The sequence below is a fragment of the Barbatula barbatula genome (assembly GCF_947034865.1).
Source record: "Barbatula barbatula genome assembly, chromosome: 5".
Lineage (NCBI taxonomy): Eukaryota > Metazoa > Chordata > Actinopteri > Cypriniformes > Nemacheilidae > Barbatula > Barbatula barbatula.
This window is the reverse complement of record NC_136769.1, coordinates 26,341,135-26,413,223: the sequence shown is the minus strand read 5'-3', so window position 1 is coordinate 26,413,223 and position 72,089 is coordinate 26,341,135. Positions and strand designations below refer to the sequence as shown.

The 72,089-nt window shown below is 42.6% G+C and overlaps 3 protein-coding genes and 1 long non-coding RNA gene across 6 annotated transcripts; 1 reads left to right on the top strand and 3 right to left on the bottom strand.

The window, feature by feature from the left end:
• Positions 1-22,241: 22,241 nt before the first annotated feature.
• LOC306893633 lies at positions 22,242-23,017 on the bottom strand. The gene is made up of 3 exons (XR_013786602.1): positions 22,900-23,017; positions 22,717-22,822; positions 22,242-22,637 (listed from the first exon to the last, which is right to left on the bottom strand). It is a non-coding gene; the product is annotated as an uncharacterized lncRNA (long non-coding RNA).
• A 7,832-nt stretch (positions 23,018-30,849) lies between these two features.
• On the bottom strand, positions 30,850-43,717 carry cant1a (calcium activated nucleotidase 1a). Of its 3 annotated transcripts, none has more exons than XM_079455862.1 (4): positions 43,223-43,717; positions 33,122-33,783; positions 32,230-32,433; positions 30,850-31,477 (listed from the first exon to the last, which is right to left on the bottom strand). In XM_079455862.1, the coding sequence occupies exons 2-4, from the start codon at positions 33,759-33,761 to the stop codon at positions 31,107-31,109; spliced, it is 1,215 nt and encodes a 404-aa protein (XP_079311988.1). In that variant the 5' UTR covers positions 33,762-33,783; positions 43,223-43,717; the 3' UTR covers positions 30,850-31,106. The 3 variants fall into 3 exon arrangements, with proteins under 3 accessions (XP_079311988.1, XP_079311990.1, XP_079311989.1); XM_079455864.1 differs by having other exon boundaries at positions 33,122-33,745; positions 43,223-43,392; XM_079455863.1 differs by lacking the exon at positions 43,223-43,717 and adding an exon at positions 41,701-41,809.
• A 1,978-nt stretch (positions 43,718-45,695) lies between these two features.
• On the bottom strand, positions 45,696-54,244 carry syngr2a (synaptogyrin 2a). The gene is made up of 4 exons (XM_079457180.1): positions 53,821-54,244; positions 49,717-49,954; positions 48,837-48,973; positions 45,696-46,748 (listed from the first exon to the last, which is right to left on the bottom strand). The coding sequence occupies exons 1-4, from the start codon at positions 53,917-53,919 to the stop codon at positions 46,560-46,562; spliced, it is 663 nt and encodes a 220-aa protein (XP_079313306.1). The 5' UTR covers positions 53,920-54,244; the 3' UTR covers positions 45,696-46,559.
• Positions 54,245-58,985: 4,741 nt separating this feature from the next.
• cenpx (centromere protein X) lies at positions 58,986-60,846 on the top strand. The gene is made up of 6 exons (XM_079457179.1): positions 58,986-59,029; positions 59,122-59,173; positions 59,263-59,316; positions 59,515-59,603; positions 60,330-60,386; positions 60,820-60,846. The coding sequence occupies exons 1-6, from the start codon at positions 58,994-58,996 to the stop codon at positions 60,832-60,834; spliced, it is 303 nt and encodes a 100-aa protein (XP_079313305.1). The 5' UTR covers positions 58,986-58,993; the 3' UTR covers positions 60,835-60,846.
• The last annotated feature ends 11,243 nt before the right edge of the window (positions 60,847-72,089 follow it).

Sequence of the window (72,089 nt, the reverse complement as noted above, 5' to 3'; positions counted from 1 at the left end):
TCGGAAACAATTGTCGGACCGCGTTCCGTTCGAAAGGCGTGGGCGAGACCTTTCCGACGAGCCTACGTTCGTATCTCTACGACCTTCCTACGCAGAGTTATGCCCACTTATTCAAAAAATAGCGCCGCCTGGCGGACAAACGTTATAACTCCGTGTAGGAATGGACTAGAAACGCGAGACGGGTGTTGTCGGAAAGGTCTGGATGACACCTTTCCAACGAGCCGTCGACCGACGCGGTACGACCTTCCGTGACGGATAGGGGGAGCCAAACAGAAACGGCTCTAGAAAAAATATCTCGGCCTAGGAAGGTCGCAGCGACGAGTGCTTGGTGTCGTTGGAAAGGTCTCGGCGAGTCCTTCGAGACGCGTCCGACCTCGTCCTGCTGCGACCTTCCTGGCCAGAGATACGCTTTTCAGACGCCTTTCTGTTCGGGGGTCTAGCTCGGCTTAGGAAGGTCGCAGCGACGCGTGCTCGGTGTCGTTGGAAAGGCCTGGACCTCCCCTTTCGAATGACACCTGGCTCTAGGTTCTACGATCTTCGCGGCCCGAGTTACGTCGACTCCAAATTCGTCTGTTTAGAGCGTGTTTTCAGCCAAGTACAACCCCTTGACAACACCTTTTACAAAAAGTGTCTCTCGAAAACTATACAGATCGACTCCAAATGGCCTGAAACGTGTAGAAAAAGGCTTTCTGGGTGAACGAATTTGCACTTTTACACTTAGGAAAATTTTACAAACTTTTACAAAACTTCACCCTGGGGTGCACTTCCGAACGGAAGCTCGGATCGACTCCAAACCTTCACCATCGTGCTCGGCGACCTCGAAACTATATAATGACGTGCCTCGTTTTCCTTTTACACTTTCATTAAGGGGGGTGCACTTACTTATCTCGGCCGCTGGGGGCGCTATCGAGCTAAAAGTGAGCGCGTTCGAAAGGGCGTCCGCCAATTACTAGATATACGCAATTTCAAGTCTCTACCTACATCCCTTCGAAAGATAAGTGGGGGGGTGCACTTCACCAGGGGTGCAACCTTCGTTTTTTGCCCTACAACCTAACCCTATTCTGATATCTGATCTATCCTATTCTCATATCTGATCTATCCCCCATCCGAACCAAACTCTTACCCTAAGGTCAGGCACCTTCTGGTCGTTGGACAATTAGGCAAAATTCATCTAACCCCCACCCCAACCAAACTCTAAACCTAAGGTCAGGAACCCTCTGCAATGGACACGAATTGCAACATATCTCATCGAAAGGCTCGGAAACAATTGTCGGACCGCGTTCCGTTCGAAAGGCGTGGGCGAGACCTTTCCGACGAGCCTACGTTCGTATCTCTACGACCTTCCTACGCAGAGTTATGCCCACTTATTCAAAAAATAGCGCCGCCTGGCGGACAAACGTTATAACTCCGTGTAGGAATGGACTAGAAACGCGAGACGGGTGTTGTCGGAAAGGTCTGGATGACACCTTTCCAACGAGCCGTCGACCGACGCGGTACGACCTTCCGTGACGGATAGGGGGAGCCAAACAGAAACGGCTCTAGAAAAAATATCTCGGCCTAGGAAGGTCGCAGCGACGAGTGCTTGGTGTCGTTGGAAAGGTCTCGGCGAGTCCTTCGAGACGCGTCCGACCTCGTCCTGCTGCGACCTTCCTGGCCAGAGATACGCTTTTCAGACGCCTTTCTGTTCGGGGGTCTAGCTCGGCTTAGGAAGGTCGCAGCGACGCGTGCTCGGTGTCGTTGGAAAGGCCTGGACCTCCCCTTTCGAATGACACCTGGCTCTAGGTTCTACGATCTTCGCGGCCCGAGTTACGTCGACTCCAAATTCGTCTGTTTAGAGCGTGTTTTCAGCCAAGTACAACCCCTTGACAACACCTTTTACAAAAAGTGTCTCTCGAAAACTATACAGATCGACTCCAAATGGCCTGAAACGTGTAGAAAAAGGCTTTCTGGGTGAACGAATTTGCACTTTTACACTTAGGAAAATTTTACAAACTTTTACAAAACTTCACCCTGGGGTGCACTTCCGAACGGAAGCTCGGATCGACTCCAAACCTTCACCATCGTGCTCGGCGACCTCGAAACTATATAATGACGTGCCTCGTTTTCCTTTTACACTTTCATTAAGGGGGGTGCACTTACTTATCTCGGCCGCTGGGGGCGCTATCGAGCTAAAAGTGAGCGCGTTCGAAAGGGCGTCCGCCAATTACTAGATATACGCAATTTCAAGTCTCTACCTACATCCCTTCGAAAGATAAGTGGGGGGGTGCACTTCACCAGGGGTGCAACCTTCGTTTTTTGCCCTACAACCTAACCCTATTCTGATATCTGATCTATCCTATTCTCATATCTGATCTATCCCCCATCCGAACCAAACTCTTACCCTAAGGTCAGGCACCTTCTGGTCGTTGGACAATTAGGCAAAATTCATCTAACCCCCACCCCAACCAAACTCTAAACCTAAGGTCAGGAACCCTCTGCAATGGACACGAATTGCAACATATCTCATCGAAAGGCTCGGAAACAATTGTCGGACCGCGTTCCGTTCGAAAGGCGTGGGCGAGACCTTTCCGACGAGCCTACGTTCGTATCTCTACGACCTTCCTACGCAGAGTTATGCCCACTTATTCAAAAAATAGCGCCGCCTGGCGGACAAACGTTATAACTCCGTGTAGGAATGGACTAGAAACGCGAGACGGGTGTTGTCGGAAAGGTCTGGATGACACCTTTCCAACGAGCCGTCGACCGACGCGGTACGACCTTCCGTGACGGATAGGGGGAGCCAAACAGAAACGGCTCTAGAAAAAATATCTCGGCCTAGGAAGGTCGCAGCGACGAGTGCTTGGTGTCGTTGGAAAGGTCTCGGCGAGTCCTTCGAGACGCGTCCGACCTCGTCCTGCTGCGACCTTCCTGGCCAGAGATACGCTTTTCAGACGCCTTTCTGTTCGGGGGTCTAGCTCGGCTTAGGAAGGTCGCAGCGACGCGTGCTCGGTGTCGTTGGAAAGGCCTGGACCTCCCCTTTCGAATGACACCTGGCTCTAGGTTCTACGATCTTCGCGGCCCGAGTTACGTCGACTCCAAATTCGTCTGTTTAGAGCGTGTTTTCAGCCAAGTACAACCCCTTGACAACACCTTTTACAAAAAGTGTCTCTCGAAAACTATACAGATCGACTCCAAATGGCCTGAAACGTGTAGAAAAAGGCTTTCTGGGTGAACGAATTTGCACTTTTACACTTAGGAAAATTTTACAAACTTTTACAAAACTTCACCCTGGGGTGCACTTCCGAACGGAAGCTCGGATCGACTCCAAACCTTCACCATCGTGCTCGGCGACCTCGAAACTATATAATGACGTGCCTCGTTTTCCTTTTACACTTTCATTAAGGGGGGTGCACTTACTTATCTCGGCCGCTGGGGGCGCTATCGAGCTAAAAGTGAGCGCGTTCGAAAGGGCGTCCGCCAATTACTAGATATACGCAATTTCAAGTCTCTACCTACATCCCTTCGAAAGATAAGTGGGGGGGTGCACTTCACCAGGGGTGCAACCTTCGTTTTTTGCCCTACAACCTAACCCTATTCTGATATCTGATCTATCCTATTCTCATATCTGATCTATCCCCCATCCGAACCAAACTCTTACCCTAAGGTCAGGCACCTTCTGGTCGTTGGACAATTAGGCAAAATTCATCTAACCCCCACCCCAACCAAACTCTAAACCTAAGGTCAGGAACCCTCTGCAATGGACACGAATTGCAACATATCTCATCGAAAGGCTCGGAAACAATTGTCGGACCGCGTTCCGTTCGAAAGGCGTGGGCGAGACCTTTCCGACGAGCCTACGTTCGTATCTCTACGACCTTCCTACGCAGAGTTATGCCCACTTATTCAAAAAATAGCGCCGCCTGGCGGACAAACGTTATAACTCCGTGTAGGAATGGACTAGAAACGCGAGACGGGTGTTGTCGGAAAGGTCTGGATGACACCTTTCCAACGAGCCGTCGACCGACGCGGTACGACCTTCCGTGACGGATAGGGGGAGCCAAACAGAAACGGCTCTAGAAAAAATATCTCGGCCTAGGAAGGTCGCAGCGACGAGTGCTTGGTGTCGTTGGAAAGGTCTCGGCGAGTCCTTCGAGACGCGTCCGACCTCGTCCTGCTGCGACCTTCCTGGCCAGAGATACGCTTTTCAGACGCCTTTCTGTTCGGGGGTCTAGCTCGGCTTAGGAAGGTCGCAGCGACGCGTGCTCGGTGTCGTTGGAAAGGCCTGGACCTCCCCTTTCGAATGACACCTGGCTCTAGGTTCTACGATCTTCGCGGCCCGAGTTACGTCGACTCCAAATTCGTCTGTTTAGAGCGTGTTTTCAGCCAAGTACAACCCCTTGACAACACCTTTTACAAAAAGTGTCTCTCGAAAACTATACAGATCGACTCCAAATGGCCTGAAACGTGTAGAAAAAGGCTTTCTGGGTGAACGAATTTGCACTTTTACACTTAGGAAAATTTTACAAACTTTTACAAAACTTCACCCTGGGGTGCACTTCCGAACGGAAGCTCGGATCGACTCCAAACCTTCACCATCGTGCTCGGCGACCTCGAAACTATATAATGACGTGCCTCGTTTTCCTTTTACACTTTCATTAAGGGGGGTGCACTTACTTATCTCGGCCGCTGGGGGCGCTATCGAGCTAAAAGTGAGCGCGTTCGAAAGGGCGTCCGCCAATTACTAGATATACGCAATTTCAAGTCTCTACCTACATCCCTTCGAAAGATAAGTGGGGGGGTGCACTTCACCAGGGGTGCAACCTTCGTTTTTTGCCCTACAACCTAACCCTATTCTGATATCTGATCTATCCTATTCTCATATCTGATCTATCCCCCATCCGAACCAAACTCTTACCCTAAGGTCAGGCACCTTCTGGTCGTTGGACAATTAGGCAAAATTCATCTAACCCCCACCCCAACCAAACTCTAAACCTAAGGTCAGGAACCCTCTGCAATGGACACGAATTGCAACATATCTCATCGAAAGGCTCGGAAACAATTGTCGGACCGCGTTCCGTTCGAAAGGCGTGGGCGAGACCTTTCCGACGAGCCTACGTTCGTATCTCTACGACCTTCCTACGCAGAGTTATGCCCACTTATTCAAAAAATAGCGCCGCCTGGCGGACAAACGTTATAACTCCGTGTAGGAATGGACTAGAAACGCGAGACGGGTGTTGTCGGAAAGGTCTGGATGACACCTTTCCAACGAGCCGTCGACCGACGCGGTACGACCTTCCGTGACGGATAGGGGGAGCCAAACAGAAACGGCTCTAGAAAAAATATCTCGGCCTAGGAAGGTCGCAGCGACGAGTGCTTGGTGTCGTTGGAAAGGTCTCGGCGAGTCCTTCGAGACGCGTCCGACCTCGTCCTGCTGCGACCTTCCTGGCCAGAGATACGCTTTTCAGACGCCTTTCTGTTCGGGGGTCTAGCTCGGCTTAGGAAGGTCGCAGCGACGCGTGCTCGGTGTCGTTGGAAAGGCCTGGACCTCCCCTTTCGAATGACACCTGGCTCTAGGTTCTACGATCTTCGCGGCCCGAGTTACGTCGACTCCAAATTCGTCTGTTTAGAGCGTGTTTTCAGCCAAGTACAACCCCTTGACAACACCTTTTACAAAAAGTGTCTCTCGAAAACTATACAGATCGACTCCAAATGGCCTGAAACGTGTAGAAAAAGGCTTTCTGGGTGAACGAATTTGCACTTTTACACTTAGGAAAATTTTACAAACTTTTACAAAACTTCACCCTGGGGTGCACTTCCGAACGGAAGCTCGGATCGACTCCAAACCTTCACCATCGTGCTCGGCGACCTCGAAACTATATAATGACGTGCCTCGTTTTCCTTTTACACTTTCATTAAGGGGGGTGCACTTACTTATCTCGGCCGCTGGGGGCGCTATCGAGCTAAAAGTGAGCGCGTTCGAAAGGGCGTCCGCCAATTACTAGATATACGCAATTTCAAGTCTCTACCTACATCCCTTCGAAAGATAAGTGGGGGGGTGCACTTCACCAGGGGTGCAACCTTCGTTTTTTGCCCTACAACCTAACCCTATTCTGATATCTGATCTATCCTATTCTCATATCTGATCTATCCCCCATCCGAACCAAACTCTTACCCTAAGGTCAGGCACCTTCTGGTCGTTGGACAATTAGGCAAAATTCATCTAACCCCCACCCCAACCAAACTCTAAACCTAAGGTCAGGAACCCTCTGCAATGGACACGAATTGCAACATATCTCATCGAAAGGCTCGGAAACAATTGTCGGACCGCGTTCCGTTCGAAAGGCGTGGGCGAGACCTTTCCGACGAGCCTACGTTCGTATCTCTACGACCTTCCTACGCAGAGTTATGCCCACTTATTCAAAAAATAGCGCCGCCTGGCGGACAAACGTTATAACTCCGTGTAGGAATGGACTAGAAACGCGAGACGGGTGTTGTCGGAAAGGTCTGGATGACACCTTTCCAACGAGCCGTCGACCGACGCGGTACGACCTTCCGTGACGGATAGGGGGAGCCAAACAGAAACGGCTCTAGAAAAAATATCTCGGCCTAGGAAGGTCGCAGCGACGAGTGCTTGGTGTCGTTGGAAAGGTCTCGGCGAGTCCTTCGAGACGCGTCCGACCTCGTCCTGCTGCGACCTTCCTGGCCAGAGATACGCTTTTCAGACGCCTTTCTGTTCGGGGGTCTAGCTCGGCTTAGGAAGGTCGCAGCGACGCGTGCTCGGTGTCGTTGGAAAGGCCTGGACCTCCCCTTTCGAATGACACCTGGCTCTAGGTTCTACGATCTTCGCGGCCCGAGTTACGTCGACTCCAAATTCGTCTGTTTAGAGCGTGTTTTCAGCCAAGTACAACCCCTTGACAACACCTTTTACAAAAAGTGTCTCTCGAAAACTATACAGATCGACTCCAAATGGCCTGAAACGTGTAGAAAAAGGCTTTCTGGGTGAACGAATTTGCACTTTTACACTTAGGAAAATTTTACAAACTTTTACAAAACTTCACCCTGGGGTGCACTTCCGAACGGAAGCTCGGATCGACTCCAAACCTTCACCATCGTGCTCGGCGACCTCGAAACTATATAATGACGTGCCTCGTTTTCCTTTTACACTTTCATTAAGGGGGGTGCACTTACTTATCTCGGCCGCTGGGGGCGCTATCGAGCTAAAAGTGAGCGCGTTCGAAAGGGCGTCCGCCAATTACTAGATATACGCAATTTCAAGTCTCTACCTACATCCCTTCGAAAGATAAGTGGGGGGGTGCACTTCACCAGGGGTGCAACCTTCGTTTTTTGCCCTACAACCTAACCCTATTCTGATATCTGATCTATCCTATTCTCATATCTGATCTATCCCCCATCCGAACCAAACTCTTACCCTAAGGTCAGGCACCTTCTGGTCGTTGGACAATTAGGCAAAATTCATCTAACCCCCACCCCAACCAAACTCTAAACCTAAGGTCAGGAACCCTCTGCAATGGACACGAATTGCAACATATCTCATCGAAAGGCTCGGAAACAATTGTCGGACCGCGTTCCGTTCGAAAGGCGTGGGCGAGACCTTTCCGACGAGCCTACGTTCGTATCTCTACGACCTTCCTACGCAGAGTTATGCCCACTTATTCAAAAAATAGCGCCGCCTGGCGGACAAACGTTATAACTCCGTGTAGGAATGGACTAGAAACGCGAGACGGGTGTTGTCGGAAAGGTCTGGATGACACCTTTCCAACGAGCCGTCGACCGACGCGGTACGACCTTCCGTGACGGATAGGGGGAGCCAAACAGAAACGGCTCTAGAAAAAATATCTCGGCCTAGGAAGGTCGCAGCGACGAGTGCTTGGTGTCGTTGGAAAGGTCTCGGCGAGTCCTTCGAGACGCGTCCGACCTCGTCCTGCTGCGACCTTCCTGGCCAGAGATACGCTTTTCAGACGCCTTTCTGTTCGGGGGTCTAGCTCGGCTTAGGAAGGTCGCAGCGACGCGTGCTCGGTGTCGTTGGAAAGGCCTGGACCTCCCCTTTCGAATGACACCTGGCTCTAGGTTCTACGATCTTCGCGGCCCGAGTTACGTCGACTCCAAATTCGTCTGTTTAGAGCGTGTTTTCAGCCAAGTACAACCCCTTGACAACACCTTTTACAAAAAGTGTCTCTCGAAAACTATACAGATCGACTCCAAATGGCCTGAAACGTGTAGAAAAAGGCTTTCTGGGTGAACGAATTTGCACTTTTACACTTAGGAAAATTTTACAAACTTTTACAAAACTTCACCCTGGGGTGCACTTCCGAACGGAAGCTCGGATCGACTCCAAACCTTCACCATCGTGCTCGGCGACCTCGAAACTATATAATGACGTGCCTCGTTTTCCTTTTACACTTTCATTAAGGGGGGTGCACTTACTTATCTCGGCCGCTGGGGGCGCTATCGAGCTAAAAGTGAGCGCGTTCGAAAGGGCGTCCGCCAATTACTAGATATACGCAATTTCAAGTCTCTACCTACATCCCTTCGAAAGATAAGTGGGGGGGTGCACTTCACCAGGGGTGCAACCTTCGTTTTTTGCCCTACAACCTAACCCTATTCTGATATCTGATCTATCCTATTCTCATATCTGATCTATCCCCCATCCGAACCAAACTCTTACCCTAAGGTCAGGCACCTTCTGGTCGTTGGACAATTAGGCAAAATTCATCTAACCCCCACCCCAACCAAACTCTAAACCTAAGGTCAGGAACCCTCTGCAATGGACACGAATTGCAACATATCTCATCGAAAGGCTCGGAAACAATTGTCGGACCGCGTTCCGTTCGAAAGGCGTGGGCGAGACCTTTCCGACGAGCCTACGTTCGTATCTCTACGACCTTCCTACGCAGAGTTATGCCCACTTATTCAAAAAATAGCGCCGCCTGGCGGACAAACGTTATAACTCCGTGTAGGAATGGACTAGAAACGCGAGACGGGTGTTGTCGGAAAGGTCTGGATGACACCTTTCCAACGAGCCGTCGACCGACGCGGTACGACCTTCCGTGACGGATAGGGGGAGCCAAACAGAAACGGCTCTAGAAAAAATATCTCGGCCTAGGAAGGTCGCAGCGACGAGTGCTTGGTGTCGTTGGAAAGGTCTCGGCGAGTCCTTCGAGACGCGTCCGACCTCGTCCTGCTGCGACCTTCCTGGCCAGAGATACGCTTTTCAGACGCCTTTCTGTTCGGGGGTCTAGCTCGGCTTAGGAAGGTCGCAGCGACGCGTGCTCGGTGTCGTTGGAAAGGCCTGGACCTCCCCTTTCGAATGACACCTGGCTCTAGGTTCTACGATCTTCGCGGCCCGAGTTACGTCGACTCCAAATTCGTCTGTTTAGAGCGTGTTTTCAGCCAAGTACAACCCCTTGACAACACCTTTTACAAAAAGTGTCTCTCGAAAACTATACAGATCGACTCCAAATGGCCTGAAACGTGTAGAAAAAGGCTTTCTGGGTGAACGAATTTGCACTTTTACACTTAGGAAAATTTTACAAACTTTTACAAAACTTCACCCTGGGGTGCACTTCCGAACGGAAGCTCGGATCGACTCCAAACCTTCACCATCGTGCTCGGCGACCTCGAAACTATATAATGACGTGCCTCGTTTTCCTTTTACACTTTCATTAAGGGGGGTGCACTTACTTATCTCGGCCGCTGGGGGCGCTATCGAGCTAAAAGTGAGCGCGTTCGAAAGGGCGTCCGCCAATTACTAGATATACGCAATTTCAAGTCTCTACCTACATCCCTTCGAAAGATAAGTGGGGGGGTGCACTTCACCAGGGGTGCAACCTTCGTTTTTTGCCCTACAACCTAACCCTATTCTGATATCTGATCTATCCTATTCTCATATCTGATCTATCCCCCATCCGAACCAAACTCTTACCCTAAGGTCAGGCACCTTCTGGTCGTTGGACAATTAGGCAAAATTCATCTAACCCCCACCCCAACCAAACTCTAAACCTAAGGTCAGGAACCCTCTGCAATGGACACGAATTGCAACATATCTCATCGAAAGGCTCGGAAACAATTGTCGGACCGCGTTCCGTTCGAAAGGCGTGGGCGAGACCTTTCCGACGAGCCTACGTTCGTATCTCTACGACCTTCCTACGCAGAGTTATGCCCACTTATTCAAAAAATAGCGCCGCCTGGCGGACAAACGTTATAACTCCGTGTAGGAATGGACTAGAAACGCGAGACGGGTGTTGTCGGAAAGGTCTGGATGACACCTTTCCAACGAGCCGTCGACCGACGCGGTACGACCTTCCGTGACGGATAGGGGGAGCCAAACAGAAACGGCTCTAGAAAAAATATCTCGGCCTAGGAAGGTCGCAGCGACGAGTGCTTGGTGTCGTTGGAAAGGTCTCGGCGAGTCCTTCGAGACGCGTCCGACCTCGTCCTGCTGCGACCTTCCTGGCCAGAGATACGCTTTTCAGACGCCTTTCTGTTCGGGGGTCTAGCTCGGCTTAGGAAGGTCGCAGCGACGCGTGCTCGGTGTCGTTGGAAAGGCCTGGACCTCCCCTTTCGAATGACACCTGGCTCTAGGTTCTACGATCTTCGCGGCCCGAGTTACGTCGACTCCAAATTCGTCTGTTTAGAGCGTGTTTTCAGCCAAGTACAACCCCTTGACAACACCTTTTACAAAAAGTGTCTCTCGAAAACTATACAGATCGACTCCAAATGGCCTGAAACGTGTAGAAAAAGGCTTTCTGGGTGAACGAATTTGCACTTTTACACTTAGGAAAATTTTACAAACTTTTACAAAACTTCACCCTGGGGTGCACTTCCGAACGGAAGCTCGGATCGACTCCAAACCTTCACCATCGTGCTCGGCGACCTCGAAACTATATAATGACGTGCCTCGTTTTCCTTTTACACTTTCATTAAGGGGGGTGCACTTACTTATCTCGGCCGCTGGGGGCGCTATCGAGCTAAAAGTGAGCGCGTTCGAAAGGGCGTCCGCCAATTACTAGATATACGCAATTTCAAGTCTCTACCTACATCCCTTCGAAAGATAAGTGGGGGGGTGCACTTCACCAGGGGTGCAACCTTCGTTTTTTGCCCTACAACCTAACCCTATTCTGATATCTGATCTATCCTATTCTCATATCTGATCTATCCCCCATCCGAACCAAACTCTTACCCTAAGGTCAGGCACCTTCTGGTCGTTGGACAATTAGGCAAAATTCATCTAACCCCCACCCCAACCAAACTCTAAACCTAAGGTCAGGAACCCTCTGCAATGGACACGAATTGCAACATATCTCATCGAAAGGCTCGGAAACAATTGTCGGACCGCGTTCCGTTCGAAAGGCGTGGGCGAGACCTTTCCGACGAGCCTACGTTCGTATCTCTACGACCTTCCTACGCAGAGTTATGCCCACTTATTCAAAAAATAGCGCCGCCTGGCGGACAAACGTTATAACTCCGTGTAGGAATGGACTAGAAACGCGAGACGGGTGTTGTCGGAAAGGTCTGGATGACACCTTTCCAACGAGCCGTCGACCGACGCGGTACGACCTTCCGTGACGGATAGGGGGAGCCAAACAGAAACGGCTCTAGAAAAAATATCTCGGCCTAGGAAGGTCGCAGCGACGAGTGCTTGGTGTCGTTGGAAAGGTCTCGGCGAGTCCTTCGAGACGCGTCCGACCTCGTCCTGCTGCGACCTTCCTGGCCAGAGATACGCTTTTCAGACGCCTTTCTGTTCGGGGGTCTAGCTCGGCTTAGGAAGGTCGCAGCGACGCGTGCTCGGTGTCGTTGGAAAGGCCTGGACCTCCCCTTTCGAATGACACCTGGCTCTAGGTTCTACGATCTTCGCGGCCCGAGTTACGTCGACTCCAAATTCGTCTGTTTAGAGCGTGTTTTCAGCCAAGTACAACCCCTTGACAACACCTTTTACAAAAAGTGTCTCTCGAAAACTATACAGATCGACTCCAAATGGCCTGAAACGTGTAGAAAAAGGCTTTCTGGGTGAACGAATTTGCACTTTTACACTTAGGAAAATTTTACAAACTTTTACAAAACTTCACCCTGGGGTGCACTTCCGAACGGAAGCTCGGATCGACTCCAAACCTTCACCATCGTGCTCGGCGACCTCGAAACTATATAATGACGTGCCTCGTTTTCCTTTTACACTTTCATTAAGGGGGGTGCACTTACTTATCTCGGCCGCTGGGGGCGCTATCGAGCTAAAAGTGAGCGCGTTCGAAAGGGCGTCCGCCAATTACTAGATATACGCAATTTCAAGTCTCTACCTACATCCCTTCGAAAGATAAGTGGGGGGGTGCACTTCACCAGGGGTGCAACCTTCGTTTTTTGCCCTACAACCTAACCCTATTCTGATATCTGATCTATCCTATTCTCATATCTGATCTATCCCCCATCCGAACCAAACTCTTACCCTAAGGTCAGGCACCTTCTGGTCGTTGGACAATTAGGCAAAATTCATCTAACCCCCACCCCAACCAAACTCTAAACCTAAGGTCAGGAACCCTCTGCAATGGACACGAATTGCAACATATCTCATCGAAAGGCTCGGAAACAATTGTCGGACCGCGTTCCGTTCGAAAGGCGTGGGCGAGACCTTTCCGACGAGCCTACGTTCGTATCTCTACGACCTTCCTACGCAGAGTTATGCCCACTTATTCAAAAAATAGCGCCGCCTGGCGGACAAACGTTATAACTCCGTGTAGGAATGGACTAGAAACGCGAGACGGGTGTTGTCGGAAAGGTCTGGATGACACCTTTCCAACGAGCCGTCGACCGACGCGGTACGACCTTCCGTGACGGATAGGGGGAGCCAAACAGAAACGGCTCTAGAAAAAATATCTCGGCCTAGGAAGGTCGCAGCGACGAGTGCTTGGTGTCGTTGGAAAGGTCTCGGCGAGTCCTTCGAGACGCGTCCGACCTCGTCCTGCTGCGACCTTCCTGGCCAGAGATACGCTTTTCAGACGCCTTTCTGTTCGGGGGTCTAGCTCGGCTTAGGAAGGTCGCAGCGACGCGTGCTCGGTGTCGTTGGAAAGGCCTGGACCTCCCCTTTCGAATGACACCTGGCTCTAGGTTCTACGATCTTCGCGGCCCGAGTTACGTCGACTCCAAATTCGTCTGTTTAGAGCGTGTTTTCAGCCAAGTACAACCCCTTGACAACACCTTTTACAAAAAGTGTCTCTCGAAAACTATACAGATCGACTCCAAATGGCCTGAAACGTGTAGAAAAAGGCTTTCTGGGTGAACGAATTTGCACTTTTACACTTAGGAAAATTTTACAAACTTTTACAAAACTTCACCCTGGGGTGCACTTCCGAACGGAAGCTCGGATCGACTCCAAACCTTCACCATCGTGCTCGGCGACCTCGAAACTATATAATGACGTGCCTCGTTTTCCTTTTACACTTTCATTAAGGGGGGTGCACTTACTTATCTCGGCCGCTGGGGGCGCTATCGAGCTAAAAGTGAGCGCGTTCGAAAGGGCGTCCGCCAATTACTAGATATACGCAATTTCAAGTCTCTACCTACATCCCTTCGAAAGATAAGTGGGGGGGTGCACTTCACCAGGGGTGCAACCTTCGTTTTTTGCCCTACAACCTAACCCTATTCTGATATCTGATCTATCCTATTCTCATATCTGATCTATCCCCCATCCGAACCAAACTCTTACCCTAAGGTCAGGCACCTTCTGGTCGTTGGACAATTAGGCAAAATTCATCTAACCCCCACCCCAACCAAACTCTAAACCTAAGGTCAGGAACCCTCTGCAATGGACACGAATTGCAACATATCTCATCGAAAGGCTCGGAAACAATTGTCGGACCGCGTTCCGTTCGAAAGGCGTGGGCGAGACCTTTCCGACGAGCCTACGTTCGTATCTCTACGACCTTCCTACGCAGAGTTATGCCCACTTATTCAAAAAATAGCGCCGCCTGGCGGACAAACGTTATAACTCCGTGTAGGAATGGACTAGAAACGCGAGACGGGTGTTGTCGGAAAGGTCTGGATGACACCTTTCCAACGAGCCGTCGACCGACGCGGTACGACCTTCCGTGACGGATAGGGGGAGCCAAACAGAAACGGCTCTAGAAAAAATATCTCGGCCTAGGAAGGTCGCAGCGACGAGTGCTTGGTGTCGTTGGAAAGGTCTCGGCGAGTCCTTCGAGACGCGTCCGACCTCGTCCTGCTGCGACCTTCCTGGCCAGAGATACGCTTTTCAGACGCCTTTCTGTTCGGGGGTCTAGCTCGGCTTAGGAAGGTCGCAGCGACGCGTGCTCGGTGTCGTTGGAAAGGCCTGGACCTCCCCTTTCGAATGACACCTGGCTCTAGGTTCTACGATCTTCGCGGCCCGAGTTACGTCGACTCCAAATTCGTCTGTTTAGAGCGTGTTTTCAGCCAAGTACAACCCCTTGACAACACCTTTTACAAAAAGTGTCTCTCGAAAACTATACAGATCGACTCCAAATGGCCTGAAACGTGTAGAAAAAGGCTTTCTGGGTGAACGAATTTGCACTTTTACACTTAGGAAAATTTTACAAACTTTTACAAAACTTCACCCTGGGGTGCACTTCCGAACGGAAGCTCGGATCGACTCCAAACCTTCACCATCGTGCTCGGCGACCTCGAAACTATATAATGACGTGCCTCGTTTTCCTTTTACACTTTCATTAAGGGGGGTGCACTTACTTATCTCGGCCGCTGGGGGCGCTATCGAGCTAAAAGTGAGCGCGTTCGAAAGGGCGTCCGCCAATTACTAGATATACGCAATTTCAAGTCTCTACCTACATCCCTTCGAAAGATAAGTGGGGGGGTGCACTTCACCAGGGGTGCAACCTTCGTTTTTTGCCCTACAACCTAACCCTATTCTGATATCTGATCTATCCTATTCTCATATCTGATCTATCCCCCATCCGAACCAAACTCTTACCCTAAGGTCAGGCACCTTCTGGTCGTTGGACAATTAGGCAAAATTCATCTAACCCCCACCCCAACCAAACTCTAAACCTAAGGTCAGGAACCCTCTGCAATGGACACGAATTGCAACATATCTCATCGAAAGGCTCGGAAACAATTGTCGGACCGCGTTCCGTTCGAAAGGCGTGGGCGAGACCTTTCCGACGAGCCTACGTTCGTATCTCTACGACCTTCCTACGCAGAGTTATGCCCACTTATTCAAAAAATAGCGCCGCCTGGCGGACAAACGTTATAACTCCGTGTAGGAATGGACTAGAAACGCGAGACGGGTGTTGTCGGAAAGGTCTGGATGACACCTTTCCAACGAGCCGTCGACCGACGCGGTACGACCTTCCGTGACGGATAGGGGGAGCCAAACAGAAACGGCTCTAGAAAAAATATCTCGGCCTAGGAAGGTCGCAGCGACGAGTGCTTGGTGTCGTTGGAAAGGTCTCGGCGAGTCCTTCGAGACGCGTCCGACCTCGTCCTGCTGCGACCTTCCTGGCCAGAGATACGCTTTTCAGACGCCTTTCTGTTCGGGGGTCTAGCTCGGCTTAGGAAGGTCGCAGCGACGCGTGCTCGGTGTCGTTGGAAAGGCCTGGACCTCCCCTTTCGAATGACACCTGGCTCTAGGTTCTACGATCTTCGCGGCCCGAGTTACGTCGACTCCAAATTCGTCTGTTTAGAGCGTGTTTTCAGCCAAGTACAACCCCTTGACAACACCTTTTACAAAAAGTGTCTCTCGAAAACTATACAGATCGACTCCAAATGGCCTGAAACGTGTAGAAAAAGGCTTTCTGGGTGAACGAATTTGCACTTTTACACTTAGGAAAATTTTACAAACTTTTACAAAACTTCACCCTGGGGTGCACTTCCGAACGGAAGCTCGGATCGACTCCAAACCTTCACCATCGTGCTCGGCGACCTCGAAACTATATAATGACGTGCCTCGTTTTCCTTTTACACTTTCATTAAGGGGGGTGCACTTACTTATCTCGGCCGCTGGGGGCGCTATCGAGCTAAAAGTGAGCGCGTTCGAAAGGGCGTCCGCCAATTACTAGATATACGCAATTTCAAGTCTCTACCTACATCCCTTCGAAAGATAAGTGGGGGGGTGCACTTCACCAGGGGTGCAACCTTCGTTTTTTGCCCTACAACCTAACCCTATTCTGATATCTGATCTATCCTATTCTCATATCTGATCTATCCCCCATCCGAACCAAACTCTTACCCTAAGGTCAGGCACCTTCTGGTCGTTGGACAATTAGGCAAAATTCATCTAACCCCCACCCCAACCAAACTCTAAACCTAAGGTCAGGAACCCTCTGCAATGGACACGAATTGCAACATATCTCATCGAAAGGCTCGGAAACAATTGTCGGACCGCGTTCCGTTCGAAAGGCGTGGGCGAGACCTTTCCGACGAGCCTACGTTCGTATCTCTACGACCTTCCTACGCAGAGTTATGCCCACTTATTCAAAAAATAGCGCCGCCTGGCGGACAAACGTTATAACTCCGTGTAGGAATGGACTAGAAACGCGAGACGGGTGTTGTCGGAAAGGTCTGGATGACACCTTTCCAACGAGCCGTCGACCGACGCGGTACGACCTTCCGTGACGGATAGGGGGAGCCAAACAGAAACGGCTCTAGAAAAAATATCTCGGCCTAGGAAGGTCGCAGCGACGAGTGCTTGGTGTCGTTGGAAAGGTCTCGGCGAGTCCTTCGAGACGCGTCCGACCTCGTCCTGCTGCGACCTTCCTGGCCAGAGATACGCTTTTCAGACGCCTTTCTGTTCGGGGGTCTAGCTCGGCTTAGGAAGGTCGCAGCGACGCGTGCTCGGTGTCGTTGGAAAGGCCTGGACCTCCCCTTTCGAATGACACCTGGCTCTAGGTTCTACGATCTTCGCGGCCCGAGTTACGTCGACTCCAAATTCGTCTGTTTAGAGCGTGTTTTCAGCCAAGTACAACCCCTTGACAACACCTTTTACAAAAAGTGTCTCTCGAAAACTATACAGATCGACTCCAAATGGCCTGAAACGTGTAGAAAAAGGCTTTCTGGGTGAACGAATTTGCACTTTTACACTTAGGAAAATTTTACAAACTTTTACAAAACTTCACCCTGGGGTGCACTTCCGAACGGAAGCTCGGATCGACTCCAAACCTTCACCATCGTGCTCGGCGACCTCGAAACTATATAATGACGTGCCTCGTTTTCCTTTTACACTTTCATTAAGGGGGGTGCACTTACTTATCTCGGCCGCTGGGGGCGCTATCGAGCTAAAAGTGAGCGCGTTCGAAAGGGCGTCCGCCAATTACTAGATATACGCAATTTCAAGTCTCTACCTACATCCCTTCGAAAGATAAGTGGGGGGGTGCACTTCACCAGGGGTGCAACCTTCGTTTTTTGCCCTACAACCTAACCCTAACCCTAACCTAACCCTAACCCCTAACCCTAACCCTAACCTAACCCTAAAACAAAAATTACAATGATCGTACTTACCTTTTAAAACACTTACCTCATCCTCCTGGAATCCAGTCCTGGTCAACACGCCATTTAACAGGCAAAGGGTTGACCGGTTACGGAGACATATAGGTTGTTGGGATGCCTACACACACTATATACACACACATATTGGTTAAATAACATAACCCAATTTGGTCAGCACCTACATACATAAACTAAATACTCACACAAATCATGGGGAGATTTGGGTACGGCATCGTTTTCTCTTCTTGGCCTTGGGTGACCTTAGGTGTTCAGTAGGAAGTGGGCCAGTGCACAACCATTTCTGGGGCCTCAGGGCCCTAGATCTTGGATTTTTTGCCCCTAACGTCGCGAAGAAGCTCACACCAATTTAATAAAATGCTCACCACACCTAAATCCTCAACCTAAGGCCCGAAATTGCCCTTGCTCATCCACTGGAGCGTGCTTTTTTTGTTTTCTTAATTTTTTGGGACACTTTGGGGGCGAGGCGGCCAGTTGGTGTATGGCCCGTGCACGACCTGCATGTTGCTCTGGCATAATTGCTGTGTCCTCATACTTACCTCACCTAACCCTAGCCAGTGCCTGCTCCTCTGGACCTCGTTCCTACCTGTAACAAAGAATTGGAAAATAGAGAAATGCCAGATGATGGCCAAGTGCAAAATCGCACATTACGTATCCACGGCTGTTGGTGGAAGCTCAGTATTTGGAAGCTCGTGTGGAAGCTCAGTAGGGGGAAGCTCACATGGAAGCACATTGTCAGAAAGCTCGCTTGGAAGCTTGGTGTTAGGAAGCTCGCCTGAGGAAGGCCTAATATTGTGCCGAAACGTCGCGAAGAAGCTCACACCAATTTAATAAAATGCTCACCACACCTAAATCCTCAACCTAAGGCCCGAAATTGCCCTTGCTCATCCACTGGAGCGTGCTTTTTTTGTTTTCTTAATTTTTTGGGACACTTTGGGGGCGAGGCGGCCAGTTGGTGTATGGCCCGTGCACGACCTGCATGTTGCTCTGGCATAATTGCTGTGTCCTCATACTTACCTCACCTAACCCTAGCCAGTGCCTGCTCCTCTGGACCTCGTTCCTACCTGTAACAAAGAATTGGAAAATAGAGAAATGCCAGATGATGGCCAAGTGCAAAATCGCACATTACGTATCCACGGCTGTTGGTGGAAGCTCAGTATTTGGAAGCTCGTGTGGAAGCTCAGTAGGGGGAAGCTCACATGGAAGCACATTGTCAGAAAGCTCGCTTGGAAGCTTGGTGTTAGGAAGCTCGCCTGAGGAAGGCCTAATATTGTGCCGAAACGTCGCGAAGAAGCTCACACCAATTTAATAAAATGCTCACCACACCTAAATCCTCAACCTAAGGCCCGAAATTGCCCTTGCTCATCCACTGGAGCGTGCTTTTTTTGTTTTCTTAATTTTTTGGGACACTTTGGGGGCGAGGCGGCCAGTTGGTGTATGGCCCGTGCACGACCTGCATGTTGCTCTGGCATAATTGCTGTGTCCTCATACTTACCTCACCTAACCCTAGCCAGTGCCTGCTCCTCTGGACCTCGTTCCTACCTGTAACAAAGAATTGGAAAATAGAGAAATGCCAGATGATGGCCAAGTGCAAAATCGCACATTACGTATCCACGGCTGTTGGTGGAAGCTCAGTATTTGGAAGCTCGTGTGGAAGCTCAGTAGGGGGAAGCTCACATGGAAGCACATTGTCAGAAAGCTCGCTTGGAAGCTTGGTGTTAGGAAGCTCGCCTGAGGAAGGCCTAATATTGTGCCGAAACGTCGCGAAGAAGCTCACACCAATTTAATAAAATGCTCACCACACCTAAATCCTCAACCTAAGGCCCGAAATTGCCCTTGCTCATCCACTGGAGCGTGCTTTTTTTGTTTTCTTAATTTTTTGGGACACTTTGGGGGCGAGGCGGCCAGTTGGTGTATGGCCCGTGCACGACCTGCATGTTGCTCTGGCATAATTGCTGTGTCCTCATACTTACCTCACCTAACCCTAGCCAGTGCCTGCTCCTCTGGACCTCGTTCCTACCTGTAACAAAGAATTGGAAAATAGAGAAATGCCAGATGATGGCCAAGTGCAAAATCGCACATTACGTATCCACGGCTGTTGGTGGAAGCTCAGTATTTGGAAGCTCGTGTGGAAGCTCAGTAGGGGGAAGCTCACATGGAAGCACATTGTCAGAAAGCTCGCTTGGAAGCTTGGTGTTAGGAAGCTCGCCTGAGGAAGGCCTAATATTGTGCCGAAACGTCGCGAAGAAGCTCACACCAATTTAATAAAATGCTCACCACACCTAAATCCTCAACCTAAGGCCCGAAATTGCCCTTGCTCATCCACTGGAGCGTGCTTTTTTTGTTTTCTTAATTTTTTGGGACACTTTGGGGGCGAGGCGGCCAGTTGGTGTATGGCCCGTGCACGACCTGCATGTTGCTCTGGCATAATTGCTGTGTCCTCATACTTACCTCACCTAACCCTAGCCAGTGCCTGCTCCTCTGGACCTCGTTCCTACCTGTAACAAAGAATTGGAAAATAGAGAAATGCCAGATGATGGCCAAGTGCAAAATCGCACATTACGTATCCACGGCTGTTGGTGGAAGCTCAGTATTTGGAAGCTCGTGTGGAAGCTCAGTAGGGGGAAGCTCACATGGAAGCACATTGTCAGAAAGCTCGCTTGGAAGCTTGGTGTTAGGAAGCTCGCCTGAGGAAGGCCTAATATTGTGCCGAAACGTCGCGAAGAAGCTCACACCAATTTAATAAAATGCTCACCACACCTAAATCCTCAACCTAAGGCCCGAAATTGCCCTTGCTCATCCACTGGAGCGTGCTTTTTTTGTTTTCTTAATTTTTTGGGACACTTTGGGGGCGAGGCGGCCAGTTGGTGTATGGCCCGTGCACGACCTGCATGTTGCTCTGGCATAATTGCTGTGTCCTCATACTTACCTCACCTAACCCTAGCCAGTGCCTGCTCCTCTGGACCTCGTTCCTACCTGTAACAAAGAATTGGAAAATAGAGAAATGCCAGATGATGGCCAAGTGCAAAATCGCACATTACGTATCCACGGCTGTTGGTGGAAGCTCAGTATTTGGAAGCTCGTGTGGAAGCTCAGTAGGGGGAAGCTCACATGGAAGCACATTGTCAGAAAGCTCGCTTGGAAGCTTGGTGTTAGGAAGCTCGCCTGAGGAAGGCCTAATATTGTGCCGAAACGTCGCGAAGAAGCTCACACCAATTTAATAAAATGCTCACCACACCTAAATCCTCAACCTAAGGCCCGAAATTGCCCTTGCTCATCCACTGGAGCGTGCTTTTTTTGTTTTCTTAATTTTTTGGGACACTTTGGGGGCGAGGCGGCCAGTTGGTGTATGGCCCGTGCACGACCTGCATGTTGCTCTGGCATAATTGCTGTGTCCTCATACTTACCTCACCTAACCCTAGCCAGTGCCTGCTCCTCTGGACCTCGTTCCTACCTGTAACAAAGAATTGGAAAATAGAGAAATGCCAGATGATGGCCAAGTGCAAAATCGCACATTACGTATCCACGGCTGTTGGTGGAAGCTCAGTATTTGGAAGCTCGTGTGGAAGCTCAGTAGGGGGAAGCTCACATGGAAGCACATTGTCAGAAAGCTCGCTTGGAAGCTTGGTGTTAGGAAGCTCGCCTGAGGAAGGCCTAATATTGTGCCGAAACGTCGCGAAGAAGCTCACACCAATTTAATAAAATGCTCACCACACCTAAATCCTCAACCTAAGGCCCGAAATTGCCCTTGCTCATCCACTGGAGCGTGCTTTTTTTGTTTTCTTAATTTTTTGGGACACTTTGGGGGCGAGGCGGCCAGTTGGTGTATGGCCCGTGCACGACCTGCATGTTGCTCTGGCATAATTGCTGTGTCCTCATACTTACCTCACCTAACCCTAGCCAGTGCCTGCTCCTCTGGACCTCATTCCTACCTGTAACAAAGAATTGGAAAATAGAGAAATGCCAGATGATGGCCAAGTGCAAAATCGCACATTACGTATCCACGGCTGTTGGTGGAAGCTCAGTATTTGGAAGCTCGTGTGGAAGCTCAGTAGGGGGAAGCTCACATGGAAGCACATTGTCAGAAAGCTCGCTTGGAAGCTTGGTGTTAGGAAGCTCGCCTGAGGAAGGCCTAATATTGTGCCGAAACGTCGCGAAGAAGCTCACACCAATTTAATAAAATGCTCACCACACCTAAATCCTCAACCTAAGGCCCGAAATTGCCCTTGCTCATCCACTGGAGCGTGCTTTTTTTGTTTTCTTAATTTTTTGGGACACTTTGGGGGCGAGGCGGCCAGTTGGTGTATGGCCCGTGCACGACCTGCATGTTGCTCTGGCATAATTGCTGTGTCCTCATACTTACCTCACCTAACCCTAACCCTAACAAAACAAATTAAACCAAATCACTTAAGCAAAACGAAGTAAACAAAATTATTTAAGCAAAACCAAATCACTTAGGCAAAACGAAGTAAACAAAATCACTTAAACAAAACGAATTAAACAAAATAAATTTTAAACAAAACAAATTAAACAAAATCAATTTAAACAAAACAAGTTACGGCCAAAATGACATCGATAATAATAGCTAGTCCGGTAATCACCAGTCCTCCGAGAAAGAGAGCCAAATGTCGTGCCTATAGACACGCAGAACGCGGTATCGAAGCACGTCGACAGACACGAAATGGTTATTGTACACTGGAAATAACTGCCAGCTAAATGGGAATAGTCCTCCACACCAACCGGGACAAAGACGCTGTCCCAGGCACGGCAACGAGTGAAAGAGCAAAAAGGGAAATAAACACGACTCTACGGACTGTCCACTTCGGTCCGGAACAGTCAGCTTCATGCATCCGCTACGCAGTGAAATGAAAGTGGAAGGTAAATTAAGCGTCGCACTAAAAGTAACGGGTCTGGAAACAACCCGGTTCAGGAATCCGCTAGGCAGTCAGGTAGGAGAAACGGTAAGTTGGACGAATCAGTGCGAACAATAGTGACACTGTCTATCTCGGAAAACACTCCAGTTCAAGCAGTCATTATACATGCAGGTACGATAGCGCTAGTCCATAAGGGAGAATCACAGCCCCAAATAGCGCCGGTATCAGCCTGCGAACTGGCGTCGGTTCAGCCTGCTGCAACACCTCCAACACCCAAAGTCACTGCAAAAATATAACAAGCAAATGAATTTAGAGGGAAAATACATTCCCACAACCCTATACGTGAAAATGAGTAACACACCTGCAGCTAATGACCGGTAATGCACCACGCACTTGACGCGGACTTCACTAATGGCTCTCGAAAATACATGGCCATTCACAAATGCCCGCAGTACTCCTCAACCACACTGTAATTTAAATGCATCTCCATTTACCCTGTTTGACATTAAATATCAACACTTTAACTGCCACTGGTAGCTCTTACCTCTTGGACGTGTAGCCCAACCCACCGGAAATAAAGGTACTCCCGGAAGCCCTATAGGACACACCTGTGTGACATGCCAGTCCTATCTACCTTTATACCCCCGGACCGTACCATTTCCTCAAACATAGGTGGATCAGGCAATCGCATCACCACATATATATTTATATATATATATATATATACATATATACCTACGATTTTTGTCATGTAGGTGCAATCCTTCTGCAATAAAAAGAACATGGCAGCAGCTGAAAATGAAATATAAGAACATCATTCAGTCCGGTGAGTTTAAATGCTCTTGCTAGTAGGATGCCTGTGATATATTTAATAAACTGTCCTTGAAAGTTAAGAGGACATGAGAACCGAGCACTGTGGCTGTAGAAGACAGAAAACTGGCCATGCTTGCACCTGCTCCCTAAAGAAAATCATTGCTTCAGTCAGGACCACTTACGTTTGAAAACATATTTTATTGAATAGTAAAGCATCTATTTGATGTTGGGGTTATGGTTCTGTTCTGGGCAGACTCCGCGCGCTCGTCCGGCACGAATTCCTGGACGGGGCGGGGAGATCCGAGAGTCGAAACCCCCCTGAGTATCGAACAGAACCATGAAGTACATACATGTGTTATACGGACGCGTAATCACTGAAGCGCAGATTGATTTGTAAATGAGGTGAAGTTGGGGATGGAGGGTGGGAGAAACTGCAGTTACTGCCAGGCTGTAATGCGGAATGAATGGGGATTTAAATGCTGCGCTGTGAAGTGTGTCGGGTTAGGATTGGTGCATGTCGGAACAGCTGACTGTCAGCTGGATCGATCTAAACTGACGTGACCTGCCTGAACTAACGCGATGCTTGATTTCAGTCAGGACCACTTACGTTTGAAAACATATTTTATTGAATAGTAAAGCATCTATTTGATGTTGGGGTTATGGTTCTGTTCTGGGCAGACTCCGCGCGCTCGTCCGGCACAAATTCCTGGACGGGGCGGGGAGATCCAAGAGTCGAAACCCCAAAACTAAACCATATGCCAATAACCCCCAACACAATGCTGACAACCTTGATGAATAATTAGGTTATCGGATTGCCATATTAGTTAATTGTAGACCGGGGAAGCATACACCCTGAAGCAATTGACTGTTAAATTTGGGCAGGGGAAGCGTATACCCTAAGCAGTTGCCTGGTAAATGGTGGATGGGGGAAGCATACGCCCCGCCACGCTTGTATGTTGAATATTGGGAAGGGGAAGCATACGCCCTAAACGATTATCTGTAATTGGTAGGAAGGGGAAGCGTACACCCTGAGCATAATGGCTGGTGAATGGTTAGTATGTACGCCTGAAGCGAAATAAACTGCAGTGATGGCAGGGGAAGCGTGCACCCTATAGCAATTGCCAGTATTAGTCTCCGGGGAAGCTTACGCCCTTTACACTTGAACTGGACACATGACGAATTACTATGTTGCAGTCTGATTTATTGTAACGTACAGAGAGAGAGAAAAAAATATATATATATATATATATATAACGGGCAGTGCCGTAGGAGAAGCCATATATATCATACAGAAGCCATAGCTCTTTGTGCCTCTATAATGTCCTTAATTTCGGGGCGAATGTAACGTTCGTAAGCGTCGGAAGACCATCGTCCCAAAGCTTTCAGTGTGTGGCTCGAGGTTACTGCGGCAGCTGTTGTTGCTCCCCCGATGCTGAATGAGTGCGTAGTGTATTGCTTCGGTGGTAAGCCACATGACTGACAGACCAAACGGAACCGGGAAGCAAACCAGGATCTTGATATGGCTTTTCCCACTTCTGTGATGAATAGAGGCTCTTCGGGACGTGCTTGGGGGCGTGTACTCATATATCGTGACATGGAATCAAAAGGGCAGAAAACTGAATTAGTACGAGCAATAATCACTGGTATACCTTTATGTTCTCTGTCAGACTTGGAATGTTTGAGAAAGATTTTAAGATACTGTACGTGAAAAGTGATGTCGGAAACTGTGAGGTCGTGTAGAGGGTCGAAATAGTTGCTTTGTGTGGTGAATTCGCCCACCCTGAGAAAACCGAAAAAAGCACAGAGAAAGACAGCCTCCAGCAGTGAATCCGCATAAGGATCGAAACAACCGTGCCTTAATTTAGTTACCAATCTTTTAACCAGGGAAAAAGTAAGAGGAAGGCGTTTGTCTTTCGTTTTCGGTGCTCCTTTTTTGATGCCGTCGAGAAGCAAGCGAATGGATGGGTGTCCCAAAAGGCTGCGAATGGATGGGTCGAGGCATCTTAGGTGGAATTGAATACCTGAAACCTGACTTTTGATCGAGGAAACCTGCATGTTTCGTGATAAAAGACAATGCGTGATATATGCACATACAATTGGTATATTTACAGGCAAAATGGAAACTGCAAAGACAGAACAAAAAGAGGTAAAGTGAAACCAGGCGGAGTCATAAGTTTTTAATGTTGATTTTGCTAGACTTGATCTCATGAGTGCTGCGGCTGCAGAGAGATATGACTGCAAGGCTTTTAGTCGAGGACAGTCAGGGCGAAAGGTGGGCAAGGCATGCCTGAAGGAGTAGCATCTGGGCACAGTATTTTGAACTCCTGAAATTTGAAACGAGACAGACAATCAGCTACTTTGTTGTCGAGGCCAGGTATGTGCGCGGCACGGAGCGTAAAGTTACCACTAATACATGTCCACATTAAACGCCTTAGAAATTTGTTGATGAATGGTACTTTGGAGCGCCCTTTATTTATGATGTGTACTGTGGCTTCATTGTCGCAATAAACTAGTATTTGTTTCCTAGACCATTGACTGCCCCAAAGAATACAAGCCACGACTACGGGGTACAGTTCTAATAGTGCTATGGATAGTGTGTTTTTTGGAAGAGACGACAGATCTTTGGGCCAAGCACTAGCAAACCATTGGTTGTTGAAAAACCCTCCGAAACCGATTGACGGAGCGGCGTCGGTAAAAAATTTGAGCGAGACGGAGGTCTCGACCACTTCGTTATGGAAAAAAGAGATGCCGTTCCAGTTATCGCAAAGCCATGACCAATATTGCATTTCGGATTTACAACCAGAATCCAGCTTGATGGGATCGTGCAATTTGGGGACGGTTTTTGCAAGATCTAGAAGCCTGGAAATAAAAAAGCGACCTTGCGGAATGATCCGCATGGCGAAATTAAGATGTCCGAGCAGTGAAAGTAATTCCCTTTTTGTAATACTCTCGTGACGAGTAACTTCCTTCATTTTCTCTCTGATGCGCTGTAGTTTATCGAGGGGCAACGAAGCTTGCATGAGATTGCTATCTAAAGTAATTCCGAGGAAGTTGATGACGTTTACTGGGCCGATAGTTTTCTCTTCTGATAAAGGAACACCTAATTTGCTTTCTGAATGCATGTCGGAACAGCTGACTGTCAGCTGGATCGATCTTAACTGACGTGACCTGCCTGAACTAACGCGATGCTTGATTTGTTTTTCTAAATCCTGTTTGTAAGACAGCTATGCACCCAATCACATTGGGAAATCCTAAAGGGTATTTGAATTATTAGTTTACTTCCAGAGGTGGTAGCAAGACCACATTTATTTGATCAGCCTAATTCAGAAAGACGTTCACCATTCACCTGCAATCCTATGAAACTCCTCATTGATGGCTCTCACAGGAAACTTAACACAAATATATAAAAAGTGCTTGAGAGCGATGCACACTTTTCTTACTGCTCCACATACAGTTGCCTTGCTAACGTCTTCTGCATCCCGATGTTATAAAGAAAGCTTCCATTAGCAAAGAAACGTATGGCCATACAAAGAATCTGCTCAGATGTAAGAGCGCGTCCCCGACGAGTGAGGTTTGTGATGTAAGGATGAAGCAGATTGTGAATATATTTAATGGACTGTAAAGAAAAACGGTATCGCTCTAATTAAAAATCCTCCGGATATGATAAAACATCCAAACGGGGCTTCAACATATATTCTCTCCCGATGAAAATGTCTCTCCGAATTAATGCAGATTCCTCATCGATGGGTTCCTGAATAAACGGACATGCCATTTTAATGTCTGTGTTACGAACTTGTGCGCGATTAAGGAAAACGATTGAAAAAGCAAACAGCGAAGGCAATTTCAACACCACTCGCGCTTCGAAAAGGGGGCAGAGATTGTAACAAACCTCGGGTTAGTGGAATAAAACCTGCTCCTGACCAGGTTAGGTTCACAGAGTAGGTTACTACGGTTACTCACTCTAAGTATAAGATACCTTGATTTCTGAAACGGGCTTGACTTACCCCACGGTCGCGGGTTTGATATACCTCGCGTTCTGAAACTTAGTATCCCGTTTTCTGGGGTTAACTTACTCTGAGTTTGCACTTACCCTGCTTTCTTAAACGGGTCCCAGCGAGTAACAAGCCTCTCTCCTCTCTGTTTAACCCGGTGTCTTTTAAAGAGCCATGATTACGTTCAGGTGTACAGCCACACCCTCCAGCAATCCTGTAACTCGGGGACAAACAAACAACCACTCACTGAGCCGTCACAGGTTATATTAATAAATGTTGCATTGTTCACTATAATAATTCTATCGGTTGGTTAGTAACTAGTTTTTTTAATAGCAGAGAGAGCTAAAGAGAAGGAAATAACTAAAAGCGAGAGATAGACGGCTGTGTGGACCCATCTCGGTCATTAGCGGTTGCTATAAGGTGTGTGGTTTCTTTTACTAAAAAGTTTTTATTTTATTTTTATGGGTGTGTTGCTATCAAAATATAGTATTTTATACAGATACTAAACTTGTGAGTGATCCCCGAAATTGCCTCTTCAACCAGGATGGCTTTCAGACCCCACATTATAGATTTTTTAGATAAACAAATCGACATGTAATTTGTATGTAACATCCCTCAAACTTCTGCTAGCATAAGATGAGAGGCATTTAAGTCCTTTCTTAGGGGTCAAATAATTAGCTTTAGAAAAGTAATAATTAGCTAGAAAAAGTTAAAGAACTGGAAATAGATCTCTACAATAAGAAACCTAACTCTAACGATATACATGTTGAACTACTTCAACTTAGAGCAAAGTACAATGAATTATGAGATAACAAAGCAGCAGTAAATTTAATGAGACTTAAACAATCCTTTTATGACCAAGGGCAATAACCTGGGAAACATTTAGCATGGTGCATTAAACAAACAGAAAGGTCTATTAACTGCATTGACGATCCAAACGGTAGAACCATAGTAGACCCTAGAGAAATTAATGAGGCCTTCAGGGTATTCAATGAGTAAATATAAAGCTCTGAGTGTACTTGTAATCTCGATAAGCAAACGCAATTCCTAAACAACCTTAACATTCGTAGAATTTCAGAAAATGAAAGGCAGTAGATGGAGAATTAACAAAAGAAGAAATCGTAGAAGCAATTAGCTGTATGCAGGCTGGAAACGTGGCAGGCCCAGATGGCATACCTATAGATATTAATAAAAACATTTAGTCCAAATTAATCTCAGCCTTGTTAGAGATGTTCCAGGAGTCTTTCAGGAATGGTATTCTCCCCACAACCATGAGGAGCGCCCTAATAACTCTACTTCCAAAACCAGGAAAACCAAACACAAAATGTGAAAACATGCGTCCAATCAGCCTTCTAAACTCAGATACAAAAATACTCAGCTAAGTTCTTGCAAGAAGATTGGAGGGCCTGCTACCTCTGGTGGTGGGAGGGGACCAAAATGGATCTATTCAAAGTAGACAGGGCTTTCATAATGTCAGACGAGTGCACAATAATTTACACACCCAGAGAGGGGTAAAAAAATGCCTTTACTCTTTCTTGATGCAGAAAAGGCCTTTGACCGCATCAAATGACACTTCTTATTTGAGGTGCTCACTCGCTTTGGGAATTTACAAAATGTTTGGGAATACATTTTGTAAATGGGTTAGATTGCTTTGTACCGGCTAACCGCAGAAGTTTTGACCAATAATGTGTTCTCTAAACCTTTTAACATCTCTATAGGTTGCCCGCAAGGAAGTCCTCTATCACCTTTATTATTTATCCTTGCAATAGAACCTTTTGCCATAGCGGTGAGGATGCATAGTGGTATTTATGGAATCCGAGAAACTCACCTGGAAAATAGAAGCACTATTTGCAGATGACGTAATTGTGTTTCTGTCTCTGCACTACTAAATCTCATTGAAACTTTTGGAAAAATATCTGGATACAAAGTTAATCACTCAAAATCATCCATAATGATACTTAACGAATTAGAGGGAAAATTGCCCGAGTTATGCTTCTACCTTTACCTCAACAGATCATTTTACATATCTGGGCATAAAAATTGTCCCCGACGTGAATGAGATTGCCCAGATAAACTATGACCCAATTCTGGAAGATACCACCTCATCAATAGATCGTTGGACATCTTTACCCATCTCAACGATTTGCAGGATAAATATTCTAAAAATGAATATACTCCTTAAATTTCTTTATTTGTTCCAGAATATTCCCCTTCCCCCATTTTTGTTTATTAGAATTAAGAAATTGTTTACCAACTTTATTTGGCAAAATAAACGTCCCAGACTACGTCTATCTTCACTATACCTACCATTTGACTGAGGAGGCCTTAGATGCCCAAACATTCAATGGTATTACTGGGCAGTTTAGCTGCGTACAATTATGTTTTATTTTTCGTCTGAAAGTCCTCCTGCTTGGATGGTTTTGGAAGCTTGTTCTATCACACCAAAATTACCATTGCACCTATACCTGTATTCAGCAGACCACGAATACCTAAGAAAAAACACAGATAATCCCATCGTATTGAACATGATCAATATTTGGTTTGATTTGTAAATATATGAATTTAAACTCCTATTTGGGGTAATTCTTCAAACAAGGGAAATGTGATGCAGGATTTCGGATATGGGCTGAGAAAGGGATAAGAAAAGTGCAAGATATGTACAGTAAAGATGAAATACTTATGTCCTTTGCAATAATATCAACCAAGTATGACATTCCAAAGACCCACTTTTTCAAATATCTTCAACTTAGAAGTTTTATATCCTCATCTCCTCATTCATTAGACATACCAGCCATTTCCCCACTAGAGGCAGCAATTATAGGACATTGTTTTGATAAAGGTTCAATCTCATCTCTGTATGACTTGTTTGTGACTGGGTCTGATGAAACCTCAGAATCAAAATTAAGATTATGGAAAGAAGATATAGAAGAGGAAATATCCCTAGAAGATTGGAAAGAGGCATGTAAGAAGGCGCAGATGCAGACAGTCAACACTATCTTACAAATGGCAGATGCGTACATACATAACTCCTGCCAAGTTGCACAAATTTAAGGATAATATTCCTGATACCTTTATAAAATGCACCGAGGCCAGAGGTACGTTGTACCACTGTATATGGGAATGTATGAAAGTGAAACCCTTTTGGCAAGGTATTATTGATATGATTGACCAAATATTATCAAAGAAACTACCACTGGATCCTAAGCTTTTTATCCTAGGTATATATATCCTACCAGCCCTCCCGTACAGAGCAGAGAGGTTAGATTCATAGACATGTGTATTTTATAAGCTAAACGTACAATTGCTCTTAATTGGAAAAATATCAATGAGCCAAGAATGGGGATGTGGGTTAAGGAAATGGCGTCAGATATGTAAATGGAAAAGATAACATACATTGTCAAAAATAAACAAAATACTTTTAAAGATAAAAAAAAGAAGTGAATAAGACTGTGAGTTCAGGTATAATACACATGCTACAGTGCTTTCGAACATTAAAGATCGAAAGCACTGTAGGGTTACAACCCTAGCCCTAACTTATCTCACTTGAACCTCAATGTCACCATTTTTTTACAGAATATCCCTAAAACCATCAAAATGATTACAGGTTTATCATCATACATCTCATTTGATTTGTGTAAAAGAGAAATAACACACTCACACATGGTTCAAGATATGACATGAGGTGAATCTGTATTTAAATTATTTGTTTTTATGTCACTTCATTATTTTACATTCATGACCCGGCAAGTACAGTACTGGCATAAAAACACCAAACTGGTCTTTTTCAAGAATTACCATAAAAAACTGAATAAAAAAATCATACCAGGACTCTTAATAACCAGGATCAAAGTTCTGCATCATTTCAGACTGAACTGTTTCAGCGTAGAGACTCTTGAGATGTCCACCATTCCTCAGTTTTCTTTAGAGTATATGAAAGAATGTGACATTAAATGAACTCCAATCCCTCATATTTTACGTCCCCAATCTTAGTTTCAGGAAGCAGAATTCGGCCATCTAATGTGAACGCCACAATGTACGTGGCAATTTTTCCAGCGTCCTCTTCGGACTTCAGAGCGACAATGATCTGATCCTCTGTGTTGGGGACAAACTTGAAGGAAGAAAAGCCATGGGTGGGGTTCAGCGGCCCCACCTGTCTCACATTGATGTTCTGGAAATCTGGTGAGCAGCTGAGCATCAGATTGGTTCCCCGATGCTCATCGGTGGTCTCGTCGTAACGTTCTCTGCTGGCACGGCGCGGCAGGAAAAACCAACGCTGCAATGTGTCGCTCCACGCAGCTGATTCGTGTATGAGGTAACCTGACATCAGACGGACACACAGAGAATACTGAGAATTAAATATGTGTATTAAAGAAACAACATTCTGCATCAAGACTACATTTACATTATGACTTTATTTTTATAATAATTTAGCACATTTAGAATTTAATGGTCATTTTTGTAAAATGACTGGACAGTAAATTAAAACTACAGTCAATAATAGTATAACATAATGAAAATAACTATTAACAGATGGTGATTATTTTTTAAATCAAGATGGCAGCATGCTCGTACAAAGCAGCTCGGAGGGTCTCTCACTAAGTGCCACTTTTGAATGTTTTTGGCTTTTCTACATGTAATTTTAGGTGGGGGGGGTTTACTTCAAACTCACAGCGACACAGGTAGCAGTGAGAGAGGAAGCAAAAGCGAGCCAAGCGAGCCGGCATACATGCTAGGTTAAGGAGCTCCTTGGATAAACCAACTTTACCCAGACTATTCGTTTCCAATGTCCGGTCTATCGTCAACAAGATCAACGAACTTAGGTTGAGGATCCACTCATTATGAGTTGTCACTTTTCACAGAAACCTGACAGCCCAGACGTGGCTATCGAGCTAGGAAGCCGAACTGTCTTTTTGACTCTGGAAAAGGCGGCGGTGTGTGTGTATAAATGTAACACTTGGTTTGCATACACTGACACCGTTGACCAGTTTTGCTTCACTAAGTAAACTGATTTCCACAGATTTCACTTTGAATACAAATACACACAAGGTGAGAGTGTGTGTGTTGTTTACCTGGAGGAGCCATGCCTGCAGCTCTACGCAGACCGCTGTACTGAGGAATCCAGTTGTGATGCTGCACATCTCCTTGGAAACCCACCACCTTTACCCACTCAGGATTATTATTCAAGACCTCTCCTGTGGTGGTGGTCCACTCCTTCCCCAAACCTCCAACATACAGATGCTCGTCCTTTACTGCCAGCCACTCCGCCTTAAATCCTAAACCAAAACAACCAGAAGAAAGATCACAAACACAATTCAACACTTTGGGCTTTGTAAGATAACATACTTCTGAGGAAAACAGCGTAATGAAATGAGAGAACAGCAGTCTCTCGTTTTCTCTCCAGACTCCAGGTGAAACACCAAAACTTTGCATGCAGGGCACAAATGAAAGGATTACATAATTGATTTGTCATTTCTTATAGTGTTTGTGGCAATGTGGATCAAATGACACGTGCTGTGATCTTTAATGTTTCTAGCTGATGAAATGAAGTTGAGTTGTGTTGTGTAGTGTAGTGTGTAGTCTGACTTCAATTAATCGTATAAGTACACACTAGAATAATGATTGTGACGTTATTTACACACCCATGTCATTTTGGGTACAATAAGAGTGTATACTGACCCTCTTCTCCAAAGAGCACAAAACATCCTGAAATAACGTGAAGAACATGTGTTGTGTTGGATTACAGTCCGGACCGGTCTCCTCTCTTCATTGAGAATTTACTCGAACGATAGTTCACTTCTCTACTTTTGTGTTGTTCATGTGTCTTTTGGTACAGTTTGTTTAAAGCTTTTGTGTCCTTTTGAAGCTGGAGAAGAAGGTCACCATTCACTCCTACTGTACAAAACTAAAGATAATCAGCAGAAATCTGTGTGTGTGTATGAGAAGGAGAGGTAACGGCAAAACCTTTTGAAAGTGATCCATCTCCATCAGGCAGTATGACCCAGGGAACGGCCTTCAGTCCATCAATGTTATAAACCACGCCTGTCCGATCGTCCACGCTGTACAATTTCCCATTAAAGACGATTAATTCAGAAAGCTCCATTCCCCGACCCTTCTCTGCCAGATGACTTTCCAGAACCACCCGTTCCTCATCCCACTCGACTTCCACTCCATCTCCACTGTCCGATACCAGCAGATAACCCTTCAGCATGTAACTGAACCATGTCAGTGTCTTCTCGACACGCGACTGCGTGTCCAGATCGGCGATGACGGCAATTCGGTAGCGCATGCCGTGGGCCATGCGTTCCGCTGGGCTGATAGGGTACGTGTCATTGTAACGCTCCTCCGCCCTGATCTCTGGGCGGCTTAACCTCAAGCCGCCTCGCTCGCTGTGTTGGGGGTGAAAGGGCAGGAAGTTCATGTAGATGAGGAGGACAAGGGTTAGCGCTGATACCACCACCACGATAGCTTTCCATTTGATCCGGAATCGGGAGTCTGTGGTGTTTGTTATAGAGGACAGCATCGGGAGTCCTCCGACCGAAATCCGCAGTGAGTTCATGGGTTCATTTTGGTTAGCACGGCCATAGCCTGAAGAAACAGGCATGAGGAAGAGACGACAGTCACGCCTACACATACGACACACAAAACACACACACGACATGAGGATTTTTTTCTGCAAGGATCTTTAAAAATTCATACAGGTTTAAGAATGAATGAAAGGATTTTTAGACGTGGGATTTTGGTCAAGATCTACATTTATGGTCTGAACTGATTACAATCGTCCACACTAAAGGGTCATTCTGTGTCCGACTGATCTTGAGATTCCCTGCTAAAAATACTTGATATTTTAATCATTCTTTTTCTAGAATTTAAAAAAAATACTTACATGATAAAGAAATGTAATTTACTGTGTTATCATCTGTTTTATAGAGGGCCATTTACAGCCATAACAGACCTTAGAATCTCAAAACTGGCCAATAAAAATGGGGTATTCGAAAAAGACGCATTTAATAATCCTGGTTAACGTTGAACGTTGAACTCTACAGGTGCATTTAAAAAAATTATATCATGGACAACAAGTATACTGGCTTCAGTACATGTAAGGTCAATTATTTCAAGTCTATTTTGCTCAAATCTAAGTCTAAAATCCAGTATCTCATAATATGCGAACATTTAGAAGCCATAAGAAGCCTAGCCGATTTAAGATCTTGAGAGGGCATCACAAGAAGTGGAATGGATCTGGAGTAAGTGTATAGCTAACAGCCACCATGCACAGATGCTTTCTGAATATAAGCTACAACTGTCACAGTAGTCGTCCTGAACCAGACAATGAGACAATGTAAGAGGAGTTTTACTTGGGCTAAAGCGAAAAAGAACTGGACTGTTCCTCAGTGGTCCAAACAACTCTTAAAGATGATATTAAATGTTGCATTTCATTTGGAAATCAAGGTCCCAGAGTCTGAAGGAAGACTCTAATATTTTGAGATATGAATTGTTGATTTTTATGATTTGTAAGTTTTCAAATTTGTATTTTCCCATCCTAACCCTAACTCTATTAGATTATAGAGTGAGTAACATTCATTTTCATAACAGTAGCGTACAAATCAGATCGCTAGACTTATGAGACACCTCAATTTAGGATAAATCTGCTCATTCTGAAATCTAAATACAGATCATGAAGCTTTATTGCATTTAAGCATGTGCCATTACAACAGTGTGCAATACACCTTCTACACATTGATTTCCATTTCCATTGATCGCTATGCTGCCTAAAATAAACATAAACATTGGAAAAACATCAGAAGTAACAATTAATTTAAACACACATGTGAAATAAAAATGTATCTCGCGCCTTATAAGTTGAAAAACTGGTTATTTTAGATGGTAATTTTGACTATAACTCAATGGTACCGAGTAAGCTGGGCATACAAAGATGGCGTCGTGATTGCATCCAGTGGCTTCACCTACTGTCGTTGGTTTTGTGTTCTAGGCGCAATCCAGTCATTTATATGATCTGTGGTCCCAAACTCTCCGTCTTTTGGCTAAAGTCTACCACTGTCATTTAAAAAAAATCGAATCAAATGTTCGTGAATGCTGTGGGAAGGGGCAGGGCACGGGAGATAGTGATCTTAAACTATATTAGTTAATACAAGAATCATATACTTTACAATCCACAGCGGTATTAAAGAAACCACTAAAATTAATATAATGAGTATTTATTTTGAACCAAAGACAAATATAACTTATATTTTAAATAGGATAGACCGCATTTGAAGAGATTGAAAAGGTACCACATTCTTGCTTTAGAGTCAGACTGATTTCATGAGCAAGTCACCTGTGTGACAAATTCGCTACATACAGACAGTTTTGATGTTTGTTTTTGATGGCCAACCAACTGCAGGGTTCTCATCAGTCTATTCGCGATCCCGTTCCGGTGTTCCCCCAGACACAACATTCTGTGAGTAGTGAATTTCACATAAAAAAAAGATTTTACATCAAATTATCGGTTTAGGTATTTTTGAAACTCCTGTCCTAGTGTTTAACTTTTTCTTGATTTATCCATCTGCTATCATTTGCTTTGAATGCCTCTCTCTGAAGAAACTAAGGGAATGTCTTGAAAAAGAAAACAATAATTATGAATAATTATGAATAATTATGAGACACTGACGCACGTCCATGTGACCACCTGTGACATTGGCCAGATGTAGATTTTAAACCCGGAAGACAAAATATTGCAAATGAAGCTTAAAATAACCTTTTTCATGACTGTTATAATCAACAGTTGCTATCATCGTTTTCTATGATTTGCAACACAATCAACTCTGTATTCCTCTAAATAAAACTTGATGAGTGTGTCATGATGCTATACCAATGATAAGGACACATTTGGTTATTAATACCACCTGCACAACACATTACCTGTTGTGTGTGTGTGTGTATTTGACATCTGTCTATCCCAGTAGGAGGCTGAATGATTTTCTTTGAAGTCTGGCCAATAAATTAAAATGTTATCTACTCTCTCCCTGTATAAAATCTGTAATAAAATGTCTTACTGACTGCAGTTGAGCATTTGCCTGCAATTGTTGATTATTTTTTCAATTCATTGATTATTATCGAACACAAAAATATTGATTAATTAATAAGCCTAACACTCATTAAACACTTATTAATACAAATGTACTCAGCATAGTAATAACTGCAAATACAACCAGTACCGCTGCCTGTCCGATTTAAACCCTTTAAACAGTGTCGCTACTATGTTGTTCAACGGCTCTGACAAACTCTTGGAGGTCAAGTAAATGAGTTGGGGAATGGGGGGGAAACTAAAGCTTATGTTTTAAACTAAAATGGAAATATACAATTATGTTGTAATACAATAATACTCTACATTTACATTTAGCAGACTCAACAGATTCAAGCCGCGGTCAGACTTGAGCATGCGAAGATTGTTCGGATGGTGGTACGAAAATGGGCATTTTTCATTTTTTACATTTACGCATTTGGCAGACGCTTTTATCCAAAGCGACTTACATTGCATTGTCCTATACATTTTGATTCTAAATATGCGCAATCCCCTGGGATCCAACCCACGACCTTGGCACTGCTAGTGCTAGGCTTTAACCACGGAGCTAAGGGAAAGCTTTTTTCTGTACCGAGATCTTCTATTGGTTTAACTCACTCATGTGATGCAAATTCGCAGGTCAGAGTTCACCAAACTTGAACTTTGCAACGCAGTAAAATGCCAAATGTCGTTGGACGGGCTTGGTTTCCGGTCTGTGGCATTTGTATGTGTATAAATGCAAGTCAAGGGTGACCACGGCAATAAAGTTTGAAAATAAATATATCGATGTCATACAAAAGCAATAATACAATAGGTGCTAATACCAAGTTACTAGTTTCCACAAATGCCAGATAAATACGTAGACTTATCACTTCTCCTGACTTTTCTCTAAATAAGAAACTAAAACTGCCAGTAGGTGTCAGTAACTATCTTAATGATAAAGTCATTCATTGGTTGTTTCATTCAAAGTAAAGTAAATGGTTTGACAGATTCATTCAAAACCAGAATTAGAAAAGAAACTTTACAACACGTTTAGCTTTGTCTTTATACATTAATTTGTAGACAAAATTTAGCAAAAACAGTCAATAATGTCTAAAATAAAACAATATTATATTATTGACTCAATTATTGAACTGTTGTATAAAATCAACAACACTTTTACATTTAGTCATTTAGCAGACGCTTTTATCCAAAGTGACTTACAGATGAGGAAACATTGGAAGCAATTATAACAACATAGGCAACAAAATACATAAGTGCATCAAAACTAGTCCATTAAAGCCTAGCACAGTATTAAAAGCTAAGAATAGTGAGATTAGTACAATTATTACTTTTTTATTGTTATTTATTTACACTACACTTTTTTCCACTTGTGATAATTCGGACAAACAACAACAACACTTGTTTCTTGTGTGATTCAGCTTAACTATATCATACCCTGCTAGCACACAACATAACAGTTACATAATCTATTTGGTAATTTCATGTCTTACCATCTGGCAACGTAACTGCCATGTCGCAGGCACATCATTTCATTACCATTTAAAGGTGTCCTGAACTAGCCTTTTTTAGTATTTTATACTGTTGTCTGGGGTCTACTTATGATGTTCAGGTGGTTTTTACATTAAAAAACATCAAAATCAATAAAGAACTGACCTAACTTTGGAGGGTGCACCACACCAGCAGTTCTTCAGCAGAGACTTAGCAGATGTTACCGCCTGCCTAGCACAAGAAAGGATGCCCTGAGACAACATGGAGCTGACCACTTTCGCAGTCAACGGGAAAGACGGCTCCCTGTGAAAACCAAGCTGGCAACCTAGGAGCCACTGACCTGTTCCAACAGTCATCGAGGTATTCATTTTAACACCATGGACAACACCTCTCCGGAGAGCAAAACAGTGCAACCACGTCTCAGCCAGCAGAGATCCTGAGGACATCAAAGGAGCTGATTCCACATATCCTCACCAGGAGAATGTCAAAAATCTAAATTAGACTCTTATTTGAACACGAGGGTCATGAGAAACGAACAACCCTTCAGAATGCCCTCCTACCGAGAAAAACATCCAGATCTCTGCAACCTGCTTGTCGACCACAGAGACAGTTATCCTAACACCAGATGAGCATGACACCCAAACCGCATCTCAGCAGACGGCTGACTACCCAGAACAGGCAAAGACACATATTGTTTTGAGCCTCTAAGACACTTTAAGCATTAATGGAATTGGGCTCAAGTACGGGAGCTTCCACTTTCCAGCCAGCCAACTCGTCTGAAATCCATTGCCGTGTCACTAAGTTAGGTATGACATCTCCACTGCTCGCAAGAACTCCGTCTCGAACCAGCCGACGACCCAGACATTTCCTGCTCTTACATCACAGACACCAGACAGGAACTAGAGGCAGCCAACTCAGACATCAGCCTCACACTGCTCACTTGCTCTCAACATCAGCATCAGACATTCCATCTGCGGTCAAGTACGTACACAGTTCCAATTGGACTCAAGCCTGTCAACCACGGCAACGGCCCAGGACACCCGTGTTTGAACTTGAAAATGGAATAACCAATGCTGAACCTGCTACTTCCTGGTTCTCGCAAATCTCACAGCCCCATGGGGGGCCCTGTCAAGTGTGAGAACTTTCTACTAGACTAGACCAGCCCAGAGCCCCCGCACTATGGTGAATAAATGACACTGTAGCACCTGCATGTGCCCAAAGGGGTCACTGTTCACCTCAACACACGGTGTGACCAAGCTTTCAACCATACATATCCAATGGAATACGTGGAGCATGACCCACTCTGGAAGCCACACCCCTTTTTTACAGAATAACTCTTTTGCAGTGTGCATACTGTGAGTACATGTACCAAAGATTTTGAACAACATCTTAATAAAGAGCATAACAGCGAATTACCACTCCAAGGAGATAGACAAAGCAAAGATCACCAACTCGCCTGACTCTCGTACTCTTTTTAAAACCTTCTCTGCTCTTTTTTGCCCGCCTGCCCCCTTACCGTCATCGGACTTAACAGCTAATGATTTTGCGCCTTTCTTCGTACAGAAAACGACCACCATCAGCAGTCAGTTCTCTGCGCCGTCAGCTCTTGAGCACGCCCACACTCTCGACACATGCTCGCTCCCCTCTGTCTCTCTCCTATCTGAAGATTTGGTTTACAAGGTCATGTCTTCTAACCACCTAACTACATGCTCGCTAGATCCCATCCCCACTCATCTCCTCCAGGCCATCTCTCCATCGGTTGTTCCCGCTCTGACCCACATTATCAACTTGTCTCTCACCACTGGTACATTTCCCAGAGTCTTCCAAAAGGCCCATATTACTCCACTACTGAAGAAACCCACTCTGCAAACAAAACAATGCTCTTTCTACAAACAAAACACATGGGACTGACATGATCCTGCCACAAGACTCGAAAACCAAGACAAGGAGAGGCAGGATCATGGCATATGCTTGATTTTAAACCACTTTTCGGTTTGGTTGAGTTGATTTAACGCTTTACTTAACTTAATAACTGCAATTTTCAAATAAAATTTTAAAAACTTTTAATATGTTATTTATAGTCTTTGGTTAAGCCACTTAAACCTACAGGGATTGCAGATGAGATGTTAAGGCAGACGAAGCATTTGTTCTTTTTTGACAATTATAAATTGAATATAAAGAAAATAATTCAATTGTACTGTGTACTGTTTTTTTAAGAAAATTAACTAAATGTATCTAATTGCGAGTATGCACTCCTCCTTTGTATATGAATAGTTAGTTGATGTTGTCACAGTGGTATGATTATATAAAGAAAAGTTAGTAATCAGGATGCTGTGACAATATCACAACAAGGACGTTGTAACATGCCAATAACTTACTGACAACATCACAAAGTTGCATAGGCTTCATCACAAAGTGAGTTGTTGCCCTGGATCATATCCTTCTTCAATCAACTGTATGAATTAACGGATGACCAATGCGTAGGTTTAGTTGATAAAACACTTCCTCAAAGGATACACCTTATGGTTGTGTATTCTCGCCCCCAAAAAATCTGTAACATTTTACAATATATAGGTGGTATTTGTTAACAAATAGGTAATGCATCCGCTAACATGAACTTATGATGTACAATACTTCTAAAGCATTTATTACTCTTAGTTCATGTCAGTTTCAGCATTTACTAAAACATTTTTTTTTAAATCAAACATAGTCACTCCTAACATGATACTAACATGAGTAATTGTACTGACCTTAACTAAAATGAACAAGGGTTATTGAATGCTGAAAACAATAGTTCATGTTAGTTAATGCATTTACTAATGTTAACAAATACAATCTTTGCAGCGAAAAGCTTACTCAAGGTTGTCCCGATAGAAGACACTTTTGTGTAATGATGATAGTCATTATGGCAATAGTTGATTCCTTTGACGATAGTTGGCTTCTTAACCCACATTGCACATATCCTGGCATGAGAGAAGTTGCGATGTGAGTGGCTGAGGCTTTTCCTTGAGCCAGAGAGTTTGAAACATGCACAGGGTCAGAGTTTTGCGAGACATCTTATGATACGCTCTCTGGTGTTTCCTTACAGGAAAGAGGCTTTTATGCTTATGAGTTATTCCGTCAACAGCACACATGGCATCAATGACACGTTTGGATTAATGGCATTGATTCCCACAGGAACCTTTTAAAGCAATGTGCACTGAACTCACACTCTAATAGAAAGTTGGTTGCGGTCACACACGGGTATATTCTATCCTTGTTGGCCGTTAAAGTAAAGCAGCTTCTGTCTTTGTCCAAAGATCAGCTGGTGAGGCGATACTATTGTACTATACTAATAGTATTGTTTATGTCGAGCTGCCCTTCCACTCCACTGATTCCTCAAAATTCAAGTGTATGAAGATTCACAGAAGCAAAGCTTTTATTATACAGTCCCCACCAGCATGTCTTACATAAGCAAAGCTCAAGAAAAGCCATCGGATTCTCAAATAACTGTCGGCTCAAATAAGTGCTGAACACTTAACAGCTTTTCTGAAATGTCAACAAGGAGGTAAGGCGTGGCTTTACCGAATAACACATAAGTCAAATACAGGATGAAAACAGGTAAGGCTGGATATCTTAACATATTCGTTTTGTTTTAATGAGTCACTTTCAATACAATCAGGTGCAGTGTTGCTGTAAAGGAACTGTGTGCTTCATTGTGCTTTTAAACACTGCCCATCCGAAAAAAGTCACACACTCTAATATTTCCTTGGACCGCCTTTAGCTTTCATCACGGCACACACTCGCTGTGGCATCGTTTCCATAAACTTCTGCAATGTCCAGAATGTCATTTTTCCCATCCAGACTTGCATTAACTTTAGCCAAGATCTTATATTGAGGATGGGAGAGTCCAACAGCTGCACAAAGTCTTCTCCAGCACATCACAAAGATTCTCAATGGGTTTAAAGGGGAAGTTCACCAAAAAATCTACTTTGTATGATTTTTTACTCACCCACATGACGTTAAACATGTTTAGAGAACTTCTGGCGTCTTCAGAGCACAAATGAAGATATTTAGGTGACTACCGAGAGATTTCAAGACCTGCTCATAGACATCATAATGTCAGTTTTTGCCAAGGTCCAGAGAAGTGCAAAAACATCTTGAACACCTGAGCGCTGCATCGGGCTTGTCCCATTGGACGCCGGCACTCTGACTCACAACGCGGAAAACATACAAGACGAAGAAGAAGTGCTCTCGTGAACACGCGCCATACACTGACAAGACAGAGGAGAAAATATCCATTAAAGTCAGTGTTTTGGTTTGTTTTTTGCAAAACATTCTCATCGCTTAAAAGAAATTACAGATGACCTCATTTTTTGCACATATAACAGCACAAAACGTTGCTGAACCTATACCTCCAACCTATTTGCTTAGTTAAATGCAGGTGTTTTCCAAATCAGTATAAATGTCTTTTGTTTGATTAGTCAAATACACACATAATAGTGAATATTCAAGTAAACACACTTGGTTTACAGTTATATATTAAGTCCAAAGCCCTTAAGATGGGCAGGTGGGTGCTCATAATTATTTTAGATAAGTTCGGTTCGACCGGCCACGTTCATATTTTTGACCGGTCCTGAACGCTTCCCCTCCGTCTGTTCACGAAAAGGGCACTATGGGTATCAAAAATGGCACTTTAGGCATACATGAGAAGCACAGAGGGCTAAAACCTAAAACATTTCTTTATTGTTCTGCTCAAGAAAAAATCTCACCTACATCTCGGATGCCCTGAGGGTTAGTGAATAAACAACAAATTTCAATTCTAGGGTGAATTATCGCTTTAATATGTCTTGGGTCAAAGAGCATACAGGTCACATAACAATAAAAGATGGATGATGCAGTATGTCCAACACTCACGTGGTGTCAAACATACTGTATCAAGGGTCGATTCAGTACATACTGTCACAGTATATGTGATTTCGTGACGCTGGTTAACTGTGATTTCTCTGGATTCAAATACTATTGAACACATTTGGCATAATGCAAGTACACACGAAAAACAAAACATATATAACACTGTACAAACAAATCTTTCACACTGTGCCTTGAAGAAAAGGACTGAGAGTTTGCATGGTGTTTTATTTAAACACATTAAAAAGTAATGATCACACATTATGTTCAAACGGAGTAGCCTACAGTCCATTTACTGTGACAAACAAGACAATCACGTGATGTAAACAAACACTGATGGGCCAATGAGAAACAAATCAATGTCGATCTACCTGACAACGGTTCCTATGTAAACCCCACACATTTGACAGACAAGCTCGTAACATGAACTCACACTTCCGGTTACAATCTCACTTTAACCGAGAGACTTTACTACAAACATCGCACTAAACTATGTGACATTACAGATATTGTAACACCTCACTCACGTCTGTACACTTGAAATCAGTCAGTTTAGCGCAACAGAAGCGATTTTTGCACAAACACAGCGCAGTTTTCTTTGGCGTTAGTTATGTCAGACTCACCACTGCGGCTCAAAACGATCTCGAGCTCCACTGATGTTTAAATCGACACTTTATAACAATATGAACTCGGATTCCTGATGGATCCATTCAGCTGCTCTCTGCATCTCAGTCACTTCCGCACTCGAGGACGCGCTAGCCTGCTCCTGGCTAAACCTGTTCTTGACGTTCATACTTGCGTCACCTTTACGCATTCTGTTTAAAACGAACATGCACAGCAGAGCCGATCCTTCCATACAGAGACTACGCAGGTTGCGTAGCGCCTCTGCACCACCTTGAGTACCGAAACCAACTCAAGACGCTATTTTTATAACTTGCGGAATCTACTATACGGGAATCCTTCAGAAATGTCCTTTTTAATACCTCATTTATTGAATTACTTTACTCGTGTAAATGTAGCCACATTACGCATGTACAGATTTACATATACAGTATATATCCACTGGCAAAAAGATGGGTTAACGTTGGACGTTCGAGAGTCTAAATTTAGGGACCGTCTCCAAAGTTACATAGGCTACACATTAATATAGGCCTTCAATAGCGTTGAATGGGTAAATTGATTCTGCTTATTTGAATTTCGCAAATTCCTTTTATTCTGTAAATATATATTTATTCGTGAGTACCCACCCTTTGATTTGCACTTTACTTGATTCATTTTAATCCTTTACTTAGTTTTAACTGTATTGTGTTATTTTATAGCTTTCTTATTTTCCCTATTCTTCTTTTTTTCTGTATCTAGAGATCTGTAATATCTTACCTCTGTGTTAATAAAACACTACATTTTTAGAGTTTGTGGTTTGAATATTAATTTTTTGAAGGGTGCATGCAGGCTGAGTTGCGGGGTAATATTGGTCAAGTTAAGGCTGTTTTAGGGTTTTGTGTAAGTTTGAGGGTGGGGTTCAGGGTAAGTTGTGGTTGAGTTTTGTATAAAGGTGTTGGCAGTGACAGGTGTTCCAATTTCGTGGGATACACATGGGGGTTTAGGCAGTTTTCTGGGACAGTTAAGGCTGGTTTTAGGGACTTGAATAAAGTTGTGGGTGAGTTCTGGACTGTTTCAGGCATGGATTTGGTTTCTTTTAGGCAAGCAGCTTAATGGCCAATCGAGGGAGTGGGTCCGTGGTGGTATGTGTGCCATAACAACAGCCATAATGCAACCTGTTAAGGCCCACAACCAATTGGCTATCTGGGTGGGTATGAATTAAAGTCACAAAACCAGCTGTACAGGGTTCATGTGGGTGTCAGCTATAATGCAAACCTTTTTGATTTTTGATATTTATTACAAGAAATGTCAAATAATATATCATTATTCAACTGAATACAAAATCAACTCTACAGTGTTCATGTGAGTCTCAGCTAATGTACACCATTGTATTTCGTTTGACCATAATAATGTTATTTTTGTGTATTTTCGTATGATTTACGTTCTTGAGTAAACTATATTCATCATGTTTTATTTTTGTTAATCACTCATTTGGTTAGTAAAAACACACCGCATTTGCATGATAAAGTTTTTTGGTTGGTTCCAGAGCCATGCGTTACTTAAGGTAAAGAATTATTTACATGTGAATCAAAATGTGAATACAATTTTATACTTAATTGTTCTAATTGTCAGTTTAATGTTTTTTTTTAAAGTTTTTATTCAAGTGTGTTAATTGATTTGACAAGGGCCCCCAGATGTCTAGGCCAAAAAAATGACACAAAAGGTTTTAGATTCTGCTTGAAATGGCATTAATACCATATAAAGTAAAAGGATCTTAACTGTTTTCATCATTTCAAACGATTGACACAACTCAACTTTGGAGTGTTGCAGTCAGCTGTGACAACTGCTATGTCCAGAACCAAGCCCTAATAAATTGGAGATTAATTTGGTTTAACATCGAAATTACATCGGAAAGGCATTTATGCTTAACACGTAAAAAAATTGACAATTGCAGCTGACTCATTTTAATAATGGTAACAACGAAGAATAATAACAAGAACATTTGTCAAATTCATCTCATTTTGTTTTCTGTTCGTTTAGGCACTGAATTAAAGTCGTGATTATTGTCAATATACTGTTATGTTGTGACACATACACTGAACACATTACAACGTATTAGGCCTTTCAACCTGAATCATACTGCAATGTAAGAAACTGACATTTCTTCTGCTATTATTAATACTGACCAGGAGTGTTTCATTTTTAAACGTTATGGGATGGTTTCTCTTAAGGGTCGTCTTAAAACATGACTAAGCCTATTTAAATACATCCTTTTAAAAAAAACTCTGTGTGCATCTTGAGACAAACAATCCCACAGATATTTAAAGATACAGTATGTTCCTGTAAGAAAGTTGTAAATTTGAAGATATGTTTGTGTAAATTGTTGTCATATAGTGGTCTGGGACTAGGCTTAAACCCTATCCGGGAAACTGCCCCGTTTATCTGTGCCACACGTAGACTTTTCAGATTTACAAATAAATCTGCTGTATTAGTTCATCAGAGAATCAAGTTTGTTTTTATTGGGCAGCGTTTCACGAAACAAGAGCATGTTGCAATGACTGTGTTTCAGTAACAGTTGCAGAGTACAAGTACAGAAAGACAATGTGCTTTTAAAGAACAACACAACACTTATTTTACTAGTGGCCAAGTACTGATCTATTCATTTTACAGTAAATGTTGGCATATACAACAGTAGTATTAAAAACCGTCAATGCAGAAATTCCATACACAACAAAAATCTTGAGAAAGCCCAGATCATCATTTCAAATAAGGCACTTTGTTTTAGATGATAAGAGGTAGAAAACTTGCAGTGAATTTGGGCTGGCATAATAGAGCACATCTTAATAGAAAACAAGGCTTGATGTACACAAAAAGCCTATTGTCAAGAGTTTACAGTAGTTCATTTCTTACCTCGGAAAACATCAACTCACAAAATCTATTTCAGTCAAAATAAGACTGAAGTGAACATTTACTACAGCTGTTTGGCAAATAGTGCATAGTGAAATTGAAACTTGTCCTATTTGAATGATTATTGTTTGGCTACATGTTTGATACACATAAGCAATTGGAACATTTATTTTCTCGGTATTTGAGTACTTGCATTTAGTTTTTCCAAACACTGCAGTTTTGAAACTACCTGCTTCTTCATGAAATCAGGTCATGTTTGTTTTCTGTGATTGTTCAGCTACGTTAGATAACTGAAATATAAATCATTGTGTAAAAAACATTCACACTTAAGGGGTGTGTGGTAAAAATGAAACAGGAAAATGCACACTGGGCCTTATTTTCATCGCTTTTGCAGAACAACACAAAGTGGAGCGTATGGATTTGGACACATCAATGTTTAAGTGAACACACTTGTTAGTATGCCGGAGGCTGATATGTTCCCTCTCCTGCAGAAGTGTGTGAGAATGGAGACTGCTGATAGCCCTCAGGAGGATAAGATGAAGGGTACGGGGAGGTGTGATCATTCACCGGATCAGTGTAGCCCGACACAACACTGTCCAGACCCTGACGATAACGTTTAAACGCAAACACTGTGAGCAGAGCCTGGAGAGAGAAGACGGACATTTGTTTAAAGTACACAAGAGAGATAACACAACTTCTTTACAGAAAATGAAAATGTATTTTAATAATCTTTGAAGTATTCCACAGCTGTGCAGTGATGAGGGTGGCAAAGGTGTGGAAAATTGAGAAAACCTTTCCATGGGAGGGTAAACTGGGGAATTTTCAACTGGTTAATATATTCCAATTAAATGATTAATTAAGACTCAATTAATCAATAATGATGAACACCTGCTGTTAACAAACAGAACCAGTGAAGAAAAGAAGGACAAGAAAAGACAAGGTCCAGGCTTTATTAAGTGTTTTTGCAGAGGACGAAATCTAGTGGGAATTGGAAACGATGACCCGCAATGAAAAGGTATAATTAAAAATATTGACACATGCAATCCTAGGTCAGGGGTTCCCAAACTTTTCAGCCCCCCCAAATATAACACTGCCAGGGACTCAAGACCCAAACATTGCGTGCAACTACGCACATGCACTTATTAGGTCTATCCAAACGCGCGCATAATGACATCACAAAATAACACTGTAGTGAGGTAGGCAGGACGAGTGCCGGGATTCGAGGTCTCGTTATCACGGAGGAGATTGGGAGCATAAGAGGACGAGCGACCGGACCGTCAGTGAGAGAGGACCAGGCCTGGGCATTATGTTGCGTATTATTATGTTCGTATGGGCGGCACTCGACCACGAGGAAGTTCGTTTTATTGTTTGTTTATTTAGATAAATGTTTTTTTACGTTCGCCGGTTCCCGCCTCCTTCCTTGTTTTATTGAACGTGTTTCAAACACATTCAAACATAATACGACTTTATAGTTATTTACTCATTCTTTTACCTGTTGTTATACATAAACCATGAACTATTACTACAGATGGTTCGACTGATTCGAGCGCTGATGGGTGCAAACATCAGCCTATTTCTGTACCTGAGGACCTTTCTGACTGCTCCTCCGCTGGCCTCCCTTTGTCTGTCTTTGGTCGATATTAACCCACAAATTAGAATATCCTAAATATAAAGCCTGAAAAATAACTTAAAGGTCCAGTCAGTGAAATCTAGCGGCAAGGTTGTGAATTGCATCCAACCGCTCACTCTGCCCCTCCCTTTCCAAACACAAAGACGGCTGTCAGAACCGTTGCATTTTGCAAGCTCTTTATACACCTCTGAAGGTGAATCGATAGATTATCCCAAAGATTACACACTGGACCTTCAACTAGTATTTGTATATTTTGTAACACTTGTTGATTAAATACACTATTAATATTAATAAACAAAAAGGATTTCTGGAAATCCTCATGCGACCCGACCCCTAATTTGAGAACCCCTGCTTAAGACCACAATGGAAACGCAGATAGCAACAGGTCTGGGGGGAAACGTTCCTGCAGCAAATAGTTTAAGGCAGTTTCGGTGGAAACATGGCATTAGATGAACATCACATCTGTCACATCTCAACAGAGAAGAATTAAACACCATCTTTACTTATTACATCATCACTTTCACACTACTGTTGTGGAAAAATGCCACTGTCATCAATATTGGAAAACTCTCTTTTAATTGTTCCCTGGGGAATTGAGACATTCAACATTCCTTATACGAACCTCAACAACGAAGACAAACCATTAAACTCTGAATTTCACATTAAACCAAAAATGAAAGCACAGAGAATTACAAAACCAAGTAGTCAATTCAGAGGCATAATTTATTCTTGCTATAAATGACAAATCTTAACACAGAAAGCCAAGGGTCAAGAGTCCAGCGAAAGGAAAAACTCAACGCTTCTTGCTGACGGAAATGTTACACCCCTTTGCAACAATATGTTTAAAGTAAGAATATGCCACGAGATGTTTATTTCTTACCTACATATAAGTTACTTGTTATTGTCTATGGGTACATGTTATAGCCTGACAGTGGTGTTTAATTCTTGATTATCACCCCTTTTTTATTTTGATTATATAAAACTTTATGATTTAGACAGTTTCAACTGGTTGGCACATTTGTAGCTAGCGTCACACAGTACAGAATATGCCATGATAAAAGATCACCATGAGAGCAAAAGACAGAGGAGAGTCATCTTACCCAGGTGGCGATGGAGAAGAATGAGAAGGCCACCACAGCTCGGGCAGCATCGCCAGGAAATACCTCTGGTGTCACTGTGAGAGACCACTGATTGGTCAATACACAGAAACACACAAACCACAGAAACGTCCAGACACCTCATGAGAAGAAAAAGACAAACACACATGAGTGTCAGATTATAATAAATCATCACGACAGAGACATTCACTGACATTATTATTCCACATTTAATAACAACCAACAGGGCTTTGACCCCGTGTCAGAAGAAATGTGCTATTACAGCACAAAGAAATCTTAACATGTCAAGCCTTGGGTCAAGAGCTCAGCTAACAGCGGGCATACACGATGCAATTTCTGCTGTGGTACCAGCTCGCAGGCGATTGTTTCCGTTCGGGAGGAAATCGTTTATGCTCACATGGTCGCAGCTCGCATTGTGTGAGAGGAATTATGAACTGAGCCGAACATGCTACGAGCATGTGTCTGACAATTTTCAAACATGTCAAAAAAGCTCAGGGGCTGTTGGTTTGAATTGGTGGGGTGTATGAAGTTCAACGAGCATATTTGGCAATCCATCTGAAGTTGACCAATCAGATGTTGACCTGGGCAGGACCAGCCAGCGATGTGTGATGTGTCATGCCCTATAAACACTAAACACTTTCTTCTGTGAACTATTCCCTTAATGCTCTGCTTGACACTGACAATCTGTTTAAAACGCATGTGAAATGCTTTGTTCAGGGAAAATGTAAAACTCTTTTGTGTGATATTTATGTAGTGTGGGCCTGGATGAAGATATAACAGACTAGGAAAATATGAATTAACTCCGTCACTATAGGGTGATGCTTGCCTTTGCACACAGTGAACATTCATTGAAAAATCTTACCAGAGAAAATCAGATCACTCAATACGATGTATCTCCTCTCGTTGGCATTGCTGATCTGAGGGAAAAGTGCATCCAGCACAATAAAGACAACGCAGGCCAGAAAAGCCAGAACTCCAACACCAACTCCATAACTGCAGGCACTGTCGTTCTGATTATAAATGCAGTGAGTGTTGTCTCCTGACGTTTCATTGATGTAGCCTTCAGAAATTATGGTAGCAAACACAACTATTGAGAAGATCTGTGACAGAAAGAAAGAATTACATTTACATTCAGCAGAACTACTGAGAGCGAGCGCTGTATCAAAACATTTCTAAATCAAATCCCTTTATTTTCACTCAATCATATACACAAGTACAACAGTGGGTGAAACACTTGGGTTAGTTCTGACCAACATGGCATTATGACACTAATTACACTCATTTACAATAGACTTTTCAGAATCTTGCCATTTTAGTGGAAAGTACTCTGTCATTTGAGAAACAAGTCGCCAACACCTGTAAAATTACATTTTTCCATCTTAAAAATATATCTAAATTTCGTCATATGCTGTCACCATCAGATGCAGAGAAGCTTATTCATGCCTTTATGACATCAAGACTAGATTACTGTAATGCACTATTAGGTGGTTGCCTTGCAGGCCTATTACAAAAACTCCAACTGGTCCAAAATGCGGCAGCTCGAGTTCTTACACGTACAAAAAAGTATGAGCATATTAGCCCGGTTCTGTCAACCTTGCACTGGTTACCTATAAAGCATTGCATAAACTTTAAAATCTTGCTTATTACCTATAAAGCCTTGCATGGTTTAGCTCCTCACTACTTGAGAGAACTTCTTACGTATTACAGTCCATCACGTGCACTACGCTCTCAGGCGTCAGGTCAGTTGGTAATACCTAGAATTTCAAAATCAAGTGCAGGCGGCAGATCCTTTTCTTATCTAGCGCCTAAACTTTGGAACAGTCTTCCCTGCACTGTCCGGGAGGCAGACACACTCTGTCAGTTTAAATCTAGACTAAAGACGCATCTTTTTAATCTTGCATACGCTACACTATCATAATATATATATTTCAAAGATCTAGGCTGCACTAGTTAGATCAACCGGAACCAGGAACACTTCCAATAACAACTGATGCATTTGTTGCATCAAAGAGTGCAGAACAGTACTCTACTCTCAGCCAGTCTTGTCTCATTGTTCCAAGGATACTAGATGTACTAGATGCAGGATGCAGTCCATACCCAGAACTGACAAATGCTGTGATGATAGAGCTGGACAAAGGACGTGGAGACTCTACAAAATTATTAATGATAATCTGAAATCTAATTATTTTTTTATTTTGCCTTGTTGTGCAAGCACTGTCGAGCTTGTGCAGAGGCTAGAGCTTTTGCCAGAGGGGAACTGGAATCCCCTGTTTAGGCCTGGTTTTCCTCATACTGTTTGCCTGGCCGGGGGGGCTGCTAGAATTTTATAGTTTTATTTAATTAACACTGCATATAGGAATTTATAGTCTGTCTGATATTTGACTTGCATAACCTTATATGTTTTGCTTATAGTCAATGTTTTCTTGTACAGCTGCTTTGTAACAATGAAAGTTGTTAAAAGCACTATATAAATAAAGCAGACTTGACTTGTACATTACAAAATAAACACAATAGATGACACGTCATGCCCAATGTAACAAGTAAAGGGTTTGAGTCTTTACTTGTGACTGTCCTGAGAGCCGGAGCTTCTACTGTGTGTACTGTATTGTGATGAATGCAGCTCCATGTGTGTGACGCGCTCTTACAACACGTTTACTTTAGTTTTTAACCACAGAAGAAAGTAACATTCACAACTTTGAGCCGTAAGCGTTGGGATCTGTCCTGATGATAGACCTTCTCTCTCAGTCTTTCAGCACATGAGCAGCAGATGTTTGGAGTCATTCTACGAAACTGGTGCCATTTACACTTTGCACTTCCAAATGTTTTATTTAAAATCCCTTAAAATCCCCAACAATTTGAAATACATGTTAATCATCTAAAAAAACAAGTTGCCCACCTCAGGCACAAAATCCAGATTAATATTAACCTCTTTCTTCAGGCAGGGGAGTCTTTCTTGTACCCCCGCTACGGACAATATCTCTACTCCATTGAAGTAGTAAAACAATAAATAGGTTTTTAAAATCCAATGTTTTTCTAAGAGTAACATGTCCCTTTTTTGGAAACTATCCAAAAGATTTTAAAGATTTTAGATTTTAAATCTTGAAAAATGAATTTAACATTTCAATGGGCTCATTGTTTATACCCACTTAAAAAATTGAAACAAAGATTAGTCCACACAACAAGAACCTTATTCAACATTAACTTATGTAAAATGTAATTTCCTTTCCATAAACTTTGAACAAATTGACCCAGTGACAGGGTGGTGGGATGGTTCTCTGGGACTTGGTGGTATGGACAAAGTGTTTCTCTATATGACTACTGGTTTTAAACCATTAAAATTGGGGAGGAAAGACATAAAAAGTGAGATATAAAGGAAAACTTTGGTCATGCCAACAACTGAAAAAGTTCGATTCTTTGCCTAGTGAGTGAATGGATGAACCAAACAGGGTTTACTTCACAGAAAATACTGAATGATACTGATTTAACCAAATCCTTGAACAGAAACACAACTACCCCATCGCATCCTTTACCAGCTCCTCAAAATAAAAATGTGACAGGGTAGTAGGCATTTCATCCGAAAATGGCTGCAAATCTCATGTGGTAACGTTTCTCAACTATCATAAATGCAAATGAATCTGAAATGTCCTTTTCTAATGAAACTTGATTAAGAATATGATGTTACTCTTTTAAAAATGTTATCGTGTGTCATGTAAACATGAACACTTGAAAGAATAACTTGAAGCTTTAGAAACACACTCAAGACATTAGACTCAAGAAGATGCATCAAACATTGCGGAGACAAATGGGACCCGTTTGGCAGAATGACTCCCGCGCAACACTGTCTGTCGTCACTTTGATGAAAGAGTGTCTCGTGGTTAACGTTAGAGGTCTTCTCGGGTCCAAAGATATTCTTTACCCGACCTGAAATGACCCGAAACACTTTTTTTAAAGCCCCGACCCGAGACAGACCCGATAACGTTAGACCCGAGTCCGACCCGACCCATCACTAGACCTGAATGTAAACCGACGTTTATTAATGAAAATGAAATTGATATGGCAATGAAAACTTTGATCCAAACTCAGGCTAAATAGCCTACGCAACACAGTATAAAGACACAGTTTAATCCAGTTTCCTGATTAATCCCACAGCTATAAAACCCGATAAATATTATTTCAATCTAAATAAGGCATCGCACTCTACGCATTTAGCTGCACCGCTGCATCTTTTTTTCCCTCCTCATCAACAATGACAACAAATGTTATCCATACCGATGATGACCCTGGATGTTTTACTTCTGTATATTCGTCATCTTTCATCTTTTTAGCGATGTCTGATATCGCCTCCATGTCATGCTAATCTGACGACAGTGTACATTCAAAATTGATTGACAGGTCTGGCTCAATGTTAACTAGCCTACGATCCAACCACAAGATGTCGCAAGAGGAGAGTTGGTCAGTACACGCACGAGCGACGCGCTGTTATAGTAAAGGATAGTTCGGGTCAATTCAGCAAAAAACATTTTTACTTTATATTACCCGAGACCCGAAGAACCTAATAATATACCCGACCGTGGATCTTTTAGACCCGGACCGGCTCGGGTCTCGGGCCGGTCCTCGGGTTTTCGGATCTATGTGGACCCGTGAAGACCTCTAGTTTACAGTTTTAACTATAAAGTCGCTTTGCTCGAATCGATCTCGCGATACGTTGGCGTCATGCGCCTATACATGCAGCGCCGCGTGACGACGTGTGCTTTTCGTTACAATAAACGTCTCTTACTTTGTCGTGTAGTTTCGGATGGTAGAAGAACAATTTCTACAGTAGATGTATGAAGCACGTCATTTAATGTGCTTAAAGACGAAGCCTGGACACATGAACAAAACACCAGCTGCTGCTACTTCACATCCCCGCCAGACTGTGTTTATATGTTATAAAGATGTCTATAGCACGTTAGTTAAGTCCTCTCACCCAGCTGAAGAGTCGCGTGAGCGGCTGAGGCTGTTTGATAAAGCTGGAGAACTCGAAGACTCCTCCGGACAGAGGTGAACCGTAAACACTTGACTCCATGTCTGTGTGTGTTTGTGTGTGTTTGTGATGTGTGCCAGCTCGATCATCTAACTGATAATGTTTACTTTCACACTTGTTTCCTGAAAGCAGCAGCACGCGCGCCGCCCTTCACGGAAGTACACGTCAACACATTCCCGCAGTCTTTCGTTAGTGTCCTTGATTTTGCTGCTTCATTATTACACTCCGTATAGATTTGAGCAGGAAACTTATAAAGTCGCAAACATTCCACCAAACAACGTAAGAGTTGCTTGTGAGATTCAGTGTGTAGTGGTGTGATTATATGAATGTAATGTACAACTGTGCGCACACAGCACACCCATGAGGTATCAAAGAACCGCCCAAAACCGTTCTCGTGCTCAACACATGTTTATGGTGGCCGCTAGGTGTCAGTGCGCTGCAACATGAAAAACATGCACACAGAAAAAAACACCAAATCAAAATAACCAAATGATTTAACTTACTTTGTTTTCTTTACACTAAAGAGCCCGAAACATTAGTTTTCTTTCTTTCCTTGATAAATCCAGTGCTCGAATTGAAGTGGGGATCTGGGACATTTGGGAACCCCCCATAAGAAGTTAAAAATAGACTTGGAGGGTCCCTCAGATATTTTTCTTTGAGTACAAATTATAATGAGGATACTACAGTAATTAAACTCATGCAATGGATATGGTACATTTCATGAATTAATTGTTTACAATAATTAATATTAAGTTTGTTTACAAGCTAGTTGACAACGCCTCCCTCCACATCTAAAGGCCTCTAAGCGCGAGACATTGTTGACATGACTGCTTGATTTGCATCGCTTCAGCTACTTCGCTTCAGCTAAAAAGCAGTCAAGAAGAGGAAGCTTCTACTTTTTTGAGGGGTAATTTTCTCTATCTTTCCACTATATTTTTCAACTCCATGTTGGAGCTTTTGTATTCCTTACTGAAATTATGGTTGGGCCTGGTTCTGGGGTGCTAGAGATCTTCATTTTGGAATAAGGCTGTAACATGACAAAATGTGGAAAAAGTGAAGTGCTGTGAATACTTTCCGGATGCACTGTATAATCCATTCAGAATGTTATAAAACTTGTTTTTCATGCTGCTAAAACCAACAGCCACCTACACGCTGCCAAATTTCGGGAATTACATTGGCATATAAATGATAGCTATGATTGAAATATAGATAGCCATATATATATCTAATGTGAATGAGCTAAGAAGACTGTCTCGTAGTGAAGGCCGGTTCACGAACAAATTCTTCTTTTGAACCAGTTCTTTTCAGTGAACTGGTCGATCCGGTTCACCAAATCAGAGTGAATCGTTCTAAAATAGTTTGCATATACACTAACCACTTAAACACAAATTACTTGAATTACTCACTATCTGGAGTGTCTGCCAGTCTCGTCTGATTTGAAATAAATAAATATGTTTAGGAATAAAAATATATTCACAGTGTAAATACCCTGTCAGATTATCCGACCATCATAAAATAAACATGTAGGACTCATTTACAGCGCAATACAATGGAGATGAGTATGCTTACAGACAGGAAGTTGCAGAGCTGGCTGTCTGGTGCAATCACAACAACCTTGAGCTCAACACGCTCAAAACAGTGGAGATGATCGTGGACCAAAGGGGGTCGAGTTATCTCATACGTAGCACCTAAACTCTGGAATAGCCTTCCTGACACTATACCAGGATCAGACACACTCGGCCAATTTAAATCTAGATTAAAGACACATCATTACAGACAAGCATTCACTTAATGCAAAATAAACCACCGGGAGACTGCTGACATTAAATATTATTTACTAGAATAATTTAACTTCTTATATAAACACCATGTACTGTGTTTGAACTTTTTTGTGTTTTTCGGTTGTCTTATTTTCCCCTATAAAGCTGCTTTGGAACATTGCACATTGTGAAAAGCGTCATATAATTGAATTGAGGTTCCTTTAAATGAACTGTCCAAAAGATCCGGCTCGCTGAAAATAACTGGACTTCCCATCACTACTGTCTCACCAAAAAGGGAAAACGGAACAGAAAAAGATATGGAGGTGACTTGTGTTGCATTAATTTTGTGATTGGCTGCCATGTGGTGTGGGGGCAGGGCGGAGGCAGTCGCTGAGAGAGAGAGTTGCACCAACTCCTTTCACTTTTCACGTTTGCAGATCCTCTTCATCAAAGGCTCTGGGTGGAGGCAGGTTGAGCAAAGCTTCTGATATGGTGGGTAAAGTTCACTCTGGCCCCCAGTTGAGCCAGGCCTGGCTGGGTTGCGTAAAGATCAGTGCTCAAATTGAATCAAGTCTTATGAGGGTCCCCGCTAATAGGGGGTTCGTCTTGACAATATACAATTTATACAAAATACACAGTATATTTGATCATAATATGCATAACTATATACTATTTATTCAAAACAGGCTTACATAAAAGAACAGGTTTCTTTGACTATTTTGGATCAAATCAATGGAGGCTTGGTGAACAGAAATTACTTTTGAACGGCAGTTTATGTCATGATCACGGGTGGTGAGACACGGACAGAGGACCCAGGTGCAGACAGGGGGTAAGGGGTTTAACAGAGGACTTTAATAAGAAGTATAAAACAAAGTAACAGAACAAAACATGGATACAATAACATGACAAGACAGGACTAAAACTAACCACACTTAAATAAGACTAAAATTAAATATTAACATGAACTACAAAACTACACATGACTAACTGACAAACGCATGAACTCACCACACAACCACAATGTACCAGCACAAGACAGAAGACACAAGGGCATTAAATAAGGGACCAAATCAAGAGGGGAACAGGTGTAGGGTATGAATCAATAACGAGGAACCGAAAGGATGGGAACAAAGACGAGACCAGAGAGAGTGTATGTGTAACAGGTACAGAAAGTGTACTGTTAAATATTTGTATTATTAATTAGAATTCTCACAAAATTGTTCACTAAGTGAAGTGAGTGCCTTTCCCCTTTAATTGGTGTGACTTCGTGAGTCCATATAATTTCCTGTTCAGTCCCCCTCTATTCCTCTTTGCATTGGTTATGCAGTGGAGAGGTGAGGTTATTTTGGGCTCCTGATAATCTTAATTAATCCTAAATTTTATTGTTGCTTTTATGTCTATATTTTCCTTATAATTTATGTATATAATATTATTTTACCTATCTGTGTGGTTATTTTTGTCATTTCATCCCGTTTAAGTTATATTTTTGCTTTGGGCCTGAACGCGAAATGAGAGCACATGTGATAAGTGTATATCACATTTGTCTTCTAGAGTAACCGAGGGCAACTCTCACTAAGAGGCTGATTATATTTTGTGTACATCAGGGAATAAAAGATCAGCGAAACTGCGAATGCTGTCCTGTTCTTATAAATACACAACGCAGACAACAGACCAGTTACATATGGAAGTCCATAAGTCCATTTTTTTAGCTTAAGTCAGCATCACCGGACCAGTCATGTCAACGATGTCCTGTGCTTGGCAGTCTTTAGACGTGGGGCGGGGCATTTCAAATTTAAAGTAACATGACAACTAGCCCATAAACAAACCTAATATAAATTATTGTAAATAATTAATTAACATATTTACCAAATCCATTGAATGAATTTAATTCAATTCAATTTTATTTATATAGCGCCTTTCACAATTTGCATTGTTCCAAAGCAGCTTTACAGGGGAAAAACGAAAAACCCAAGAAAGGGTAAAACACACTACATGGTGTTTTATATAATAAATCCAATTATTCTAGTAAAATAATATCTAATGTCAGCATCTCCTGGTGGTTTATTTAGCATATTTGCATTAAGTGAATGCATTTGTCAATATAATTATAATTTGTACTTAAAAATATATATATTATGTCCCTAATGCCCGGATCCCCCCAGCCCCCTTCAATTCGAGCACTGGTATAGATGCTCATTCTAACTCCGTCTGACTAGAAAAACATTGAGCTGGTGTTATTATACCAGCATAGACAGAGGAATGTTACTGTTTCGCAACATTCGTCTTGTGGCGTTATTATGAACCTTGAGAATGAGACCACTGAAAACACAAATCTTGAGAAGACAATCAAAATACAGCATCCAACGTAATCGGTAGAAAGAAATGATATAATCTATAACTAATAAACAAAATATATAGAAAATAATAATAAAGAATATAAAAATACGGATATAAGAAATTAAATATGTACTAAAACTAAATGTACAGTATGTATTTACTGTCAAGACATAATTTAATCATCTTTTGAAAATACACGCCCGTGCACTGCAAACACACACACATATAGCCTACTGTATATTATAGATATATACATATGTAACCGGTTCTACTCGCCCCGCTCTGCGCAGGCCTCGAACTGGCATTGGTCCAGATGGAGACATGCTCTCTAACAGGGATGCTAAAGACTCGAGGGAGATACACACTGCACAGCTCTTCACTAGCTGGCCTCTGTTATATATACAAAACACGATGTGTTTGTAGGCTATACATGTATATGACTTTTTTATCAGTGGAACACAAAACATGATATTTTGAGAAATGTCTGAAACAATGGAAAACAATTGAGTTTAATGTTGTCTAGTAATCAGCTTTATTTAAATATATATATTTGAGATATATTTATTACTTAAATAGGCTTGGATTTTTTTATTTGTAGAGACTTTTTTTCAATGTAGGCTTACAATGTTTAATAAATGTCCTCGAAAAATGGTTTAATTGAGTTGCAAGATGTATTTCTAATGGCTTTGATAACAGACTGAGGTGGACTTGAATACTAATACATATGTGCGTGTGTCATTCAGTGGCTGTAGAATGTAGAACAAAGACAGTTACTCCACCTTCATCTAATTCATTCATGCCAACATGTGAACGGACGTCAACACACAGTCACAGTTCTTTAAACAGACATTGTTTCTGACGTAGCCTACAATATTTGCAGTTTGATTTATAACCCTCCCAAGCGAGCGTTGCCGCCAGAGGGCACCAGCGTCACACGCACGTCAGGTTTCAGCGAACGAAGAAGTCACGGTGACGTCACGTCACGTCATGACGACATCGAAAGACGAGAGCGTGATAGCATGGAGAGCGCGGGAAATGAGATCGTGTTTAAAAAGGTTTTTCTACCCTTTGATGTCGTCATGACGTTTATTTCTTTACACCACGCGCAGCTCTTCTGATCAGATGCTTCTTTTCACTTCATTTGCAGGAAACCATCAGTAAGCTTTTGACTTTGTCTTTCCAGGAGGAGAAAACAAAAGGTGAGAGTTTGATAATGTTTAATAATGTAAACATGGTTTACGGACAAAGTTTATTGTGTCTGTATTCAGAATTGTCTTTTCTTTCACAGTCAGTGGTGATGCTGTTGTATTGGTGGGCGAGATGCTCAAAGTGTTTGTCGAGGGTAAGACCACAGTCTACATCCTGCCAATAGTAATCTATAGACTCAAAAACATGCTTACTGCACTTTACCACAGAAAAACAAAGACGTTTAAAATACATTTTCATAAGAGAAACAGCACAACAATACAGAAGGCCAGACATGCAGATTCTTTCAGTGCTGTTCATATGCATCTGTGTTGTTGTTGTTGTTGTGCTTTAGAAGCAACACGCAGATCAGTGAAACAGGCCATTAATGAAGACTGTGACACTGTTAATGTTGAACACTTTGAGAAGATCCTCCCACAGCTGGTGAGTTTATATTAAGCAGATTACATCTTGCTTATATATATTCATATGTACACACATACATGTTGTAGTCTTTGTTTACCTGCTGCAACCACGGAGGGTCAGTATGTATGTTTGCTTTTAATATTTATAGATGCTCTTATATGCCTAGTGTACGGAAGCCGTAAAGTGCCAAACAAAACAACAAATCGCAAAACAAACAACAAATCTGAAAACACATTAACAAACAAATAAATCACAACAACAATTTCGGAAACAAAATAAGTCAGAAAACACATTAACAAACCATATAATAACGACAGATGGTCAAACCGGAAAGGTAAGGTCTTTTGTGTGACCGGAGTAGTTACGGCTGATTGGACGGAACCCCTGTCAATCAAGATAAACAGGAAGTACAGTTCTGTAGCTAGCGGTACAGAATAATAAGTAGCTGGCGGCAGTGTACACAAATAAAGACTATACTGGCCTTAATGTGGGTTCAAATTTTGTGTTTTGCATCTGCTCTGATAGCATTCATGACATCGCTTAATAGGGAATTGTTTTTTCGTCTGAATAAACCTGCATCTTCAGGTGTCTTTAAAGAGAGCGCAAGCTGATCTTTATATCATGATATATGTTAGAAGCATATCTAGAATCACGCCATATTAATGTCCTTCTTGAAAGTAGTGCAGAACAAACTACATTTCTTTCTATGAAAACATACACCTGACTGTTTATCTTGATTGACAGGGGTTCCGTCCAATCAGCAGTAACTACCCCGGTCACACAAAAGACCTTCCTTTTCCGGTTTGACCGATTTGTCATTGTGTTATCTGACTTGTTATTTTGTTTCCGAAATTGTTGTTGTGCTTTATGGTTTGTTAATGTTTTTTCAGATTTGTTATTGTGATTCAGGATTCGTTTTATGGCTTTTAGATTTGTTGTTTGTTTTGCGATTTGATGTTTTGTTTGGCACTTTACGGCTTCCGTACTAGTGCCAATAAAAACGATTTGATATTAATTTATAATTGGAGATTAAGTTATTGATGCCTTTTTGTTATTGTAAAGCCAAGTAAACAAACAAAGTACTGTCCTATAAACAAATGTGCTTTTTTACATTCAGAAACACTTGTCCATTTCAATGACATTACAAAGCTAAGAAGAGCCAGGATATGGTTTATTTGATTTCTAAGTTTCATTTTTGGGTGAACTTTCCTTACACATGACGTTTCTCTCACAGCTTCTGGATTTTTAGCAGAGGAAAGATGGCGACGTTTCATTGTAATGAACCCGGATGCCTCCTGACGCTCCAATCGTGTCGTGTTGCCAATGTATTTCATCTATGACTGATTGAATAAAGCGCTTGTATTCGTTTGTTCATGTTGTGTAGTTGTTATCAGTTTTTGATAACTTGGCTTGATGGGGGGCACAAAAGATAACAGAGATACTGATCAAATAATGTTCAAGCTTAAATGCACTGTAAGTTGCTTTGGATAACAGCGTCTGTAAAATGCATCAATGTAATGTCTCTGTCAGCCACCTGTGCTCTGCTCAACAGCAGGTGCTTCCAGCTTGCTTCACCGCTGCTCCCCATCAAAGCCTCCTGAAGCGGTTGGAATTGATTCAAGTAATAAGGCAGGCAGCGAAAGCCCTTTAGATGATGACGAGCGACAGCTTTGAAGTACTGCACTCTGGTGTAGACGAAGGTGTCACAGAGGTGAGAGGTCATTGGACGGAATGTGTGCACGGAGAGAGCGACGGCCTGTTAAAATGCCTGCGACCACACGTGTTGCCCTTTGCTGTGAGTCACACAACAATGTGGAAGGCAGGAACATGATTTAGGAAGATAGATAGCTGAAGATAAACAAGCTCAGGCCTTTTATCATGACAGAGAGGGCAACGGCACATTGACTTCAATTAGTGTTTGCTTTGTTTCTGTCATATTATGCATTCCTGCACTACAAAAACAAATAGGTTGTTTTACAATAAAAGAACAGGCACGTCAAATGTGCACAGACCAAATGAAATTTAGTAGGCATTTTTTTATTTTATTTAATTGAATCAAAAGTTTCACAAATTCAATTCAATTTTAAAACAAAGACTGAAACACCAATACAAATAAATATTTGTGGACAGTTGTGGCCCAGGCTTAGAGAGTTGAGCTTTGTTGCGAGGGGAGGGTATATGAACAGCCCTCTTTTCCATCACCCTTGAGCTGGGCACCTAACCCCCCAATCGTTAAATACTTTATAACTTTAGAAAATCTTTTTATAAAGTTAAAAAGTAAAGTATTCACTATTATCCCTCTAAGATAACAACATGGAACAAAATCAGGATATCTGTCTGTCCCTTACTTCTATCTTTCCTTGCATTTCCCTTAGAGTAATAATCCAGTTATTTGATCATTCATTGAAACAGAAAAATGTGCTGTTTATCTTTAAAAGAAGATCTGTTGACATTAACCGCGGAGAGCATCTTTTTGCATTTCAGCATTGTCGTGGTGACCAGATCGCCAACGTGTCTATTTCAGTTCTGTTTCTATGCTTTTATTTTGTAGTAATAAACATGCTTAGGGGAAATGTATCAGAGTAAAAGTAAACATTTTGTTCAGGAAATGTAGTGGAGTTAAAGTCTGCAGAAATATAAAGTACAGATACTCCCAAAAAATACTTAACTACTCTACTTAAGTATTTTCTACTTTGTTACATTACAACACTGGGGACATGAGAAGAGATATAAAAACAGCTTCTGACCCATTTCCCACCTCATTTGAAATGCCTTGATGGACCATCGAAGGTGACGTCACTGCACGCCAGAAACCTGGCAAGTCTCAGATTTCCATGTAAACGCAATTTTCTGTGTAGCCGAGTTACTATCATGCATATTAACATGTGCAAACTGCTTTATTTTAAAAGCTGATATTTGATAAATATCTGCTTTTTTTGTGCATGTTAACGCACTCATGGTATTAGATGGTAAAAATATGAATTTCACAGAGTTTAAACCTCAATTTCAAAGCCAGTCATTTCAAATGTGGTTTAAGTAACGTTACATAAGCAAAAACAGTCTGGTGCTTGTTCTGAAGAGAGAGGACATGCCATTCACAAACACTGAAACCTGCTGGGAAAGATACTGTAGCCTATTGCACACTAGATTCATTTGTTCAGAGATGCCACGTATAAGCATATTGATAAAACTACAGATATCAGTGTTGAGATGAATTTTGATAAAAGAAAACAATATAAGGCATTCAAATGTTTAAGCCTGTCCATGTGTGGTTAAAGTATGCAGTGTGTGTGTGTGTGTACAGTGCTGTGGTGTATCGTTGTGTTTACATCAGTATAAACAGTCACTGTGACTGTTTACCTCTTTTTCAAAAAGATTAGTTTCATATGTAAGATGAAGCGTGTCATTTGAACAGAATTGCTGTTGGACAGTTTCTCCCATAACTTGATAATAGCCAGAAGGCTGAATGGACTGCCAGCTGAAATGAAGTGAGTGTTCACACGTATTATTCAATTCAGTTTTATTTATTTAGCGCTTTTTACAATGCCTTATTGTTTCAATGCAGCTTTACAGGAAGACTAACACAAATAAAAAGTGAGAATTCGTATTAAAATAACAAGCAGTCCATCTTTGCTCTTGGTTGTTGACGGAGATTGCCTGGTCTGGAGCTGATGATCAGTTAAATCCACAGGATCTGGCATGAGGATGGCACGTATGACATTAAAAGTGCTGCCAGAATGGTGACAAAGCAGAATCAGTACTTTGATGTTTTACGGCGATCTGTCTGAATTAAAAAACACCTCTCAAATTAAAGTAAAAACAGCTTTATTAACTTTCCACTATATGTACAGAAATACAGAGAAAAAAATGCAATGCCTCACATGTGTGGTCTTCTGCTTCAGGGTTGGACATGTTGTGCGTTCAGAAATGGTATTCTGCATACCTTAATTGTAACAAGTGTTTATTTGAGTTATTGTTGCCTTTCTATCATCTTAAACCAATCTGCCCATTCTCCTCGGACCTCTGACACCAACAAGGCATCTGCCGCTCACTGGATATGTTCTCTTCTTCCGACCTGTCTCTGTAAACCCTAGAGATGGTTGTGTGTGAAAATCACAGTAAATCAGCTCTTGCAATACTCAGACCAGCCCGTCTGGCACCAACAACCATGACACGTTCAAAGTCACTTTAATTCCCTTTCTTCCCCAGTCTGTACAGGTGTGCCTAATAAAGTGGCCGATGAGTATACATACGCTACATATTTACACATAAATGTCAGCAGAAGAATGGTTCTAGTGGCCGAGGGATCAAAGTGACTAGTACAGCATGCATGTAAACAGCATGCAATAGTGTTGAGTGTCTAGTGTAAACAGAGGGATTATCATACACAGTATTGCATGTGAAAAGTGTTAACAGATTTAAGATCTGTTAAGTTCAGGAGGTAGAGGGTTGAGCATTGTGTGAGGAAAATGTCTAGGATAGAGGGGGGAAGGACAATGATGATCTGCTGTAGGGTCTTATGGTCTGCTGAGGTGCAGACGGTCAGCATACTATCAATGGTGCCTCTGTAGACGGTATTAAGGATGGATAGAGAACAGCTTTTAAGCTGTTTAAAGTCAGTCAAACGATTATTGAAAATACATTTACATTTACTCATTTGGCAGACGCTCCAAAGCGTTTTATACAGTGGCACATTATTGCAGAGCAATCAGGGGTAAGGTGTCTTGCTCAAGGGCCCTTCAGTCATGACCTGCTGGCACTGAGATTAGAACCTGCAACCTTCTGATCACAAGCCCAACGCTCTAACCACTAGACCACAGCTGTATGAAATATTGTGTTTACATGAGGTCAAGCTTGAGCTGTGACATAAGTTCGCAATACTGTCTAAATGCATTATGAGGGTCCATGTAAATGTAAACAGGTTTGCAGTAAATTAAAATGTTAAATTTAAAATGGAATGAAATGACTGCAGCACATATTGACAGACACATACACTCTTAGAAAGGATGTGTTAAAACAGACACAAACCGTGTTAAATTCTGGGACAACGCGTATTGTGCTTTTGTTTACACATTTACTGTGTAAATGATTTTAACACAGTAAGTGTGTCGGGAAGGTTAACACAAAGATGTGTAAACATGTGTTATATTTACACATTATGTGCTGCCCTTGGCTACACACATTGTGTTAAGAATACATCTAAATTCTTACAAAAAACCTTTTTATTTTTATTTGACACAAAAATCATGACAATAAAAATATTAACTTAAATACATTTATTAACATCAATCCTTTACAAAATAATTTGTTTTACAACAATTCATAACAAGTCAATGTATAACAACGTATACATTTAAAGTTTCTGTCTTGTCTTTGTAGATGCTAACAAGTACAGCTTTAGCCAGTCCAGTAGCCAATGACCCAGAAGTCACTGGAAGAAGATCATTACCAAATGGTTCTATTTGCTGTGTAATAAAAAAAATTATGTTAACATTTAGACATAACACAAAATTACACAAAACAACATTACATTAATATAGTGTAAAATGTCTAACATTTCTGTCACAAAACGTTGTCTTTCGTGTGTAAATATAAGTTTAGAAACGGTTCAAGTGTAACTTACCTCAGAATTACTGTCACCAACGGGAAGTGACCGTCTTCTCGCAGGCAAAAGGCGTTTTTTGACGAGCAGAGCACCAGCGATTTAAAGGGGAAGCGCATTAAATTAATGATTCACACAAAAATATAATTTGACCATTTATTAGAGTTTGATTATGATGTGAATAAAACAGGATAAAAGGAAATTTTACTAAAATGAAATATCTGAAAAAACTACACTGAACGTGTGTTAAGCAGATCAGTCTACACAATGAATAAGATGTGTTAATTGTAACCTACACATAACTACTGTGTGAAACAGGTAAACCCTTTCAACACAATTTTAATTAATATTGACAAAAAAGGAGTATAGGGGAGTGCTACACATAATTTGTGTAATTTTTTTACACATTTCTATTAAGAGTGTAGGCAGATTTGGAAAGGTCGACATGAAGTGTCACAAATGGCCTGAAGTGCCCTCGTGTTGTCACCTGGATGGGGCCCACGAGTGGCCTTTGAGGTGACTCGCTCCAAACACTGGCTCGACTTCAACAGGGAGGATGATAAGAGCATACTCAGCAGCTTCAGACTCTAGTGCACTTTGCAGGGATCATTCCTACAGTAAGTGCATCAGGTGCTTTGCTGTTTGTCTGGAGCTGAGGTCGGACAGCTGCTGTGCCCTTCTCCTGAAGCAACAGGGGATGGAAAAGACTCTTCCGGAATGAGCGAAGTGGAAGATGGGGTCATCAACCTCGTCTTGCAGCTGAGGAGGGAAGAAGCGCAGAAGCGATGAACAATTAGACTGCAGACAGGGTTATTTTTGGAGCCAGGCTGCCCTTTCTTCTGCTAGTAACCTTCAATTCCAAAAGTGCATGCAGTTACAAGGTAATCCCCTTACATAACCCTGTCCTTCAATTAGCATCGGGAGGCCTCTAAAAAGAAGCTGCGTTGTTTAAAGTGACGTCAAAGGTCAGAAGTGAGTGACTGGTGTGAAGGGTACATTAAAAGAGCCTTGACTGGAGATTAATAGAGCGCTCTATTTTTAGCTTCTTCAAAGGCTGAAAAACCACTGCAATGGCCCTGAATCAGAAGCTTAAGAGACCTGTTGTGCTTCACATCACCAAAGACTTAACAGTGGAATGATGTCTGAAAACTAATGACGGAAATCTCAGGAGGAGCCCGGCGGGAACAAGTGAAGAACATAGAAAATCGGTCAAATCTGTACAGCAATGTTTATTTTGATTTCATGTTGAATTTCAGAAGGTCAATTTATGGGTGAAATGTAGTGATCATTTACTCAGGCGTGAATATTCTGTAGGATATTCTCTTTACTCATTGAAGTATGTAACATGCTCGCATGATTGAAGAACTGTACTACTGTTTATGTGAGATGTCTTTTTGGAAGATTTGTTGGGGTTCACTGAATGCATGGCTCATATTTCTCACTGGTTGAATTCCTACTCGAGCATAGACATTGCAGATCTATTCTTTAGAGGCAATAGAGTTTGAGTGTGAGTACAGTTACATCTTTACAGTTCAAAAAGTCTCTATGCATCATTTAATTACACTTTAAGTAAATTACAGCTAACCCTGTCAGATTTAACTAAATTAACTATAGATTGAGACTAAAACGTAAACAATGGGGATGATTAACATAAAGCAATAAGCCCAGAGAAGCAGTGGGTTACAGTGCATTTTATAATAACTGAGGGGGTTGTGGCACAACATGAAGCGGAGTAAATTCCTCTTAGCTGTTATAAAATGCACTTGTAACCCACTGCTTCGCTGGTCTTATTACTTTTATAAAACAGTCCAAATGCGTAGCAAGGTTTAATAAAATAAAGTAAATAAAATTATATTTAGGCTATGTGATGTGGTCAGCAGTTATAAATCGGGATATTTTATAATAGTTTAAAACTTCGCTCAACCAATCAGACTCAAGGACCAGAACTGACCGTTTTATAAAACGGCATTTTTGTCAAAAGACTATGACTAAAACTACATCAAAATTTGCTGTCCAAATTAATGCTGGAACCAAGAAAGGCTGTAACCGAACTGAGCTGACCGGGAGACAAACACGATCATGCTATTAACAAATGAATCTTGAAGATGTGAATATAGAACTTCATGTCACACCTGATGTTAATGTTCACTGGTGAATCTGACCATGACACTAATGCATCCTGTCCTGTTGTCACGGTGACGGAGATTCACAGTTTTTAGCCTTATTGTTGGGGAGCAGCAAAATGTGTTTATGTAAAGCTTGCTGCATCCTGCTGTGTGCATATAAGGAATGCTGCTGCACATATAACATACATGAATAAACCTGCATAGCTTACATGATCACCTTGTAGCAGATCTATACTAGTGGAGCTGGGGAAGGAGGAGGGTTTCTGAAACGCGCTATACACATGTATACACAATTTAAGATAAAAAAACGCTGTATTTTCCACATACTGGGCATGTTTGTATCTCCTCCTTGCCCCATCTCTCCGAAAGATGTTTTACAAAGCTCATCGCTCTGAAATGGGAGGTTTACTATGATTGGCCAGTTAACCACTGCATAGTTATTGGTTGAATACTGCAAGGGTGTGACGGAAATGTAACGCCTCTGTTACAAACCCTTTTGAAATCTGATAAGAATATCGTGACATAAAAGGGAAACTGACAAGTTTAGCTCAGGTCTAGGGTATTTATTGAATAATTGGAGTCAAAGAGGACATTTAGGCAGCCGAGCCATATAGCAGAGGAGGTTGGTCAGTCCACACACAAGGTTATCTTCCATTGTCTTTTAAACCCAAGTGTAGGCAACCTTCAGCTGCGTCCAATTACTGATCGTTAGCCAGAGAGAGTCATTTGAAGAAGGGGTACGAGTTTCCAGCAGAGGGAGCCAAATCCAATAATAACGGCAGGGGAACATAACACCCTCACCCCAAATAAGGCTGAGGACAACACAGGTGAAGAGGGAGAAAGAGCCTTAACCGACGATTTTTCGCTCATGATAAGGTTTCAACATATTGATACTTACACTCAGAATAACTCATATGTGTTTTTATTATTTAGTGATTATGAAATTTTAAGAAAATAAGGTGAAATGCCCGTACAATTAACAAATGCTTTTCATTAATGAACAAATATGGAATTAATATATAATATAAAAATGTAATTAGCATAATAAACACTTTTTTGATCTAGTTTCCATAAATTCTTATTTCCATAATCAATTTCTGTAAATGTAATGTACCACAAAAACCAGTATGTATTTGTGGTACAGATTATTTCAAATATCATGGTACTCAGGGCCGTTTGAAGGAATTTGGGGGCCCCAAGCAAAATGGACATGGAGGCCCCCCCAACCCCCCGCCCCGCCCGCACACACGCAAAGCCTACAGGAACCACAGCATAGCCATAAAGTTTAAGTTCAACCACACTTTATATAAATAAAAAAGGTTTACAGTGCATAAACTGCTGTTGCATAAACAGTGCATAAATAAAACATGTTTAAAGTTCAAATACTCATGTTGCATATACTGTGCATAAATAAAATAAAATTACAGTGCAAATACTGCTGTTGCATATAATGTGCATAACATTTTAACATTTTCAACAATTGATCATTTGCAAAAAACACCACTGTACCATAAAAGGGTCATCAGCTATTATTACAGTGCTTGTGGTAGCTTGAGCTGTAGAGGTAACCTCAGTGTTGGGAAGTGGTGCAGACTCAATTTCTGTTCTGGATGCAGTGTCTTCCACTGTGAGAGATGCTATTGACGGTGTAGCTGGGGAAAAATAATGTTTTTATCAATATAATCCATCTGTCGAGGTACAGAATTCATCACTGAGTGTCTGACACCTAGAAATTTGACATGCACTACTGTATATTAAACATTCTGAAATATCCATGGGCTAAAGTGACTGGTATTTACACAGTTTTGTGGGAATTCAATAGTGATTTGCACTGTTGTTTTTCTAACAATATGACAGCACACACTTATCAGTTTAAACTCTGGGCTGTGCAGGATATCAGCTGTAATTCTAGAGCTTGTGGTGGTACCTTGTGCTATAGAGGAAACATCAGCACTGAGAAGTGATGCATCTGATGTTGAGGATGAAGTTGATGGTGTAGCTGGGAAAATAATTGGAAAAAAAATCTGAAATTACCTGTGAAGTACGTTTTACCATTTCACTGTTAGCATATTGAAAGAGGTCACTATTAACAGCTCAGCTCAGTGAGAGAAATTCACTCTACCTTCATCAGTGGAGGTCTCCTTAGGAAGAGCCTGAGGGCTGAGAAATTTAAGCAAAGCACCTTGAGGGAGAAAGAAAAGATGGCAACACTTAATAATAACAATCATTAATAGATGGTAAATTGATAGTTAATTAATCTTTAGTTTACTGTCATTTAACTGTTAGCAAACAGTTAACAAACAATGAAATTATAATTATATGTTTACTAATTATTAGTAGTGCTGTAAATTAACAGTTTATTGTAACACACATATCTATCATATAATATATTAGGTATCGGGTAATGATTAAACATTTTTTGTAAACCTTTAAGAAACCATTTTAAAATATCTATAAACATTACATAGATAGACGACCAGATATTCCTAACACTTTGTTAAGGGTTACTAATGCTTAAAAACATCCCAAGCTAATGTTTGATGCACGGAATTTATTGTGTGGTTTTCCTAACCCCCCCATTTGGTAAATAGATCATCACGGTGGAATAGTTAGTATAGCATGCTAACGTTATGCCACTTTCATCAAAACCTATTACAAAGCTATAGCAATGTCATGTCATTAAATACGATAAACAGTGATTCTGGAACAGATCTGCATCTTCCTTATCCCGTTAAAAAACATATTACAGTAGTATGTAACCATATTCCGTCGGAAGTTGCACTAACTGTTCGTTACAAGCAGCATTTGCCGTCAGGCAGGTTACAGGTAACGTTAGCTAACATATTTTTGCAAGCCTACCTGCTGCAAAATGACACCAAGACAAGAAGAGCTATTTTATCCAGTGTAATTTATCACTTACCACTATCCTGTTTATTCTTATCCTCCTCTTCCTTTCTCTTCTTTCTTTTTTGGGATCCTGAAGCATAATTCCGCTTCATGACTGCCGACGGAGGTTTTGTTTTTGCCGGCAGCAGAGATCACGAAAGGGGCCCCTTGAGGGGGATCCCAATAAAAGTGTCATTGCACTTTACTGCATTGACTGTCAAAGGGGTGCTCAGTTTGTCGTTGCATTTTATTCTTAACCAGTTGTTGTCTTTGGGCCCCAGGCCAGCTCGGGGCCCCCGGCCAGCTCGGGGCCCCAAGCAATTGCTTGGTTTGCTTGCCTTGTCGCGACGGGCCTGATGGTACTGTTAACTTGTGGGTACGTTATATTAATTCAGGGCCACGATTTAGGGAACGAATTACAAAGCTGTGGCCTCTGCATGATGGTCCTAAAGATGGGGACCATGCCAAAAAAAGTCACTTGTCCATGAATTAATGCTAAACCGGTCATCCTCAATTGGCGTACCACGGTATGGATCCGGACATTTGCTTCATTCCATCCGGACAGCGAGACAATCAAAATAGTTGAAAGTTTTAAATGGTTTATTAGAATGTTTAAATTGAGCCGCCCGTCTACACAATGGAGAATCACATCACACACGCTCTCAGGAACATTTATATAATTGATCTGTTTGGTTCATATTTTGTAATGAACAACGTTTTAATTGGGAAATTATTTAATGATAGAAGTAGTTCTGGTAAGAATGGCATGGAAAGGTTAATTTCGTAAGTAACATTGTTTCTATTTGTGATAAGCATTTTAATTGTTACATTACATTTGCTGTTTACATGTTTTCTGTAGTTTTTTATTTACAAATATTAACGATCAGACTTCAATTAAGACGACATTCCCCTAAAACCACAGAGTCTAAATTACATACATGTGGATATCAAAATATAAAATAAATGGTCGATAAAAGATCATATCTTTTATACAATATATCCCGCTGGGCTAAACTGATCAAATATTATTTTATTTGAAAATGGACCTCTTGGAACTTTTATTGAATACCCCTGTGCTAAACCAGACAATTTAGTTTTTATCTTTAATGCAACTGTTTTGGTGGGGCATTTTTCTGTTGTGAATCATTGTTGTTTTGAGTGATGAGTGCTTGACTCAAAGCTGTTCAACTGGGTTCAGCTCACAGAAAGTTATCAAACCATTCATGAGAAGGGAGCGTTCCAATACTTATGTATTGTGCATTACATATAGTGTAGATTTCAGTGGGACTGTTTTTGAAGTTTGTTTTATTTAGGCTACACACTGTGATACCTCGGCAGTGTGAGTGTTAAGCTCCATGTATGGTTTAAAAAAGCGTGTCCAAGGCACTCAGTCATATTTGACTGAGTGCCTGGGACCCGCTTTTTTGTTTTCCGGTTTCGTTTGTTCCCTACCCCAAGAGCACCTATCACAGACTTTTCGACTTTTCAACTTCACCTGAGCGCCTGGTTGAACCTCTTCATAGCTCCATGTATGGTTTATTTGTAAATGTGCCAATTAACATGACAAACATGGGTTGGGAGAACCAAAATAACAGCGACGTGTAAGCAAGATCGAAATCGTGGTCAAATAGGCAGGCGGTAAACAGGAATAAACAGTCATCCAGACAGACAGGCAATGGTAAAAGGCACGTGGCAAAGGTTCAATAAACAATAATCCAAACAATGTCAAACACAGACAACCCAACTGAGAATAAGGTTTAGGATTGCAAGCTGTGGCGACACACTGAACCCAGCGAGTGAAGTGCTATAAAAATAGTAAGTCCAGGTGGATTGTGGGTAATGTAGTCCAGGGTTAAAACTAGGGGGAGTGGGGCCTCCGATGGTCAGCGG

Excerpts from the sequence above, each read along its gene's own strand:
- syngr2a (XM_079457180.1), bottom strand. The coding sequence starts at position 53,919 with ATGGAGTCAAGTGTTTACGGTTCACCTCTGTCCGGAGGAGTCTTCGAG. Across the intron at positions 48,974-49,716 it reads GAGTGATCTGATTTTCTCTG|GTGTCTGGACGTTTCTGTGG; the intron begins GTAAGATTTTTC and ends TCTTCTCATGAG. Across the intron at positions 46,749-48,836 it reads TCTTCTCCATCGCCACCTGG|GCTCTGCTCACAGTGTTTGC; the intron begins GTAAGATGACTC and ends TTCTCTCTCCAG.
- cant1a (XM_079455862.1), bottom strand. The coding sequence starts at position 33,761 with ATGCCTGTTTCTTCAGGCTATGGCCGTGCTAACCAAAATGAACCCATG. Across the intron at positions 32,434-33,121 it reads AGATGGATCACTTTCAAAAG|GATTTAAGGCGGAGTGGCTG; the intron begins GTTTTGCCGTTA and ends GTTTTGGTTTAG. Across the intron at positions 31,478-32,229 it reads TGCAGGCATGGCTCCTCCAG|GTTACCTCATACACGAATCA; the intron begins GTAAACAACACA and ends GTCTGATGTCAG.
- cenpx (XM_079457179.1), top strand. The coding sequence starts at position 58,994 with ATGGAGAGCGCGGGAAATGAGATCGTGTTTAAAAAG. Across the intron at positions 59,030-59,121 it reads ATGAGATCGTGTTTAAAAAG|GAAACCATCAGTAAGCTTTT; the intron begins GTTTTTCTACCC and ends CTTCATTTGCAG. Across the intron at positions 59,604-60,329 it reads AGAAGATCCTCCCACAGCTG|GGGTTCCGTCCAATCAGCAG; the intron begins GTGAGTTTATAT and ends CTTGATTGACAG.